This window comes from Lissotriton helveticus, chromosome 10 (genome assembly GCF_964261635.1).
Source record: "Lissotriton helveticus chromosome 10, aLisHel1.1, whole genome shotgun sequence".
Classification (NCBI taxonomy): domain Eukaryota; kingdom Metazoa; phylum Chordata; class Amphibia; order Caudata; family Salamandridae; genus Lissotriton; species Lissotriton helveticus.
The window spans coordinates 887514716-887586804 of record NC_136071.1 but is presented as its reverse complement, the minus strand read 5'-3'; positions in this window follow the sequence as shown (position 1 = coordinate 887586804).

Genomic DNA, 72089 nt, shown 5'->3' with positions numbered 1-72089 from the left:
CTTGGTCATATCACCTAAAAATTACGCTTTTAATTACTTCCGAACATTATTTTCTCTTAAATATATGTTATAATGTTCCAGGCTAATGTACTTTCCCGGAAATTTTACAACTGTCCTGCAAGTAAAATATATTCTTTTTTCGAGAAAAAGAGCGTTTCTTCGTCCCATGACGGAGCCGTTGAGCAAAAGAGGGTCGACCTGCTGTCTTAGTCGCCGATACGCCTGAATATGAGATTCTTATCGATCACTTTATGTTGCAGGAATAGAAAACACAACAGCCCTTGACCATTTATCTTTACTGCGTTCCTTCGTATTATACCTTTTACCCTTCATGTAATTGGTCTGCTTTATTTCACTTGCCTTTTAATGATTCTAAAACAGTGACTATTATTAAAAACTTTACCAATGTATACACTACTACCATGTTTTCTTTTAAAAACCTTTATTGTGAAAATTTCATTATACAAATACGAGCCTATAACCACGTGGGCCTGCCACGGAGCAAACTGTAATCGTATATGATGAATAGACATTTACACTGTAGAGGAACGTAACGGGCGGGCCATTAGGTTGCAAAAACTAAGGTGTCTAACAGTTACGGAATCGGTGGACGTACATTTTATAATTAAAATACGACAGGGCCAGTTACAATAAAATTATCTAGATATACATTTGCGGGCAAGTACCATGGGTGACGTTAATTCGAATTTTCAACAGTACAGTAATCAATAACACATCAGAACTTAATATCAATAGGGATGTCGAAATATTCAATCAATTCTCGTCCCCGCCCGCCATGTGTTTCAAAACTGCATACGTATCTCGTGATTTCAAGGTTCTGCAACCAGTACACAACAAGGAGTTACGAGTCCCATTTATTCCGGCGCCATTTTGGGCGAGGACGGGCAGGTCCAGGATATAGTCAAAATGTCTCTACCAACCATCGACTATGATGATGTTCATATGCTGTATTTATTAGAGTAACACTCATCTGCCCACATGAAATTAATTTACCACAATCTAAACATGTCATTTTAATCTTTCCAAAGTTCTTCTAAATATTTGGGACCGTTTCCCTTGCCTCTGAAGCTCTCAGTGCCACTTCTTTGATGAATGTACTAGCAGGTCAGGGGTTCTCCTCCAAATCTCTCTTTTATGCAGCACTATAATTAATTGGTGCCACCTCTCCATATGACGATGCATGGTATAGTTACCACAACTATATATTTTTTCGGTTCCTCTGGAGAGTTCATTGTGGCAGATGAAGCGTGTAACATACCGGGCATTTACCTTTTTTTGCATGTACAGGAAAGGAAAAAAAAATTGAGCGTTCGAGTTCTTAGGTGTCCCAGGGCCATTTTAGTGGACCAGGCCCAAATCCAAAGAACAGCTATCTCACAGGCTAATGGGGCGACCCACGCCGAGTTTCAGCATTGTAGGATGACCACACAAGTACAGCAACTTGCTAGACATCACCTCGGTGCCATCCGGATCTCGGCGCCCCACTGCAGATGAAGTGCCTCTCAACTATGAAACCACCACGGTGACATCCGGATCTTGGCGCGTTGTGCTGCCTTCGGCCTATTCGCACATCGGTCCGCTACTGACGCCATCTCACAGGCTAATGGGGTGACCCACGCCGAGTTTCAGCATTGTAGGATGACCACACCAACTTGCTAGACATCACCTCGGTGCCATCCGAATCTTGGCATCTCAACGCCTAGTGGTATCTTCCATACAGAAAATATTGTTACGCTGCCTTTGGCCCCATTCGCACATCAGTCCGCAACTTAGACATCACCTCGATGCCATCCGGATCTTGGCATCTCAGCGCCTTGTGGTGTCAGTCAGAAAATATTGTTGCGCTGCCTTTGGCCCCATTCGCACATCAGTCCGCTACTGACACCATCTCACAGGCCAATAGGGCGCCCCACGCCGACTTTTACCATTGTACGATGGCCACACCAGTGGCACAACTTCCTAGACATCACCTCGGTGCCATCCGAATCTTGGCATCTCAACGCCTAGTGGTATCTTCCATACAGAAAATCTTGTTACGCTACCTTTGGCCCCATTCGCACATCGGTCCGCAACTTAGACATCACCTCGGTGCCATCCGGATCTTGGCATCTCAGCGCCTTGTGGTGTATTCTCTTCAGAAAATATTGTTGAGCTGCCTTTGGCCCCATTCGCACATCCGTCCGCAACTTACACATCACCTCGGTGCCATCCGGATCTTGGCATCTCAGCGCCTTGTGGTGTCTTCTACTCCGAAAATATAGTAGAAAATATTGTTGCGCTGCCTTTGGCCCCATTCACACATCAGTCCGCTACTGACACCATCTCACAGGCCAACAGGGCGCCCCACGCCGACTTTTACCATTGTACGATGGCCACACCAGTGCCACAACTTGCTAGACACCACCTCGGTGCCATCCGGATCTTGGCATCTCAGCGCCTTGTGGTGTCTTCAAATCAGAAAATATTGTTGCGCTGCCTTTGGCCCCATTCGCACATCGGTCCGCTACTGACGCCATCTCACAGGCCAACGGGGCGCCCCACGCCGACTTTCAACATTGTAGGATGGCCACAGAAGTGCGACAACTTACTAGACACCACCTCGGTGCCATCCGGATCTTGGCGCGTTGTGCTGCCTTCGACCTATTCGCACATCGGTCCGCTACTGACGCAAACTCACAGGCCAACGGGGCGCCCCACGCCGACTTTCAGCATTGTAGGATGGCCACACCAGTGCGGCAACTTACTAGACACCACCTCGGTGCCATCCGGATCTTGGCGCGTTGTGCTGCCTTCGGCCTATTCGCACATCGGTCCGCTACTGACGCAAACTCACAGGCCAACGGGGCGCCCCACGCCGACTTTCAGCATTGTTGGATGGCCACACCAGTGCGACAACTTACTAGACACCACCTCGGTGCCATCCGGATCTTGGCGCGTTGTGCTGCCTTCGGCCTATTCGCACATCGGTCCGCTACTGACGCAAACTCACAGGCCAACGGGGCGCCCCACGCCGACTTTCAGCATTGTAGGATGGCCACACCAGTGCTGCAACTTGCTGGACACCACCTCGGTGCCATCCAGATCTTGGCGCGTTGTGTTGCCTTCGGCCTATTCGCACATCGGTCCGCTACTGACGCCGCCTCACGTGCCAACGTATTTTCTCCTAATTTTACACCCTATGCCGCATAACAGGTCATGTGACTTGTTTATAAAACTTTTCATTGGTTCATTTTACTTTTGGTTTCCTAATGATGGAAGGCTTGATCATGTGACCTAAAAACAACACTTTTCATAGGATGAAAACTTTTTTTTTTCCCCAAACGATGAAAGCCCCACCTTGTTTCTGGATGTTTCAGACTGAAGCTGGCGTCAGCATGAAAGCACCACCATCTCGTAGCTCAGTCGTGGTCATTCCGCGAGCAATCATGGCAGCCGCTCCCCACCAGAAGCCTGCAGGAGTCGGAGCCCCCAAAACTTTTGATGAATTCTCAAGGCGGAGGGGACGCTTTCGAGAATGAGGTCCAAGACCTAGCAGACAAGCGTCCGATTTCCAAGGTGTCCCAGGGCCATTTCAGTGGACCAGGCCCAAAAAGGAAAGAGCCTGCCGCCATTTTGAGAGTCCTGTGACAGCCGCCTATCGCTGCACCGCAAGAGTGGGCGCAACTCAGCTGAATTGCGGCTTTTGACACAGTGGACCAAAAACGGACGGAATGGCAACTGAAACGGTAAAGGGGCGCCCCACTACAACAGATGACACTCCACCTGGAGAGGCCCGTTCACGCCGCCTCCCCCGGGGCGCTCCACGCCGTTATTCGGAGCAGCATTGTAGGATACCAAAACCAGTGCGGCAACTTACTGGACATCACCTTGGTGCCATCGTTCTGCTGCCTTGGAACTATTCGCGCAACAGTTTGCTACTGATGACCCACCCCCCGCGACGCCCCATGCCGTTATTTGCTGGGTGGCAACTTACTAGACATCACTTTCGTGTCATCTAGATTTCAACGCGTTCTGCTGCCTTGGAACTATTCGCACAACAGTTTGCTACTGATGACCCACCCCCCGCGACGCCCCACGCCGGAAATCTGGACGTTGTGCTGCGTTGGGACTATTCGCACAGCCGACCGCTACTTCGTTGTTTTTCCCTAAAAATGTTTATATGTTATTACTATTTTTGTTTTCTTGTATATATTTATAAATTATTAAAGTTTTATAATCTTACTACTTTGTCGGAGTGCTATATATTTTTAATGTGACACATAATTGTAAAAACTTTGATGTACAAACAGTCATCCCTGGAATCTTCCGCTTCAGGCTCGGTCCCCTCCCCAATCACAATACAGGATGGTTTTCAGATAATAGCAACGCTTCTGCTGTGACGAATCTCATCGAGTGTGGGCCTTGATCTACTATAACTCCTTTGAAGAGGGGTGATTCTTTACAGCTGTGGCCATAAACTACATCTGCAGGGCTAGCTGATACCCTAGGACCAGCCTGGACAATCGGACACAGAGGAAAAGGAGTGTCAGAGGGTGCGGTAGTGAATAGGGCGAAAGGGAGGTGTCGGGCGGGCACAGGGTGTGATTCTCAGGGAACAGCAGCGCAGATGGGGGAGGTTTATTACCCATGCATAAGACAGAGAGCGGGGGTGACCACTGCCTGGGGGAGATGTTTGCGAGGGTGGGGAGCCATGCTAAGGATCGACAGCGTGCACAGAGTGGGTCTGGTCAAGGCATCTAAAATGGCTGCCGTGCACGACAAAAGTGTGGCATTTGAAAAAAGACAAGATGGCGCAGACAATGTTTTTCAACACTTCCTGATTTCCTTCGAATCGAACGTTAACAGACGTTGGGGCATATTACCAAAGTTAAGCGATATTTATCCCTAACGATGCTTAGCAACGATTTTTTTATCGTCAGAAATTATCGCAGATAAACCTTGCTATTATCAAGGTTTATCGGAAATACGATAAAAAACGACCGCAATGCATTAATATCGCTGAAAACTCAGCGATATTCATGCATTACCGAGCTAATGCTCTTAGCCATGTTATCCACCTCCCATTGGATAACATGGCTAAGAACTGCTCAGGGCAGGTGGTAGCTTTTAGAGATATTCGCCCTTATCTCGAATATTTCCAAAAGTTGATAATAGGAGATAGCGATGTTAGCGACTGTTTCCAGTCGCTAACATCTTGGCATGCCCACTTTGCATGTCATTAGTGATAAATATCACTCACATGCAAAGTGGGGCCCAAGATGGTCGCTATCTTCTACTAGCCGTCGCTAACTGGTGTTAGCAACAGCTAGGTAATACACATATAATTTTATCTCCGCGAAGCGGAGCGCTGTTACAGATATATATCTTGTTTCTGAACGTTAATTTCTCAAAATGCACTGAAGCACATATATTGAGACCTAGCAAAGGCACATCGGGCTACCAGTCCCTACAATTTTGCCAAGTTTCGTGCAAATCCATTCAGCTGTTCGATCCTACCGAGAGACAAGATGGCGGCCGCTACGGACTGTTTGGAATGTTTACAGACACCGGAGAGCCAATCAGCTTCGCTTCGCAAAGCTCCGTAACGCGAAAAGTACGCGAAGCGGTGCGCTGTTACAGATATATACCTTTTTTTGAACGTTAATTTCTCAAAATCCACTGGAGCACATATATTGAGATCTAGCAAAGGCACATCGGGCTACCAGTCCCTACAATTTTGCCAAGTTTCGTGCAAATCCATTCAGCTGTTCGATTATTATTATTTTTATTTTTTTTTGCCCCGCGGGGCCCTTTTAAAACCTCCACATCAAACCTAGGGGGTCAGCGAGGATCTACTATGCCCCCTTATAGTTATTTCCCCCTTTGTTTTGACCTCCTCTTGTCTCTCGATCCTACCGAGAGACAAGATGGTGGCCGCTACGGACTGTTTGGAATGTTGACAGACGCCGGAGAACCAATCAGCTTCGCTTCACAAAGCTCCGTTGCGCGAAAAGTCCGCGAACCAGTGCGCTGCCCGGTCCGCTGTTACAGATATATATCTTTTTTTAAACGTTAATTTCTCAAAATCCACTGGAGCACATATATTGAGACCTACAAAAGGCACATCGGGCTACCAGTCCCTACAATTTTGCCAAGTTTCGTGCAAATCCATTCAGCCGTTCGGGCTAAAAGTGAGGCCAACCGCCCTATGGAAAACTCAATGTTAAAAACACGTTTTGGGACCCCCCTTTTTTCTCGGCCCCCACTGGACGAACCCCCCCCAAATTTTCAAGGGCTGCTCAGAAACAAAATGTGCCATTTTCCTGAAAATTTCAGCCAATTCCGTCCACAAACGCCAAAGTTATTAGACATAGAATTTTCAAAAAACCCATAGAGAAAAAATCCTAACTATATATACCTACTGGCGACCGCCAGTAGGTAATATATATATATAGTGATCGACGGACTCCTGGCACCTATACAAGGTTTAAGAGTGCAGCATAGACACTACAAGTCCCACTATGCAGTGGGGTATTGCCGAACCTATCAGCATGCGGCAATAGTGATTTTAAATGCCTGCGCAAGCCACCGGGGTACCGAAGAGATCGGCCTTTGAAAAAGCAATTAGCGAAACGCGTCAGGCCGCTTCACAAGAGCTGCTGGATCCACATGGCATAACTGGTCCTTGAGTGCTTCCCGACACGTTGGGCAACTGGGAGCATTCATTTATTCGCGGCAGCCTGGCCGCGAGGGAAGCACCTCCGCATTAAGGGAAGCGGGCTGCGGAGTCGGGAAGCTGCCCGGTTCACGACAGATGGACTGGTGCCGGTATTAAGATCGTGCAGCCCTTGAGGCCCATTTGGGTATGCATCAGTGATCGACGGACTCCTGGCACCTATACAAGGTTTAAGAGTGCAGCATAGACACTACAAGTCCCACTATGCAGTGGGGTATTGCCGAACCTATCAGCATGCGGCAATAGTGATTTTAAATGCCTGCGCAAGCCACCGGGGTACCGAAGAGATCGGCCTTTGAAAAAGCAATTAGCGAAACGCGTCAGGCCGCTTCACAAGAGCTGCTGGATCCACATGGCATAACTGGTCCTTGAGTGCTTCCCGACACGTTGGGCAACTGGGAGCATTCATATATATATATATATACATATATATATATATACATACATACACATGCCCCGGGGGATGGGGTCCCTGGGGTAAATGTAAATTAATGAAAGTGGATGTTTTTTAATTTTAAAAAAAAGAACATTTGGGTCGCAACCATAGCGCGGCACTCAGTGCGGCCCCCTGGTGTTACCGTGAGGGTGCACGGCTCCCAGTGCGGCCCTCTGGTATGAATGTGAGGGGTGCGCAGCTCCCAGCACAGCCTCCTAGTGTGAACACAAGGGGTGCGCGGTGCTCAGCGCCTCCCCCTAGTGCAAAGGTCTTTAAACTTTAGGATGCCGAGACCCCCATTCAACATTTTCAGGCATAAGGACCCCCTCCTGACAAAAATTTCTAAGCCTGTAGGCAGGGCTACTGGAATTATGAGGCAGATGAGGACCAAATTACACAACAGGCTTGACCAAATTGTGTGGGAAGAAAATGTAAATAATGTTATGTGATCCCGCGTATTTTGGGTTAGCATTGCTACATTATTTTTACACACAGTAACACTGAGAAACGATTTCACCCTATCAGTACCAGATTATAACCAAAATACAGCAATTAACATCAGAAAGATGTCTATTTAACCTTTGTGATGGGCCTTCCACTCCACAGGAATACCTGCTGCCACATTAGAAGCTCACCTGGCCCTGGCCGGGACCAGTAGGGGTCCCTTAAAATACTGGCAGTCTTTTGCAGAGTTAAGCACTTTACCTAGGCCGCTTTCCTCTCACCCCCTCTCCTCTCCTAATCCCAGATCCCTCTCTCAATTTGCAGTCCACTTCTATCATCCCTTTTTACAATGACTGAACTCTCCCCATTCAACCTCTCACTTCACCTTTAACTGCCCTCATCTCTAACAGTCTCTCGCATTTATCGCATGACCTCTCTGGTCCTGTCACCTTCCGTGCCCCTCAGCACTTCTCATTCACCTCAAGTCTCTCCATTCAAATTTTTGTCTATTTGTATCTTACACCTGTTCAGTCCCCCATTCATCCTCCACACCTTTGTTCTTCCATACCTTCTGGAACCAACGTCCCTCTCCCCTGTTACCTCAGCACCAGTGCCTAATTTGAGCAGGTGGTTTCCGGTGCTTGACACTGGCACCTAATTGTGCACACTGGCACTATGAGAGTCTGCCACATGGTGGCTCTGTCTAATCTGTGTAATTTAGAGGTGAGCTGAACAGCTGTTTATTAATTCAATATACATTAAACATGATAAACTCCCGACACCCATACCATTCTTATAGCTTTGGAGGCTTAAAATAGTCTGAATAGTCACACTTGTACAAGTGTTATGGTTCGTGGTTGCATAGGTATGGCCATTTGCCGGGCAAGCAAGGCAATCGGTGGGTGGTTAAAGTTGCAGTGGCCTACTGGTGAGGGCCCTGACACATGTTTTATTACAAATTAATCACTGCTCAGCACCCACCTCTGTACTCCCTCTCTTCCCCTAGCACTGCTGTCCCGCACCTAGTCCTATGATTAGGGTTGCCAGCTCATTATTTTGATGTCCCAGATGGTACAAAAATTAGGAGTCACCTAAAGCTGTATTTTCAGCACTTATCTGTGCATACTTAGAACAGCAAATATAAATAGAAATGCTTTTAATTGTATTCTAGGGCTGCCTCAATGACTGATAATTAAAGGGAACAAAGACAGAAAAGTCACATAACAAATGAATACATATTTTTATATTTATAACTCTATTTAGCGTCAAGAGGACGTCTTTGCAGGTTCTTTAACCCCTTCGGGGCTGATGACGAGCTGGGCGCTCGCACGCTGATGACGAGCCCAGCTCGTCATGAGCCCCACCCTCGGGGGAAGCGCCAGCGCTCTCCCCGAGTCTGCCCGATTTTCTGCTTTTCTGCCGGGATGGCAGGGGAAGACCTTCCCCTGCCTCCCCCCGCCCTCCCTGCCCGCGTCATCAATGACGCTGACATCACTGGGGGTTCCTTTTGTTTACCGACGCGCAGGGAAGCCATTTGCTTCCTGCGCGTCGGATTGGAAAGAGGTTTGTTTTGTGGCAGGGGGGAATTTTCTGAAACGTTCATCGAGGGGAAGGAAAGGCCTTTCCTTTCCCTCGATGTAACTTTTGAGGATTCCTGCTGCACGATCGTGCGATCGTGCAGCTGGAATGCTAGGGATTAACATTTTTTTTTTTTTGCCACTTTCGTTGTTCGGGGAGCCGCTCGCAGTGCTTGCCTTCCCTTGTTAATCCCTCGCTGAGGAACTGTGCTGTTCGTGCAGACGGCGAGGACTGCTCTGTTTCTGGGCACTTGTGTGGACTTTGGAGCCCGTGCGCTCTACTTCTGAGTCTCCGTGGTTGCTGAGGGAGAGAGGTGTTCAGCTGGACCAGCGGGAGCGGGACTGCGAAGCCCAGAGGTGCTGGTGCTTGATCATCGCGCGCACCTGGTGCCTCTTCCCGCCCCCTCCACCCTGAAAGCTTTATTACTACTCGCGGCCCCCGCTTCGCGGGAGCCGCTCGCAGTGCTTGCCTTCCCTTGTTAATCCCTCCCTGAGGAACTGTGCTGTTCGTGCAGACGGCGAGGACTGCTCTGTTTCTGGGCACTTGTGTGGACTTTGGAGCCCGTGCGCTCTACTTCTGAGTCTCCGTGGTTGCTGAGGGAGAGAGGTGTTCAGCTGGACCAGCGGGAGCGGGACTGCGAGGCCCAGAGGTGCTAGCGCTTGATCATCGCGCGCACCTGGTGCCTCTGCCAGCCCCCTCCGCCCTGAAAGCTTTATTACTCCTCGCGGGCGCCGCTCGCAGTGCTTGCCTTCCCTTGTTAATCCCTCGCTGAGGAACTGTGCTGTTCGTGCAGACGGCGAGGACTGCTCTGTTTCTGGGCACTTGTGTGGACTTTGGAGCCCGTGCGCTCTACTTCTGAGTCTCCGTGGTTGCTGAGGGAGAGAGGTGTTCCGCTGGACCAGCGGGAGCGGGTCTGCGAGGCCCAGAGGTGCTAGCGCTTGATCATCGCGCGCACCTGGTGCCTCTTCCCGCCCCCTCCGCCCTGGAAGCTTTATTACTCCTCGCGGACCCCGCTTCGCGGGAGCCGCTCGCAGTGCTTGCCTTCCCTTGTTAATCCCTTGCTGAGGAACTGTGCTGTTCGTGCAGACGGCGAGGACTGCTCTGTTTCTGGGCACTTGTGTGGACTTTGGAGCCCGTGCGCTCTACTTCTGAGTCTCCGTGGTTGCTGAGGGAGAGAGGTGTTCAGCTGGACCAGCGGGAGCGGGACTGCGAGGCCCAGAGGTGCTAGCGCTTGATCATCGCGCGCACCTGGTGCCTCTTCCCGCCCCCTCCGCCCTGAAAGCTTTATTACTCCTCGCGGCCCCCGCTTCGCGGGAGCCGCTCGCAGTGCTTGCCTTCCCTTGTTAATCCCTCGCTGAGGAACTGTGCTGTTCATGCAGACGGCGAGGACTGCTCTGTTTCTGGGCACTTGTGTGGACTTTGGAGCCCGTGCGCTCTACTTCTGAGTCTCCGTGGTTGCTGAGGGAGAGAGGTGTTCAGCTGGACCAGCGGGAGCGGGACTGCGAGGCCCAGAGGTGCTAGCGCTTGATCATCGCGCGCACCTGGTGCCTCTTCCCGCCCCCTCCGCCCTGAAAGCTTTATTACTCCTCGCGGCCCCCGCTTCGCGGGAGCCGCTCGCAGTGCTTGCCTTCCCTTGTTAATCCCTCGCTGAGGAACTGTGCTGTTCGTGCAGACGGCGAGGACTGCTCTGTTTCTGGGCACTTGTGTGGACTTTGGAGCCCGTGCGCTCTACTTCTGAGTCTCCGTGGTTGCTGAGGGAGAGAGGTGTTCAGCTGGACCAGCGGGAGCGGGACTGCGAGGCCCAGAGGTGCTAGCGCTTGATCATCGCGCGCACCTGGTGCCTCTTCCAGCCCCCTCCGCCCTGAAAGCTTTATTACTCCTCGCGGCCCCGCTTCGCGGGAGCCGCTCGCAGTGCTTGCCTTCCCTTGTTAATCCCTCGCTGAGGAACTGTGCTGTTCGTGCAGACGGCGAGGACTGCTCTGTTTCTGGGCACTTGTGTGGACTTTGGAGCCCGTGCGCTCTACTTCTGAGTCTCCGTGGTTGCTGAGGGAGAGAGGTGTTCAGCTGGACCAGCGGGAGCGGGACTGCGAGGCCCAGAGGTGCTAGCGCTTGATCATCGCGCGCACCTGGTGCCTCTTCCCGCCCCCTCCGCCCTGAAAGCTTTATTACTCCTCGCGGCCCCCGCTTCGCGGGAGCCGCTCGCAGTGCTTGCCTTCCCTTGTTAATCCCTCGCTGAGGAACTGTGCTGTTCGTGCAGACGGCGAGGACTGCTCTGTTTCTGGGCACTTGTGTGGACTTTGGAGCCCGTGCGCTCTACTTCTGAGTCTCCGTGGTTGCTGAGGGAGAGAGGTGTTCAGCTGGACCAGCGGGAGCGGGACTGCGAGGCCCAGAGGTGCTAGCGCTTGATCATCGCGCGCACCTGGTGCCTCTTCCCGCCCCCTCCGCCCTGAAAGCTTTATTACTCCTCGCGGCCCCCGCTTCGCGGGAGCCGCTCGCAGTGCTTGCCTTCCCTTGTTAATCCCTCGCTGAGGAACTGTGCTGTTCGTGCAGACGGCGAGGACTGCTCTGTTTCTGGGCACTTGTGTGGACTTTGGAGCCCGTGCGCTCTACTTCTGAGTCTCCGTGGTTGCTGAGGGAGAGAGGTGTTCAGCTGGACCAGCGGGAGCGGGACTGCGAGGCCCAGAGGTGCTAGCGCTTGATCATCGCGCGCACCTGGTGCCTCTTCCCACCCCCTCCTCCTCCTACTTAGTTTCGTCATCTGACGCGAACGCGGGACGCGCGCGGACAGAAGCGCGAACTAAGAGCGGACAAAGAGCGGGCCCTCTATGGCCCTCAGTGGCTGAGGTAGGATGGGCTGGGCCCCGTTATTTTTATTTTACGTTAGTTAATTTAGAGTGCCAACGTGTGAGACTTTAAAGGAGATATCTTTGAACACTGACGAGTAATCATCATTTGTATCTCCATGGATTCGTTATAAGAACCAGTTATTGTAATATATATACCATCTGCATTAGATATTGCTGCCTGGTTACCTCTCCGTTTATAATGACTGCAAAAAAATTACGCTCTGGAAGAGTTTTAGGGGGGAGGTCATGCATAAAAACTAGATCTAACCCCCTCAGGAATAAATATGACAACGGTGTGTTAATGAAAGGACAGATGCAGATATTGAAATTATGGGAAAATCACGTTGATAAATCTTTGGCAATACCGCAAGTTACTGGCTCTGAGATGGTGCCTTTGGTGGGTGCACCGCCTGTTGTGGAAAACGTTCCCATCTCTGAGTCAGCCTCTATAAACCTTTTGTCCCCCCAGTTACAATCTATTGTGGCTAACCTCCCAGTATGCACCTCAGGGGGAGAGCAGCCGGATAATAAGTCAATCGATACAAATGTACCTATATTCATCATTCCTATTGGTGCAGAATGCCCTGACGTGGCTACAAAAGGAGAGTCTTTCTTGTCCAGTATCGACCTTGAATTATGTGGCTGTTATATGGAGGGTGGAAATTTGAATCATTTGAACCCCAGTAAGAAGACAATGGGAGCTACGCCGTCAGGACTATTGTTATACAGTAGTACTCCCTCTATAACATCTAATGACATTCCTTCATTACAGAATGACTCTAGGAGTTCTCTACTTAATCTATCCGGTATCTGCCCCATTGTCGCTTCTGGGTTGTCGAAGGATGATAGACCTATTTCTGAATGTTTGATAGTATTAGAACATTTATTGGCTTCCATATTGTCTTTACTGAGCAAATTTGTTGGGAACTCTGACTGCACCTTGGACTCAGTTACACAGATATTGAAAGTATTACTGGCAAAAAGTACAGAAAATGGTTCTATTCCTGTTCCGGAGATTGTCTTACAGAATAATTTGGATAGCAGTAACTCATCGGAAAAAAATGTTCCTGCAGATATGCCAGTGGTGGTTAACAAACATGAGTCCTCAGGGATGCCTATTCCAACTGTATCAAATTATATGAAGGTATCAGATCCTACCCTACAGGAAGAACGCTTGTGGGATGTGGACCTAAATGCGGGAAATGAGTTATTCCCTATTTTTACCCTTGTAAAAAAGGAGACTGAAGTGAATTCTGATGTAAATGGAAAAGATAATAAAAGTAGAAAAAAGAAAGGGAAAAATAGGAAACCTGTTCATAAGTATAAGAAGAAAAAACAGAGGCAAAATTTTTTTCAAAATCATACAAACAATGAAGACCATGATGTTGCAGACATTGAAGATAAATCTTTATTGGACATTTTTTCTAATAAGGCGGCCAATTGTACTAATGGTTCTGTAGCTAATTGTTCACTCAATATCTGTGCTAATGCTGGGGAAGTCCCTCATCAAGAGGACTATTCAGTATTGCCCAGTGTTCCAACTGAAGAAGTGACAAGAATTATGCCTACTGTATCAGGGGTCCTTAACCCCTCAGCGCCTATCTTTCAATTGCCGGTTGATGTTGTTACAAATCCTCCCTCTTTACAGTTTAAAGTCTCTAATTCTTATGTGGATACCCTGACCTTGGACTTTTTGCCCTTATTTGACTCTGATTTATACCTAAACAGGTCATGGTTGCTTAACTGTTTTAAGGATATTGAAAGTTTAAAACGTATTCAGTCCAATGACATTGACTTGGTTTCTTTAGTAGGGCATGAAAATGGGCTACGCATACGGGCGAAATTCTACTCTAAAATAATAGTTAATCTTGTACTACAACAGGCAGAATCATTCCAATGTAGAGGGATTGATGTGTTACCCTTTTCGCATATGGGAAAGGATATTCTCCCTAGAGAAGGGGCCACAAAGTTGGGTGTTAGGCAGGAGAATATGTCTAAATCCAATAAAGATTTACAAATCAGGGTCTCAAGAGGTAAACGTATGGTCTCCCAGATTTTACCTACTCCCTTGAACATGATTGCTCCTATAATTGAGGATAACCATCGGTGGAACTGGCTTCCAGGAGTTTTGTCTAATAATATTACGGATAATCCAAGACTGTTTCAACATCTTTAGCAGCCAATTAAAAGTTATATCCTGGAATGCTGCAGGGTTGCATAATAGACCGGAGAAACTTGACTTTTTACTTTCTTTAAATGCGGATGTTATATGTATTCAAGAATCCTGGTGTAAAAATGTTTTGTATGGTTGAAAAGATTACTTTGTGCTTGAGGCAGCAGCCACGCCAGCTAAAAAAGGTCACGCAAAGGGGGGAATTGCCTGCCTCTTGTCTAATGCATTGCAATGGCAATTCTCCCATTATGTTGACATAAGTAACCTTTTTCAAGCTATAACTATTAACAATCTATCCAGTGTAGGCAGCCAATATTCTCTAGTAATCATTAATGCATATATTCCGCCTGAAGATGTTTTTAATATCGTATTGAAGCGAATGTTTTCGTATGTTAAACAGTTATTAGAACTTGACCAACCCCCTTATATTCTACTCGTGGGCGATCTGAATAGTAAAGTGTCGAACTCAAGTGTAGATTTGTTTAGAAATAAGTTTAAAGAAGAGGCATTTAATATACCCCAATCTATCTTTCCTATTAAAATAAAAACTTGCAAAAGAGGAAAGATATTGTTACAAGAACTTAGTTATCTAGAGGGGTTAATTGTAAATGGTAGGATGCCATCTGATACCCCTGCTAAATTTACTCACAAATCTCCTAAGGGTGAATCAATCCTTGATTATGTAATTACGGACTATGATTCTTTTTCCCTTATACAGGATATAATGGTCTCTCAAACTCTTATGAGCGATCATAACGTGACCAGTATAACTCTTTCATTACAACCTCAGGTCACGAATTCCTGGTCTTTAAGTACTGGAGGAGTTTCTTTGCTTTGTAAGTCCGGTAGATGTTTTTGGAATCCGACGATTATGAAGGGTTTGCAAACTATTCTTGCTCAAACCTTACTTGAACTAAAAGAATGGCAGGGTATGGAATTTTTTCACTTTGAAAACCTTTTGAAAAAGCTTACGGCGATTGCAAAGAAGCCTAGACATTCTGGGAAAGTGACTTTTGTTCCTAGTTTATTAGTGCCATTAAATAAAGAAATTAATAAATTAGTGAGGCAACAATTTCTTTTTAGATCTACGGAAACTACTAATAGGTTATCCTTGCTAAAGAGAAGGAGGGACCAGAGTGAGAGCAAAATTAAAAAAAGAAAAAGAAGACTCTCTCTGGATTAGCTTAAGGGAGGCCTCCGTTTATGGTAAATCTAGAGAATTCTGGTCCATAATTGGTAAGGGATGTGGTGCAAGAATCTCTCCTACTCCCATTTCTATTCCTGAAGATGCTTGGTGCTTATTTATATTAAATCTGTATGCATCAAATGGCGTAGAAGGTGAGGATAGTGATTCAGTATGGGACTGTAGGTTTGCTATGAACCCTCCTTCTGAGAAATCCATTGCTTCGGCGATTAAGAGTATGCGCTCTTCCGGAGCAATGGGACCAGATGAGTTGCCCATTTCAGTATTGAAGCAGGATGTTTCTACTTGGAGCAGGATTCTTTTCCCTTTGTTTAAAGCATGTTTTTTACTTAGATCAGTTCCTACATCCTGGAAGGGAAGTATATTAATACCCTTATTCAAGAAGGGAGAGCGGAACAAACTCGTGAACTATCGATTGATAGCTCTACTGGATGCTGTCGGAAAAGTTTTTGCTAAATGTCTTTTAACATTAATCTCGGATTGGGTGGACGCAAATAATATTTTACCTTTGGAACAGACTGGGTTCCGCAAAAATCATGGCACACTTGATAACTTGACTGCTCTCCAAGTGATTACGGACAAATATGTACGAGTCCGGGGAGGTGGAGTATACGCGGCATTCATAGATTTCTCCACAGCGTTTGACAAGGTGGATCGTCCAACGTTGTGGAGAAAACTTGCTGAAATGGGTATGCCGCCCCTTCTACTGGAACTTGTAAGATCTCTTCACTCGAATACCTGGTGTAAGGTGTTGCAAGGTGGAGAAAGGGGCCTATCTCAGAGCATCCCATCCTTAAATGGGTTAAAACAGGGGTGCTTATTGGCCCCCATGTTGTTCTCTCTATATACTGCGGACCTACCTGTTTTTATTGCTGCAGGTGTTGGTTTAGCTCCGGTAGTTGGAGGTTCATCCATCTCTGCTTTAATGTATGCGGATGATATCCTTATTTTAGACTTAACTCCTAAGGGCTTGTCTAATCGCCTGCAAGCTTTACATTTATTTGCAGAAGCACATTTTATGAAGATTAATATTTCTAAAAGCAAAATCATGTGCATTACTGGAAGAAAAAAATGTAGATCTGTAAACTTCGGATGGGCTATAGGAGGCCAGAGATTAGAGGTAGTTAAGACTTACACCTTTTTAGGTAAAATAATCTCGGCAAACCTAAGCGAAAAACCTCATATTGATCATATTTCGCGTAAGGCATTGGCTCATGGTATGGGGTTATGTTCGCCGTACTCGGCGACAGGGAAAAGACACTTTGCCCGATTTTTGGAAGTGTACAGAGCAAAAATCCCCGCAACTCTGCTTTATGGAATAGAATTGGTGGAGTTAAGACATTGGGGTTTTTTGCAGTTAATGGAGGGAAAGGTTCTAAGAAGAATTTCCTCCTTTAATACAGCTTGTTCAGTGTCCGCATGCAGGCTGGAATTTGGCCTGCGGAGTTGCTGGGTACAGGGGTTGACTGCCCTGGTAAGATGGGTGGCATGTTTGGCCAGAGGTGAAGTGGGTTCCTTACGGGCATATATTAAAAAGGAACTGCTGGGTAATCTAAATGAGTTCTCACTATTAGTAAAGAATTTTAGAAAAGCTGTAACTTTGTTAGAGTTGGATGAAAACACTTTGTTCCTACTCTCTCCCTCTCAACTAAAGTCCCAGCTGAAACATGCATCTTGGGAACTCTGCTTTAAATTGGATATGATTGCTTTACATAAAAAGAAGGGTGGTGATCTACTTTCAAGCTCGTATTCAGTAAAGCAGGCCCAGCAGTATATCTCATGGAATATTCCTCATCGAGTGCGAAGGCTATGGTACCTCTTACGACACGATCTGCTTCCTTTAAATTCTCTTTTAGCAAAGTGGTATGGAACATCTCCCATATGTAATTTTTGTAATAAGGCAGTGCAAGACCGAAATCATGTTCTGTTTACTTGTCCTGCATTACGTCCATTTCGTTCTAAATGGTTGAGACCTATTTGTCTTCAGTTGGGAATCTTAAATGTAAATTCTTTTCTTTATGCCCTTTATTGTCCACCCAATGAAATGTTTTGCTTCAAAAATGTTAATTTTTTTAAGAGTTTTTTACACATTTATTAATGAATCTTGTAGATGCTAGTTGTGGATTCTCCGGTCGGTGTCCATGTTGTGATTCTTCAATTGGTTCTTTTTCTGTTCATTATTGTAAAATTTTATTGTATATTTTATTGTATTGTTTTGTGATTGATATATGTGGCCCTCTTTTGAGAGCCGAAAACATAATATTAAACTTTGAACTTTGTTCGGGGAGCGGCCCCTTGGGGAAGGGTCGCTCCCCTTTTTGGGGGATCATTATTTGGATGTCTTTGTGTGCCTCCTATGTTGAGGAATGGTCGTTTTTTCAAAATGAAATGCTTATGGGGGACATTTTGAAAATAGTGTTATTGTGCTAATATTTATCAAGGATGCAAGTGCCTCTGTCCTTCATTTCTATTACTTTGTGTTTATCTGAAGTGGCTAAAAACACACCTGTCCTGCCTAGGCAAAGCTCACTATTGTTTTTGGGCTGATTTTTTTATTTTTTTTATTTGTGCTGCAATTCAAACACATGCTTTGTCTCCAGTGACCATGTGTGTGTTACTATGCCATCGCAGCGATGTGCGAAGGGGTCCCTTGAGTGAGCTGTCCATCATAGTGGGAAGCTCACAAATGTTTTTGGGCTGATAATTGTTTTCCTGAATTTGTGCTGCAACTCGAGCGCCATCTTTGTCTCCAGTGACCATGTGTGCGTTTCTATGCAATCGCACAGATGTGCGCAGGGGTCCCTTGTGTGAGCTGTCCATCATAGTGGAAAGGCCACAAATGTTTTTGGGCTGATGAATGTTTTCCTGAATTTGTGCTGCAACTCGATCACCTGCTTTGTCTCTAGTGACCTTTGTGTGTGTTATTATGCCATTGCACCGATGTGCGCAGGGGTCCCTTGAGTGAGCTGTCCATCATAGTGGGAAGCTCACAAATGTTTTTGGGCTGATGATTGTTTTCCTGAATTTGTGCTGCAACTCGAGCGCCATCTTTGTCTCCAGTGTCCATGTGTGCGTTACTATGCAATTGCACAGATGTGCGCAGGGGTCCCTTGTGTGAGCTGTCCATCATAGTGGGAAGGTCACAAATGTTTTTGGGCTGATGAATGTTTTCCTGAATTTGTGCTGCAACTCGAGCGCTTGCTTTGTCTCCAGTGACCGTGTGTGTTACTATGCCATCGCACCGATGTGTGCACAGGTCCCTTGAGTGAGCTGTCCATCATAGTGGGTAAATTTAGGAAAGATGGTGCACTCTGCTAGTTGGTGGGCGTTGCCAAACGGGGATCTTCTGTGTGAGTTCACATGCCTCTTATGTGTATAAATGGTCAGAGACTGATGAGAGCAGCAGATGGGGAGAAAGAAGCTCCTGGTCATAGGAATTGTTTTTGGATTGCGCTTGTGAAAATCAAGGATGCAAGTTCCTCTGTCCAGCATCACAGTTAACCACAGTAATTCTGTTGTCCCCCTCCCCACCAGAATCCCTGATGACGTCAACGCGCACAGCACGCGCCAACATCTTCAGGGATTCCCAGGCGGTCGGGAAGCCATTTGCTTCCTGCGCCTGGAGGTGTTAGGTTGGTTTTGAGATATTTGGGGGGGTTTAGGGCTGCAAAGAGGCATCAGGGGAGAGGTAAGTGAATTTCCTCTCTTCTGATGTCTCTTTGCAGGGCATTTCTGCCTCACTGTCGCGCACAGCATTGCGATTGTGCGGTGGAAATGCCCCCACTAGCACCAGGGATCTTATTTTAGATTGTAGGAAGTGACCCATTGGGCAAGGGTCGCTTCCAGGTGGGTCTGATTTTAAATTTAGATTTTCTGGCCCCCCCCCCCGGTGGGCAAATCAACCCGTACTTTTGTCCGTTTTGCCCTTTTTGATGGCCCATCTGTGTGGATGTGATTTTGGGGGTAAATTTGTGTGTTGTTTATTCATTTGTTATGTTGTTTGTGAAATGTAGTATTAATTTATTTTTTTTCTTCTTTGTTTTTGATCCAGGCTTTTGCTGTTTGTATTGGTGTAGGTTGTGGTACAGTTAATGCTGGTGTTGCAGCTTGTGTAGTTGCATGTGCTTGGTAAGTAAATGTTTTTTGTACTACTTTTCCTAGATGAATGTGTTTTTATGAAAAGTGAAGTTATTGCTGTTTGTGTGGCTTTGTGTTTCTTGATTGTTAACTTTTTTTTGTATTGCTGCTTGATGTGTTCTTTGTCTAATCTATACTTTTTTTTTCTTTCCAGTGGGATTTCCTTTCTTTTTGCTGTGTTTCAGCAGAGTAGGTGCTGGTGAGTGTTCTTATATGTGGTTAGATTTGAATTGTTTTTGAGTGTATTGATTTTTGTGTGAAAACTTTACCTTGTTTACTTCTTACTTTGCACAGTGTAGGTTGTTGTTCACTTGTGTGTGTAGTCTTCTTGCTTTGTAAGGATAATGGCTGCTCGCAGGATGACTGCTAGGCAGGTTGTTAGTTTGCTTTTTGAGTCTTCCTCTGACCATGGTCCAGACACTGACTCCGATTCGGAGCATGAGGTAGGTGCAGAAGATTCAGGCAGTGAGTTTTCTCTTCGCATGGTATCATCGGATGATGATTCTTCTTCTAGTGCTGATGAAGTGCCTGTGGTAGAGAGGACATTGATGTGCCGGTAGAGAGGCAAGAGCCATGTGAGCGGCAGCCTAGGTCCTCAAGGTTTCCCTTTTTTTCTCGTCGGGAAGAGGCAAGTGTGGTAAAGGCTGCGCCCAAAAGGTTTCACATTGCTGTGGTGCGCCAAAGGTTATCTGGTGCTGCTAGTCTTCCTGTTGTAGAGCAGCATGAGGCATCTGGTGCTGCTAGTCTTTCTGTTGTTGTTGAGCAGCAAGTGGCATCTGGGGATGCGAGTTCTTCTGTTGATGTTGAGATGCAAGAGGCAGCTGGGGATGTGAGTTCTCCTGTTGGTGTAGAGATGCAAAATGTATCTGGGGATGCTAGTATTCCTGTTGGTGTAGTGATGCAAGAGGCATCTGGGGATGCTAGTGTTCCCGTTGATGTAGTGCAGCAAGAGGCATCTGGCCTGCAGGCTAGGGTGGCTTCTTCTTCTGATGTTACTGATGACGTCTGGGTTGCCCCTGGCATGGTGCAGCCGGAATTGCCAGACTTCACTGGTGTTCCAGGGTGTAGAGTGAATACTGACAATTGCTTGCCAATTCAATTTTTTCAGTTGTTTTTTGACGATGAGTTTTTGCAGGAGATTGTGGAGCAAACTAATTTGTATGCAGAGCAGTATTTGAGGGACCACAGTGCCAGCCTTAAGCCCCATTCTAGAGCTACCCATTGGTCTCCCACATACGTTGAAGAGATGAAGAAGTTTTTGGGATTAACTTTTTTGATGGGCTTGCTAAGGAAGCCATCAATGTCTTCTTATTGGTCCACTAGTCCCTTGATGGCAACATCTATATTTCCAGCAGTTATGACTCGTGATCGATATATGCTTCTTCTTCGCATGATGCATTTTGTTGATAATGATTTAGCGTTGCCACGCGATCACCCTGATTGTGACCGTCTTTTTAAGATTCGGCCTGTCCTTGATCACTTTGTTGATCGTTTTCCTGAGATCTTTGCACCTAGAAGAGAAATAGCTGTGGACGAGTCTTTGGTATTGTTCAAGGGCCGCTTGGTTTTTAGGCAATACATTCCTAGTAAGAGGGCACGCTATGGCATCAAACTGTATATGCTGTGTGACAGTGATACTGGATATGTTTATAATTTCAGGGTGTACACCGGTAAGGATTCCAGCATTAACACTTCTGCTTGTCCGTCCACTTTTGGAGTGACTGAGAAAATTGTGTGGGAACTAGGTAGACGATTATTTGACAAAGGCCACCATTTATATGTAGATAACTTCTACACTAGTGTGCGTTTGTTCAAGGAGTTGGCCAAAGTGGGCACTGTTGCATGTGGCACGATGCGCAGTAACCGGAAAGGTTTCCCAATAGAACTTGTTTGCAAAAGGCTTGTGCGGGGACAGTCTACTGCATTGCGATGTGGGAAGCTTCTAGCTGTGAAGTTTTCAGACAGGAGAGATGTTTACATGCTGACTACTATCCATGACGAAAGCACTGAAGCTCTGCCAGTTCGGGGTGAGACTGCTGAAGTGCGTAAACCTGTGTGCATTTTAGACTATAATAGGCACATGGGTGGTGTTGACAGAGTAGATCAGAGGTTGGAACCTTATGCTGCTCTTCGAAAGGCTTACGTTTGGTACAAGAAGTTGGCTATCCATCTTTTCCACTTGGCATCCTTTAATGCTTTTGTTGTTTTTCAGAAATCTTGTCCTGAGTCAAAGATGCCTTTTGTTAAGTTTCAGGAGACTATAATAGGCAGCCTTGTACTAGTGGAACAGGCAACTGTGCCAAGATTTGGAGTGGTGGAGGAAGTGGCTAGACTGAAAGATCGCCACTTTCCAGAATACATTCCTCCCACAACTGCAAAAGACAATCCCACTAAAAGATGTAGAGTCTGTTGGCGAAGAGAAGTGCGGAGGGAGTCTCGTATGCACTGTCCTGACTGTCCTTCAAATCCTGGATTGTGTGTGCCCGCTTGTTTTAAATCGTACCACACACAAAAGAAGTTTTGGGAGTTTCATTGAGCTTGTAAGTGTACTGTCTGGTCTGTTTTCTGTAATATTTTTTAGTTTGCTTTTAGGTTTGCATTAGTGCAAAGCATTTAGTTTTTGAATTTGTGTTAGCAGATTTGTAGGTTTCTACATTTGAGTTGTGGTATTTCTTTAAAAAATTCTAATTTCGATGGTGGTGTGTGCAGGATTGTGCTTGGATTGTTGGTGTGCGTGGACTGGCGCTTGGCTGGTGGTGTGCGTGGTCTGGTGCTTGGCTGGCATAGTGCATGGATTGGAGTTGTGCTGGGGGGTGAGTGGATTTTTGCTTGGCTGGCGGAGTGCATGGTTAGGTGCTTGGCTGGTGGTGTGAGTGGATGGCGCTTGGCTGGTGGTGTGCGTGGTCTGGTGCTTGGCTGGCATAGTGCATGGATTGGAGTTGTGCTGGGGGGTGCGTGGATTTTTGTAATCACCTACTGAGGTCTTTTTAGAAATACCAGATATTCAGGGCGCAACACTTGTGAACCGCCAAGTAATGACAGGCACTTGTAAGACAGGGTGTGGGCAATAGGGCGAGTGGTAATACCTCCCAACCACTCCGGATGACCAGAAACTGGTCAGCAATGCATATTAGAAACAATGCCCCTGCACTCACACACAACGATATGGCAACAAATTCAGTGTATGATTGTAACATAAGAAAATGACATATAGTGCATCAATCTAAACAGTTCGTGCAGATGCGTGATTCTATCACAGTTCGTCTCTTGTGACGGGTAAGTCAGTCAAAAGTCTGTAATGGGGGTGTCCATTTTCTGTTTAATGTTCCAATTCAACAAAAGCCAACACGTGTTTCATCGCACGGAACAAATGCGAATCTTCAGGGCTATATAAAAGATACAAAGTCTGTTGGAACTTCACATGTTTCGATTATACTTTTCATAAAAAAAGGGTCTGGGTGACTTTCAGTGTCACCCTAGTTGGCAAAGGCATGCGCAGAAAGTGCTAGTGTGACTTTTTGTATATGTGGAAAATAAAAGGAGAAGGGAGAACATAGCTAAGGTGACATTGGTGACAATGTGCTGGTGCTGTGTCTAGTGGCACAAAGTTGTACAAGTTGTAAAGGACAAAGTGACTGATGTGACTAATAGTGCGTTACTTCGCATACATCCTGGCCGGTTGTGCAATTGAAGTGATGAGACAGGGTGATGTGTGGTATAGAGAGAACGGGGTCCCCAGATTACTGCTCGGTGACATGGTTGAACTTTGTTTAAAGTTGCTCACAACATGACAATGTTAAAAAATCTTGGCGGACTATTGCTTAGTGCGCGTGGGTAATGGTATCCAAGATCGTTTGTCTATTCTAGTGCGCAGTTGGGATAGTTTTAATTCCAAGCGGGTGAACTACCGTTCTGGAAAGCCCGACATACCTGGAGAGAGGCTTTGTAGGTCGGTGATGTCGGTAAGAAGTGGACACAAAAAGACGAGCACGAAGGGACCGGTCAGGGTTAGATCTGTGTTGATCATCAGTATATGGAAGTGAAATAATGGGGAGACAGAAAAAATGGAAGAGAAACGGAGGAAACAATGTCAGAGGTAAAAAATCTGTTAAACGCTTGTCTGTGTTGTAAGACAAGGAAAAAGAAAAAAAAAGGGAAAAGAAACTATTTAGAAAAAAACGGGGGGGGGATATCGTTATTAATGCTGGGCTTCTGATGGAGACTATGGAAACAGGTGGGTGGAGTCCATAGACCTGAAAATAAGCTGGGAAAGAAAAGCGAGGCTATGGCAGTTATGCCAACCTTCAATCCAGTCTGCTCGGAACTGACATTATATCAACAAAAGTTATTACTCGTAGGATTAGCATAACGGGAGCCAAAAGTGAGTGCAGGCTAGTCCTATCGTGATCAGGCGTTAAAAAGACATGCTGGACATTTACATGGTACGAAATATAATGATATATTGTAACCAACGGAACTCACCCGGCCAAGCAACTAAATAAATCAAAAACGGCTGCACACTATGGGAGGTGACTATCGTAGGTGGCGGCAAGACAACTCATATGCCGTTTAAAAGGACTGCAAAAAAGGACTGCAAGCTTCGATGTGTGGATAAACACATCTGAAAAGAGAACAAAAATCGCACCTTATTACTCTGATTACGATACCGAACATTTCCACTACTCACAGGTAAGGCGAGCCGCATGGTATTGACGGAAATCCTACCTTAGTTTGATTCAAGTGAGGTGGAAACCGGGAGGAGCGAGGTTGGTGTGGTTACAAGGCGGGTGCGCACTTAAACCACAAAGTGCCTAGTCCTTGGGAGAAAGTAAGATTGGAAAGGCGGGTGAGATACTCTCCATGAGGTAACGGGACCGCAGCTCATGGATATACACTCGTTGGTTGTACAAACACTATACCGGTTAATGGTCTAGCAGCGCTTACCTGACGGACGTGTGTCTCCCTCTGCGGGTTTCCCGGCGCCGTGTTTCGTTAACGGACACGTGACCGGAAGTGGGGCTCCTTTAAATAGTGCTGATGTGTCGGTGAAATGCACCGACTAGAACGTAGCCATGGTAAACCACTGTCAGTGTGCATGGCCATAATAAGAAGAGTTACTATCACGCGTTACATGGTAGAATGCAACATACGAGTATGGCTGGATTAACAATTTTTTATTGTTACAATAACTCACCCGCGCCCACGTATTTAGCGCGGTGATTAGAGGTTGAAAAACATTTTATTTATAATGACGACAAAAACTCGGCTATAATTTTTCTTTTTATGCAGTTAAGGCATGTGCAGTGTTACATCTTGATTTAAGGCACCGAATACCTCCCCTAGGGGAGGTAAGTCTGTATAAATCCTATGGGGCCCAGAAATGGACCTCATTCACATCAACCTTGTGATGAGATATTCTCACTATTCTGCAGAACACCCAGCAAGGTGACTACATGCAACAACAACGCGTGGGTGTGTCCACACGCCGGCATGAATTAGATATAAATGCCAGTATTATTCTAGCGTCCCAGTGACGAGATGTGGGTAAGATAATTGGCATATTCTTCCTCGGGTAGGGGTCAAGCCCTATCTCCCGATAGTTTGTGATTGGTGAACCACTCCATCTCGCAGAGGATCAGGAATTGGTTCGGACTGCGTCTAAGTGGTCGATGAAGCAACAGGGTGCTTCTGTGTATGGCTCAATACATATCCTGGTTATGAACGCAAAATGAGAACAACAACAGAAACAACAACAACATATCATAAAAACACAGTGGGAAATATCATTGAATATGCTAATTCCAGTTCCTTGAAGTGTAGAGAGGAAATACAGCGGCATGGATACTGTTGATGACCTATAGTTTGTACTTAATCTCCCAGGAAAAATTGTAATTCAGGGTCATAGTTTAAACCGCATTCTATGCTCCGAAGACGCATAATCCAGGTTGCTTCCTTGCGTCTTAGGAGTAGTTCACGATTGCCACCTCTCACATGAATGGGTACGGTTTCAATTCCATAGAAAGAAACCTGAAAATCGTCTATGTTGGGTTGACACTTTGCTATATGGAGGGCCACAGGGTATTTCGGATCATGTTTTAAGATTGCCCTCATATGCTCCGAGATTCTTTCTTTCAGCGCTCGTATTGTGCTCCCCACATATTTCTTCCCACAATGGCACTCAATAATGTAGATTACATATTTGGTGGTGCAATTAATATTGGTTCTGATCTCATATGATTCACCTGAAGGGCCCGTGTAGTGTTTGGTCTTGTGTTTAGCCCATTTGCACATTGGGCATAAACCACACTTGAAAAAACCATTCCCTCGTTGGGTGAGCCATGTAGGATGTCTATCAGCTTGTGGTACAGTGGGGCTCAATCTATTCTTCAGTGTCCTCCCTTTACGGAATGTGATTTGAGGTGTTGCCGGGATTACTTCTTTTAATGTAGAATCCTCTTTTAACAACTTCCAGTGTTTAGTTAGGCTAGTTCTGATTGAATTGTGTAGATCATTATATTCGGTAATCATTCTTACTGTGTTCTCTTTTTTCTGTGGGTCTTTAGGTTTCAATGTCTCCTCTCTTTTTGTTTTGTTCAATTTAGATCTTGCTTTTGACAGAATTTCTTTTGGGTAACCTCGTTTGGTGAATCTTTGATTCATATCTGTGATTGTTTTATCCAGTTCCTCCTCTTCGCTACAGTTCCGTCTGGCACGCAGAAACTCGCCAAAGGGTATGGACCTGATTTGGTGTGAAGGATGAAAGCTGTCTGCTCTTAGAATTGCATTGCAGGATGTGGGTTTCCTGTATAGTTTACTCTGGAGGGTGTTATTCATTATATAAAATTCTAAGTCTAGAAATTCAATGCGTGAACTGCTACGTTTCATAGTGAAACTGATTTCCCAAAGATTATTGTTCAAAAAATCAAAAAAGCTTTGTAGCATAGCATCCGATCCGGTCCATAGTAAGATACAATCGTCTATGTAGCGACCCCAGAACAGAATGGAATCTGTAAATTGACTACTGGATGTGCCCCAGAGATGGTCTGCTTCAAATGCTCCCATGAAGAGATTGGCGAAAGAGGGCGAGAATTTCGAGCCCATGGCTACTCCACGTTTTTGTTGGTACCATTTCTTCTGGAACATAAAGAAATTATTCTCCAAGATCAAACTCATCATAGAGATGAGCATTTGAGTGTGCGACCAGAGAGAAGCGGGCCGTTTGGACAACACTTTAGTGATTGCTTCTATACCCAGTTGTGGATTGATGCTGGTGTAGAGAGAAACCACATCCAGGGTGACTAGTGTGGTGCCTGGTTGCCATTCTAAGTCCCCTAAAAGGCTGAGAATATGTTTAGAGTCTTGAATATATGAAGGGAGATTTCTTACAAGTGGGCCCAGAAAAATGTCTACATATTCAGCTAATCTCTCTGTTGGACCTCCATTACCTGATACTATTGGTCTCCCAGGGGGAAATGGGAGATCCTTGTGAATCTTTGGTAGTGTGTAGAGCCATGGAAACGTTGGCTTGAGTACTTTCAGGTACATGTATTCTTCGTCATTGAGGAGCCCTTCCTCTTTCCATTTAAGTAGATGGTCGTTAATCTTCTTTGTGAGCACACCCATGGGGTTCGAAGCAATAGATTCATAGCAGGAGAGGTCTGCTAGTTGGGTCAATATTTCGTTGTTATAATCTTCTGCGTTCATTACTACTATGTTTCCTCCTTTATCTGCCTCACGAATAATGATGGAGGGATTCCGCGTCAGTACAGATAAAGCATTGCGTTCACCTTTAGTTAGGTTGTCTTTGAACTTGAATTTATCTTGCATTTTTGCGATGTTGATCTTATTTAAGTCTTCTAAAACATTCTTATGAAAATTATCAATGCTGTTTCCGCCTGGAAGGGTAGGAGTCCATGTGGACTTAGATTTGAGACCACTAGCTACCCCCAAGTCCATTTCAATGTTTAGTTCTTCTAAGAGTTGCCCCATTTCCATAGGGCTGTCCTCTCGTTCGGTAATAGACAAAAGTACATGGACTGCTTGTATGTCTTTTATTGTACATGCATCATTATCACTCAATACATCAGGAATGTTTTTAATATTCTTATTCGTGGCACCTTTTCCTGCAAAATATTTTTTGATTTTAAGGTTCCGGACAAATTTAAAAAGATCTATTTTCGTTAGACAGATATCACCCGTTGAGTAAGGGTTAAAGCTAAGACCTTTCGAAAGTAAATTAGTCATGTCAGAGGTGAGGGGGAAGGAGGATAGGTTGATCACCTGTACTTCAGTGTTCCTATTCTCTAGTTCTGTGCTCTCCCTGACCTGAGTTTTTTGCGATATTCGTCGTTTACCGCCCCTGGACCCCCTGTGGGTTTTGGAGGTGCGGGACCTCTTCTGGATGGAGCCCTGTTCCCTTTGCGTATACGTTCCATTTCCACTAAAAAAGGATTGCTGCTAGCGTCTAGATTGTCTTCACTTTCTGTTTCTGGTTCACTTATACCAGCAGTATTTAGGGATGTGGTACTAGATGAAATCGAGCCTGGGGCAGATGTAATACCCTCTGTTTTCTTGGATTTGTTGGAGGGAATCAGAGCGTCATATTTTCGGTCGAAGGTGAACACTCTACCGTTGCGGTAGTCACCATCATCTCTTTTAATCTGTCTGGCCTTTCTGTTCTTAATCTCTTCCTGATGTTTAAGCAAAACCTCATCCAAAATGGTGTAATTCTTTACAGTAGGTTCTGGCAGGTTGAGGTCTTTGATCTCTTGTTCTAGAAGAGTAATTTCTCCCTGAAGTTTCAGAGTTTTGCGGTCAGCACTTTCTATAAGGATGTCCATGAGGACAAAGGAATTATTATTCACAGAATCTTCCCATTTTTTCATGAGATCTACATCCAGATTATCATAGGTCGGAAAGATCTGAGAACGTAAACCTCTAGGAATTTGTTTGAGGTGCATATATTGTTTCAAGGTAGTGGCATCCCACCATCGTGAGTTCTCCTGCATTTTTAATTTCTCAAGTCTTTTAAATTTTAGTTTGAGGCCCTCCGCCCGGGGGGGACCAGAGATAGCTGCTGCTGTGTGTGTCGGCATGCCTTTAGCTAAATTTTCAAACAGGTCTGCGGCTACTTTATCTCGATCCATGGTGTAGGGAAATAAGTTTAGATTGAAAAGGAGTAGGAGAATGAAAGTTTAGGAGTTTAGAAGTACTTGCGGGGGGCAGCCCAATCTGGTGAACTGATACAACTGTAATCACCTACTGAGGTCTTTTTAGAAATACCAGATATTCAGGGCGCAACACTTGTGAACCGCCAAGTAATGACAGGCACTTGTAAGACAGGGTGTGGGCAATAGGGCGAGTGGTAATACCTCCCAACCACTCCGGATGACCAGAAACTGGTCAGCAATGCATATTAGAAACAATGCCCCTGCACTCACACACAACGATATGGCAACAAATTCAGTGTATGATTGTAACATAAGAAAATGACATATAGTGCATCAATCTAAACAGTTCGTGCAGATGCGTGATTCTATCACAGTTCGTCTCTTGTGACGGGTAAGTCAGTCAAAAGTCTGTAATGGGGGTGTCCATTTTCTGTTTAATGTTCCAATTCAACAAAAGCCAACACGTGTTTCATCGCACGGAACAAATGCGAATCTTCAGGGCTATATAAAAGATACAAAGTCTGTTGGAACTTCACATGTTTCGATTATACTTTTCATAAAAAAAGGGTCTGGGTGACTTTCAGTGTCACCCTAGTTGGCAAAGGCATGCGCAGAAAGTGCTAGTGTGACTTTTTGTATATGTGGAAAATAAAAGGAGAAGGGAGAACATAGCTAAGGTGACATTGGTGACAATGTGCTGGTGCTGTGTCTAGTGGCACAAAGTTGTACAAGTTGTAAAGGACAAAGTGACTGATGTGACTAATAGTGCGTTACTTCGCATACATCCTGGCCGGTTGTGCAATTGAAGTGATGAGACAGGGTGATGTGTGGTATAGAGAGAACGGGGTCCCCAGATTACTGCTCGGTGACATGGTTGAACTTTGTTTAAAGTTGCTCACAACATGACAATGTTAAAAAATCTTGGCGGACTATTGCTTAGTGCGCGTGGGTAATGGTATCCAAGATCGTTTGTCTATTCTAGTGCGCAGTTGGGATAGTTTTAATTCCAAGCGGGTGAACTACCGTTCTGGAAAGCCCGACATACCTGGAGAGAGGCTTTGTAGGTCGGTGATGTCGGTAAGAAGTGGACACAAAAAGACGAGCACGAAGGGACCGGTCAGGGTTAGATCTGTGTTGATCATCAGTATATGGAAGTGAAATAATGGGGAGACAGAAAAAATGGAAGAGAAACGGAGGAAACAATGTCAGAGGTAAAAAATCTGTTAAACGCTTGTCTGTGTTGTAAGACAAGGAAAAAGAAAAAAAAGGGAAAAGAAACTATTTAGAAAAAAACGGGGGGGGGATATCGTTATTAATGCTGGGCTTCTGATGGAGACTATGGAAACAGGTGGGTGGAGTCCATAGACCTGAAAATAAGCTGGGAAAGAAAAGCGAGGCTATGGCAGTTATGCCAACCTTCAATCCAGTCTGCTCGGAACTGACATTATATCAACAAAAGTTATTACTCGTAGGATTAGCATAACGGGAGCCAAAAGTGAGTGCAGGCTAGTCCTATCGTGATCAGGCGTTAAAAAGACATGCTGGACATTTACATGGTACGAAATATAATGATATATTGTAACCAACGGAACTCACCCGGCCAAGCAACTAAATAAATCAAAAACGGCTGCACACTATGGGAGGTGACTATCGTAGGTGGCGGCAAGACAACTCATATGCCGTTTAAAAGGACTGCAAAAAAGGACTGCAAGCTTCGATGTGTGGATAAACACATCTGAAAAGAGAACAAAAATCGCACCTTATTACTCTGATTACGATACCGAACATTTCCACTACTCACAGGTAAGGCGAGCCGCATGGTATTGACGGAAATCCTACCTTAGTTTGATTCAAGTGAGGTGGAAACCGGGAGGAGCGAGGTTGGTGTGGTTACAAGGCGGGTGCGCACTTAAACCACAAAGTGCCTAGTCCTTGGGAGAAAGTAAGATTGTTCTCTTTTCAGATGTGTTTATCCACACATCGAAGCTTGCAGTCCTTTTTTGCAGTCCTTTTAAACGGCATATGAGTTGTCTTGCCGCCACCTACGATAGTCACCTCCCATAGTGTGCAGCCGTTTTTGATTTATTTAGTTGCTTGGCCGGGTGAGTTCCGTTGGTTACAATATATCATTATATTTCGTACCATGTAAATGTCCAGCATGTCTTTTTAACGCCTGATCACGATAGGACTAGCCTGCACTCACTTTTGGCTCCCGTTATGCTAATCCTACGAGTAATAACTTTTGTTGATATAATGTCAGTTCCGAGCAGACTGGATTGAAGGTTGGCATAACTGCCATAGCCTCGCTTTTCTTTCCCAGCTTATTTTCAGGTCTATGGACTCCACCCACCTGTTTCCATAGTCTCCATCAGAAGCCCAGCATTAATAACGATATCCCCCCCCCGTTTTTTTCTAAATAGTTTCTTTTCCCTTTTTTTTCTTTTTCCTTGTCTTACAACACAGACAAGCGTTTAACAGATTTTTTACCTCTGACATTGTTTCCTCCGTTTCTCTTCCATTTTTTCTGTCTCCCCATTATTTCACTTCCATATACTGATGATCAACACAGATCTAACCCTGACCGGTCCCTTCGTGCTCGTCTTTTTGTGTCCACTTCTTACCGACATCACCGACCTACAAAGCCTCTCTCCAGGTATGTCGGGCTTTCCAGAACGGTAGTTCACCCGCTTGGAATTAAAACTATCCCAACTGCGCACTAGAATAGACAAACGATCTTGGATACCATTACCCACGCGCACTAAGCAATAGTCCGCCAAGATTTTTTAACATTGTCATGTTGTGAGCAACTTTAAACAAAGTTCAACCATGTCACCGAGCAGTAATCTGGGGACCCCGTTCTCTCTATACCACACATCACCCTGTCTCATCACTTCAATTGCACAACCGGCCAGGATGTATGCGAAGTAACGCACTATTAGTCACATCAGTCACTTTGTCCTTTACAACTTGTACAACTTTGTGCCACTAGACACAGCACCAGCACATTGTCACCAATGTCACCTTAGCTATGTTCTCCCTTCTCCTTTTATTTTCCACATATACAAAAAGTCACACTAGCACTTTCTGCGCATGCCTTTGCCAACTAGGGTGACACTGAAAGTCACCCAGACCCTTTTTTTATGAAAAGTATAATCGAAACATGTGAAGTTCCAACAGACTTTGTATCTTTTATATAGCCCTGAAGATTCGCATTTGTTCCGTGCGATGAAACACGTGTTGGCTTTTGTTGAATTGGAACATTAAACAGAAAATGGACACCCCCATTACAGACTTTTGACTGACTTACCCGTCACAAGAGACGAACTGTGATCGAATCACGCATCTGCACGAACTGTTTAGATTGATGCACTATATGTCATTTTCTTATGTTACAATCATACACTGAATTTGTTGCCATATCGTTGTGTGTGAGTGCAGGGGCATTGTTTCTAAGGTGCGTGGATTTTTGCTTGGCTGGCGGAGTGCATGGTTAGGTGCTTGGCTGGCGGTGTGAGTGGAGTGGTGCTTGGCTGGTGGTGTGTGTGGAGTGGTGCTTGGCTGGCGGCGTGTGCGGCATGCCATACCTCCCTGGACTCCCCCGGGTGTCTAGTTTTCAGAACTGTTTGGGTTTGCTACTTTCCAAAGAATACCACCGAGCCCCGGGCCACAAACTCAGATGCCCCCCCCCCAAAATCAAGGTAGTTTTGCAATAAGGTAATGTAAATTCACCACCGTACGATTTGAACCGTTTCCTGTTGCAGCCACTATGTCTATCCACGCAAGTGAGGTACCATTTTTTTCAGGGGATCTGGGGGCACGCTGGGTGGGTGGAATTTTGTAGATCCACACAGATTCCAGAACTTTCCACCACAGAAATGTGAGGGAAATGTGTATTTTTTGTCAAATTTTTAGGTTTGCAAGGGATTCTGGGTAACAAAACCTGGGGGTAGGGAGACGGGTCACCCCATCCTGAATTGCCCTGGGTGTCTAGTTTTCAAAAATGTATAGTTTTGCTAGGTTTCCCTAGGTGCTGGCAGAGCTACGGTGCAAAATCAAAAGGTAGTCTTTTTGTCCGAAAAGTGCTAAATTTCACTGGGAAATTGAGGTGCGACCATGCTGGGTTTTGCGCTGTTTCATGTCGCAGCCACTATGCCTACCCACGCAAGTGAGGTACCATTTATTTCAGGAGACCTGGGGGCACGCTGGGTGGGTGGAAATTTGTTGATCCGCGCAGATTCCAGAACTTTCCACCACAGAAATGTGATGAAAATGTGTTTTTTTTAATCAAATTTTTATGTTTGCAAGGGATTCTGGGTAACAAAACCTGGGGGTAGGCAGACGAGTCACCCCATCCTGAATTGCCCTGGGTGTCTAGTTTTCAAAAATGTATAGGTTGGCTAGGTTTCCCTAGGTGCTGGCAGAGCTACGGCGCAAAAACAAAAGGTAGTCTGTTTGTCCAAAACGTGCTAAATTTCACTGGGAATTTGAGGTGCGACCAAGCTGCGTTTTGCGCTGTTTCATGTCGCAGCCACTATGCCTACCCACGCAAGTGAGGTACCATTTTTTTTGGGAGACCTGGGGGCACGCTGGGTGGGTGGAAATTTGTTGATCCACGCAGATTCCAGAACTTTCCACCACAGAACTGTGAGGAAAATGTGTTTTTTTTGTCAAATGTTTAGGTTTGCAAGGGATTCTGGGTAACAAAACCTGGGGGTAGGCAGACGAGTCACCCCATCCTGAATTTCCCTGGGTGTCTAGTTTTCAAAAATGTATAGGTTTGCTAGGTTTCCCTAGGTGCTGGCAGAGCTACGGCTCAAAAACAAAAGGTAGTCTCTTTGTCCAAAGAGCTTAAGATTTCACTGGGAAATTGAGGTGCGACCACGTGGCATTTTGTGCCGTTTCCTGTCGTAGGCACAAGGCCGACCCACACAAGTGAGGTACCATTTTTTTTGGGAGACCTGGGGGCACGCTGGGTGGGTGGAAATTTGTTGATCCACGCAGATTCCAGAACTTTCCACCACAGAAATGTGAGGAAAATGTGGTTTTTTTGTCAAAATCTTAGCTTTGCAAGGGATTCTGGGTAACAAAACCTGGTGGTAGGCAGTCGAGTCATCCCATCCTGAATTCCCCTGGGTGTCTACTTTTCAAAAATGTATAGGTTTGCTAGGTTTCCCTAGGTGCCGGCAGAGCTAGGGTGCAAAAACTACAGGTAGGCACTTTGCCAAAAAAGGGTCAATTTGTAACTGCAAAATTTAGGTGTGACCACGTTGCATTTTGCGCCGTTTCCTGTCGCAGGCACAAGGCCGACCCACACAAGTGAGGTACCGTTTTTATCGGGACACTTGGGGTAATTCAGATTTGTAAATCAACTGTTATTACCAATTGAGCTTTCATGCATTTCTCCCTTTGAATGAAAGACATTGTGTAAAAAAAAAATCTTTATGAAAAATGACCAATAATTCTCATGCTAGTATGAGTATTCCCAAGTTTGAAAATGTGCAATTACATACTGTTTCTGAACTCTATCATTTGTACCCAATTCATAAATACATAGGTGTCTTTCATACAGATTATTCCATGTATACATTTTCCAAGACAAAGTACACTATACCCAGTAAATGAAAAAATACCATTGCAAGTTGCTGCTCAGTTTTTGAATCTGGGTTCGTCGGGTTCTTGGTGAAACTACAAGTCCTATATATCCCCACAACCAGGAAGGTCTAACGGATGTAACGGTATATTGCTTTCCAAGAGCTGTCAAAATTAGAAAAAGTTCTAGGTGAAAACGTTGAGACAAAAGGCTGTTTTTTTCAACAAATTTTCAATTATTCCAATATCTAACTGTTAGTTTCTATAACGAAACCTTCATGGATTTAGACAAATGACCCCTTTCTGAATTCAGAATTTTGTCTCCTTTTCGAAAATGTAAAGCTTTCCAGGATCCATTATTGCTTTCAAACTCATTTCTACCATTAACTGGACGGAGGTGGAAAGCTCTAAAAATAGCAAAAATAGACTATGATCCAGAAACATGCCAAAACTGAGTGAAAAATTTCGGTTCTCTGACAAAAGACTGTCATTCCCTGAAAGCTGAGAAAATGGAGATTTCAGCCCCACAAACCCTTTTGTGATACCATGTTCAGGGAAAAACCCAGAGGCTTTCATTTGCAGCCCGTTTTTCCCATTTTTCTGAAAAAAACAAAGAAATCACTATATTTTGGTTAATTTCGGGGACCCCTCCAAGGGAATCCACAAACCCTGGGCGCCTTTAGAATCCACATGATGTTGGAAGAAAAGGACGCAAATGTGGCGTGGATACCTTATGTGGTCAAAAATGTACAAGGGCCTAAGCGCGCACTACTCCAAAACGCCAAAAAAAGCCTCAGCACAGGAGGGGAAAAGGCCTAGCAGTGAAGGGGTTAAACAGCACAGGGCTGGCATTTTCTTTTGGCAACCCTACTTTATATTCATTTCCATGAAATGCATTCTCACACTACCCCAGTAAATGTAAAATGCAAATGTATGGAATAGGCAGAGAGGAGGGCACAGGGGGTACTGGAACTAGAAAAAACCCCGAAGCCTCTGTAAACAGTTTACAAAAGGTATGTAAAATATACTAATGATCTTTAATGACCTGTGAAAAACTTGGGCTGTGCCGGAGATAAGACTCCAGACACTGCCCAGCCGAGCTTCCAGCAGCTCCAGCTGCACTGCAGCAGCCAGGGCTGAGACACACGATGGGGGAGGAGGGGGGCTGAAGCTATGGGCCTTGGCAGAAGTGTGAAGGGAATGCGCGACCCCCTTTCTATCACCCCACGGCCCCCCTGGGGGATGCGCCCCACAGTTTGAATACCCCTGCCCTAGTGTGAATGCGATGGGTGCGCGGCTCTAAGTCACGCTGGGTGTGCGGCTCCTTGCAAAAATAATTACGATATATAAATCTAGGTTATATGTTGGGTTATTGGGTGGCTCTGAAAGGTGCCCTTGTGTTTATTATGAGTTTCTTGCAGCTACATTAAAGTGAGGATGCAGAACTTTAGGTTGTTGAGAAACACTCTGTTCCCTTCATCAGTGAAGTGTATTCCGTTACTCCTGTAGATGCCCTCCATATGGAAACGTAGATTTTTGTTATATATGGAGTCCATTCTATGGTCTCTGAGGTACGCAGAAACAGCTTTATTGACATTTTTTCTAGCTTTCTCAATCTGTGGGCAAAATTGAATGGACCACTTCCATTTCTGTCTTTGGCATATGTTACAGTAAACAAAGGCAGTTTGGGGGAAAAGCAACATAAATTCTGCAAAGGTGTCCTTCATTAGCATTTCCAGACCTACCCCAGTCAATGTGCCTAGGTCAATGCCACCACAGTGCACAATCATGAGGTCAGGGGGTTGAAGATGCAAAAAGGTTTTAACAAAAGGCATCAATTGGTGCCACTTAAATCCTCTCTGTCCAATCCATTTAATGTCTAAATTTTGCAAAGCTAGGTCTTTGTCAATACCTTTGCTTTCAGCATACCCTTTGCACCAGAATACATAGCTGTGCCCAACAATCCACACTGAAAGCATCTTGAAGGGATCTCTGAGGGTAATCAAAAGATGTCTATAGCTGAGGTAGTCAGTTGGTAGAATGAGAGATATCTAAAATGGTGGAGAAGATGCTGTTTTTAAGAAAGTAGAGATTTGATTGGCTGTTTATGAAGATTATACATTCAAAAATAGGGTGCATTTTACTGGTTAGAAATAAACCTTTAAAAGGTACAGCAGAAAGGATAAGGGCATGTTTTGCAAAAGCAACCACACTTGCTGTTCGTATGTGCAACATTCTGTGGTGAACTTGTGACCTGACAGTTAAGTTGAATGTTGCATGAGCTGTTGCTTTGGAAATTGCCGTTAAACAGAAGGGGTGAAGAAGTCAGTTGAATAGTGTTATTATCTATGACCAATGGAAATGTGTTTTTCAATTTGAAAATCTCTGGGAAGCAATGTGATTTGTTGCTTATGTGTATTTCTATGGCAAAATAGAGGGAAATCTCGCCATTACTAGTTTTACCTTGCAGAGTCTGGTGATCTATATCGACTGTGTGTAGAATAAACTCCTGTCTGAGTGTGTGAGATTTTTCATTCAACAGATTTATTTGAAAGGTGAGTTATATATTTTTGAGGTTTATTTAAAATAGATTTGAAATTATTGCAAAACTGTGTTGTTTGAAATATATTATTAAAATGTAGAGATGTATATTGGGATTATTTTTATTGTACTAATAATAATGTATATAATTTTAAGTCTGTTCAAAGGTATACCTGAATGATGCCTCTTATTCTTAGATAGTTGGTTGAACATGCACTACAAATGTGTATTTTCAAAGATGTCGTTTATTAGGCATCATTAGGCATCATTTTTTCTTCTTTCAACAAAGGTATAGTTTAATGATACTGCATAATTATAGATAGTTTGGTAAAATATAGCACAACTGTGCTGTTTTAAAGATGATCATATATGGTGTTAATAATTAAGTTTCTGTTATTACTTTGTACCGAAGGTAAAGTTAAATGATGCCATATGTTTTAAGATAGAATTGTGAAATAAGGTGTTGTTAATTATGCTTCTTTTTGTAGTTTGAGCTAAGATATAGTTGAATAATGCCACATAATTTTAGATATAATGCTAAAGATGTATAATAAAAGTGTGGTTTTAGAAATGCTCATAAAGGGTGTTGTTTATTAGTCTTCTTCCTTAAGTCTGTTGGGAGGTATAGTTTGATGATGTCGCATATTTCTAGATGTAATGGTCAAGATGTAGCTCAAAAGTAAACCACCACATTTTACTCTTTCTGATATGTTGTAGTTATCTACTTAACTAGATAGTATGTAAGGACTCATGTATGTGTTCAGATGGTACTTATATAGTTGTATGTATTTTTACTGAACTATTGAGAGGTGCTTTACTGGTGCAAGGTGGTGAATATGTGATTTTATAAGCACATGAGAAATGATTTACTGATTCTATATTGTGCAATCACCCAGTTAGTATCCAAACACTACTCATGCATTCATACAATGACTCGTGCACTAACTTGTGCATTGGTAAACTCTCCAAAGCATTACACATGCAGTCCAGCAATCCCCCTGTCACTCCCTGTGAACTCTTTTAATCACTCTGCCATGTCCTTATGCAATCACTGCGCCAAAACCCAAGCACTTATAAATTCACCATGCTGTCAACTTCCAGCACTCTAAGTATCCAGTCACTATCCATGTACTTGTACAATGACTCCGGCATTAACACTACAATCAAATGTGCACTATCCATGCAGTTCTCTAAACACCTCCACACGACTGATTCACTCCTCCAATTACCTAGGTAGTACCCCTGCAGTCCAGCAATCACACTGTCACTCTCCGTCCACTCCTCCAATTATCCAGCCAGTAACATGGCCTTACATAATCACTGCGCCAAAACCCAAGCACTTATAAATTCACCATGCTGTCAACTTGCAGCACACTAAGTATGCAGTCACTATCCATGTACTTGTACAATGACTCAGGCATTAACACGTGCAGTGCCTCGATCAAATGTGCACTATCCATGCAGTCCCCTAACCACTACCACTCTTTTGATTCTCTTCTCAAATTACCCAGGTAGTAGCCATGCAGTCCAGCAATCACACTGTCACTCTCAGTGCACTCCTGCAATCAACCCGCCAGTACCATGTCCTTATCTAATTACTGCGCCAAAACCCAAGCACTTATAAATTCACCTTGCTGTGAACTTGCAGCTCTCTAAGTATCCAGTCACTATCCATGTACTTGTACAATGGCTCAGGCATTAACACATGTAGTGCTACAATCAAATGTGCACCATCAATGCAGTCCCCTAACCACCTCTACACTACTGATTCACTCTTCCAATTACCCAGGTAGTACCCATGCAGTCCAGGAATCACACTGTCACTATTCGTGCACTCCTCCACTGTGCCAAAACTGAAGCACTTATAAATTCACCATCCTCTTTCCTTACAGTAGTCTAATCATCCAGTAACTACCCATGTACTCATGCAATGACCCAGTTACTAATATATGCACTATTGCAATCCTCTCTCCACTACTGAAGCAGTCCACTAAACACGTAAACACTACTCATAGAGCCATTCAGCGCATTCAGCGCATTCAGCGCAGGTGACTCGACCTGACCTGGTCAGAGCCGGTCGCTCCACCCGCCTCGTGCCTGACCCCCGATTGCTGCCGCCACCGCTGCCCGCTGTGCCTCTGGTGTGCCCCATAGCTGCTGTGCCCCTGAGCTCGCCAAGGATCTAGTCTTGTGCAGTATTTTGTTTTCATTTTTGCCCTGTATTTAAATTGTTGTGCCTGTTTCGTTTTTGCTCTGCATTCAAATTGTTGTGCCTCCTGATTGTTGCCGCCACCGCTGGCCGCTGTGCCGCTGTGCCGCTGTGCCTCTCTGGTTTCGGTTTTGTTTCTGGATTCCATTTGTTGTGCCCTGTGCCCCTCCACCCCGCTCCCTGCCGCTGCTCATCCCAACCCCCGTTCCCTCCTGCATCACCGCTCCTCCCCTCTCCACTCGCCACCCTGCTCCCGCCTCCCAGCTTCGCCTCCCAGCTGCTCCTCCCTCCCACTAGTAGCCTAGGTCTGCATCCGCGAGACGGGGAGCTGTGACTCGACCTGACCTGGTCAGAGCCGGTCGCTCCACCCGCCTCGTGCCTGACCCCCGATTGCTGCCGCCACCGCTGCCCGCTGTGCCTCTGGTGTGCCCCTGAGCTGCTGTGCCCCTGAGCTCGCCAAGGATCTGGTCTTGAGCAGTATTTTGTTTTCATTTTTGCCCTGTATTTAAATTGTTGTGCCTGTTTCGTTTTTGCTCTGCATTCAAATTGTTGTGGCCCCTGATTGTTGCCGCCACCGCTGGCCGCTGTGCCTCTCTGGTTTCGGTTTTGTTTCTGGATTCCATTTGTTGTGCCCTGTGCCCCTCCACCCCGCTCCCTGCCGCTGCTCAGCCCAACCCCCGTTCCCTCCTGCATCACCGCTCCTCCCCTCCCCACTCGCCACCCCGCTCCCGCCCCCAGCTGCTCCTCCCTCGCTCTGCCCCCCTCCACTCTCCACTTATGGCAGAGCGGCAAATGCGCAGCAGGCGCGCCAAAGGTAAGCCCGTCAATGCCCGTCAGCGCCAGAACCCCTAGATCCCGCAAAGGCCATCCCTCCCGCCAAACTTACGACGCCGCAACCCTCACTGCACTCAACACGACCGCCTCCACGACTGCCACCAAGCCACCCCAGGACGTACCCATGAACCCTTCACCTGCCAATCCTGCAAGTTCTGCTGCATCAGGACCCATACTACAACCACAAACGCCAAACAGAGCTCCAATAACAACTACCTGAAGTGCATCCTGCTCAACACCCGCTCGGTCCACAGACACGCCATTGAACTATGGAACCTACTCGACACCACTTCGCCGGACGTCGCCTTTCTCACGGAAACCTGGATGAACGCCTCATCAGCACCCGACATCGCCATAGCCATCCCGGACGGATACAAGATCATCCGAAGAGACCGCATCAACCAAACAGGAGGAGGCATCACCATCGTCCACAAGAACACCATCCGCCTCTCAACCAACTCCGACGACACCCTCTTAGCCACCGAACACCTCCACTTCCAGATACACACCGACCCCAAGACCACACTCAGAGGCACCCTCATTTACAGACCCCCAGGACCCCGCACACAATTCAGCGAAGACATTGCTGACTTTGTCAGCCCACACACCCTCCCCTCCGATGACTACATCCTCCTAGGGGACCTCAACTTCCACCTGGAGAATAACAACGACAACAACACCACCACCCGGCTGGATAACCTTGCCAATCTCGGACTCAAACAACTGGTGAACACCCCCACCCACTACGCCGGACACACGCTCGACCCAATCTTCTCATCCAGCAAGCACATCTCCTTCAATCACGTCACGGAACTGCACTGGACAGACCACAGCTGCGTCCACTTCAGCTTCAGAAAGACCACGACCCACCTCCACCCGCAACAAGTTCCCCGCAGAAGCTGGAACAAAATTACCACCGACCAGCTCACCACATCTCTGAACCAAAACCCTCCCGCCATAGCAACGGACCCAAATCAAGCAGCCATCAATCTCGCACAGTGTATCACCCACTGCGCTAACGAACTAGCACCCTTGAAAAACCATCCCATCAAGCCAGGAAGCAAAAAAGCCTCCTGGTTCAACGATGACCTCAAGAACTCCAAAAAGAACTGCCGCACCCTCGAGAAAGCCTGGCGAAGAAACCCAACCACAGACAACATGACCGCCCTCAAGAACGCCACCCGCAAACACCACCAGCTGATCGGCACCACCAAGAAATCAGCATTCAAGGATAGACTGGACGGCAACGCCCACAACAGCAAGGAACTCTTCAGCATTGTCAAGGAGCTCACCAATCCCAGCACCGGCAACAACGGCATCACTCCCTCTCAAGACCTCTGCGACTATCTAGCCTCGTTCTTCCACAGCAAGATCGCAGACATACATAACAGCTTTGGCGACCAGCCCTCTCCCCTCACCACTGAACCGAAGCCCCCCACCACCACCCTTTGCGCCTAGACCCCAATCAACACCAATGACACCATTCGCTTGATGAACTCCATCCACTCCGGATCGCCAACCGACCCATGCCCCCATCACATCTTCAACAAGGCCGACTCCGTCATCGCACCCCAACTCCGGGACATCATCAACTGCTCCTTCAACACTGCTATCTTCCCAGAAAGCTGGAAACATGCCGAGCTCAGCGCCCTCCTGAAGAAACCTACAGCAGACCCCACTGAACTTAAGAACTACCGCCCCATCTTGCTCCTTCCGTTCCCCGTCAAAGTCATAGAGAAGACCGTCAACAGTCAGCTCGCCGCCTTCCTTGAGTCTAACAGTTCCCTCGACCCCTCACAGTCCGGCATCCGAGCCAACCACAGCACTGAGACCGCCCTCATCGCAGCCACAGACGACATCCGGAAACTGCTCGACAACGGGGAAACTGCGGCCCTCATCCTCCTGGACCTCTCCGCAGCGTTCGACATGGTTTGCCACCGCACACTTGTACAACGCCTCAGGAACGTCGGGATACAAGATAAGGCATTGGATTGGATCATCTCGCTCCTAACCGGAAGAACCCAGAGAGTGCGCCTCCCCCCTTTCAAATCAGAGGCCACCGAAGTCATATGCGGCGTTCCACAAGGATCATCGCTCAGCCCCACCCTCTTCAACGTCTACATGAGTCCCCTCGCATCCATCGCACGCCAACACAACCTCAACATCATCTCCAACGCAGACGGCACCCAGCTGATCCTCTCTCTCACCAAAGACCCAACCACCGACAAAACCAACCTACACGAAGGGATGAAAGACGTAGCCGAATGGATGAAGAACAGCCGCCTAAAACTGAACTCCGACAAGACGGAAGTTCTCATCCTAGGATCATCCCCCTCTGCCTGAGATGACTCATGGTGGCCCCCGGCCCTAGGCAGCGCACCCAAACCAAGGGACCATGCTCGCAACCTGGGATTCATCCTAGACTCCTCCCTCTCGATGACCAGACAAGTCAACGCCGTCTCATCATCATGTTTTAACATCCCACGCATGCTCCGAAAGATCTTCCGATGGATCCCCACCGAAACAAGGAAGAGGGTCACCCAAGCACTTGTAACCAGCCGACTAGACTACGGAAACACCCTCTACGCCGGAACCACAGCCAAATTGCAGAAAAGACTTCAACGCATTCAAAACTCCTCCGCCCGACTCATCCTTGACTTAACTCGCCACAACCACATATCCGGTCACCTGAGAGACCTGCACTGGCTCCCCGTCAACAAGAGAATCACGTTGCGTCTCCTCACCCACGCACACAAGGCCCTCCACGACCTAGGACCCAGATACCTCAACACTCGCCTGACCTTTTACACCCCCACCCGCCAACTACGATCGTCCAACCAAGCCCTCGCCGCGATTCCACGCATCCGAAGAGTCACCATGGGAGGAAGATCCTTCTCCTACTTGATGGCCAAGACATGGAACTCACTCCCCACCCACCTCCGTCTCACACAGAACCACCTCTCCTTCCGAAAGCAACTTAAAACCTGGCTGTTCGATCAGTAGCGTACCCCTCTCCCTTAAGCGCCTTGAGACCCTCTGGGTGAGTAGCGCGCTATACAAATTCCTGACTTGACTTGACTTGACTCCTACAATTATCCAGTTAGTACCTGTGTACTGCAGTAAATGGATTATGATTTCAAAACAAAGTGTTTAAATGGTTTTTATGTAGAACGTGTTTATTTAGTAATAGAATAGTATATTTTCTAATTTTATTTTAATAATATTATATATATTTTATAATTTACAGATATTCTTCCTCATCATTAAAAGAAACTTACCATGACTAAAAAAACAGAAAAGAGGAAACAACAAACCACTGAATAGGAGCTCCTTCACCGAGCTCCTGGGTCGGGGAATATTTAATCGGTATTTATTCCCCTAATACCCTGCCATCCGACCGTCCCAACCATAGCACTGCAACCAGTACCCAATCTCGCATATACATTTAAGGAATCCTGAAGAATTCATGCTTTGAACGACTTACCCCTGGAATCGGCGAGGACTAGTTGCAGCTGATCATCCACGCGCCCCGGCCTCATCAAAGCCACGCACGAAAGATCCCTGCAGCTCCCAGATCATACCTGACCACTCCCCAGTCGTGAAGATTGCCCCAGTGAATTTATGGAGCCGACGCCTGGGACAGAGGCCGCTGTGGCCTTTCGCCTAGAACCGGAGGCCTCCAATTCGCTCCTGGTCCGCCCGGAGCGCCCCATAAGGTGAACCCGTGTTTGGCGCCAAAGCTCGCAGCCGGCTGAGGCCCGCTTGACTGGGGCCGGTCAAGACCCCGCATTGAAGCTGGAGCCCCGAGAGTCATTTCGTCAAATGCCTGAGCCCCCCACGACAGGCGCCCGCTGAAGGTCCCGGCAGCTGCCAACCGCTCCCCGGTCGAGAGGACTACCCCGGGGAGACTCAGGACCAACACCGGGGGCTGAGTCCATTTGTGGCCCTTTTTTGGGGATGGCGCTCAAGGTGAGTCTGTTGGTCTGTGCCGCTGAGGCTGGAGTAGGCGTCACCTGTGGCTGACTGGGGCCTGCAGATTCCGATAATTCCCCCGGTCCTCGTTTTCATCTGGGGCAGACGGGCATTATCGGACCGGGGCCTGCCGCCTGAGGCCTGTAGTGGCTCCACGCCTCGTCCGATATTTATTTAATTCAGGTCCGGCTAAGACTCATCTGACGGCGAGGCCGCTGGAGTCTTGCCCATCTTGGATTTTGGCCATCTTGAATTTGATTTGATTCGCCGTGCACTGGCCCCTGCCAAGCTGCTCCACAGCCTCCGCCCGCACACCTGCTTGTGACCGAGGAAGGGCCGCCGTTGTTCATGAGGAGCGATCCCTCGGCCCAAAACCATTCTCCCTCTGACTACATGCGGGCCAAGATCTGCTGTCTGGGGCCTGTCGAGCACTCCCCTGCCTGCGCCAGGCCGGGGGCTTGTCGAGCAAGACCCGCTGAGCCGGGGGGGGGGGGCCCGCTGAGAGAAGTGCTTTTTCCCCTCCTGGTTAGTCTCTGTGCAGGTCTCTCCTCCTAGAGCTGGGCCCGACGTGGCCTTGCTTTTGCAGCTCTGATTTCCGAATCTGCCTTGCTGTCCGAGCCCCCCAGTGAACTACGCCTGGGGTGAGCCTGATGGGATCTTTTTCGTTGCCTGCAGCCGAGCGAGATCTGTTTAAGGCGAGTCGTGACTCCTCAGCTCTGCGCCTCGCCTGATGTCCGTCGATCTGCGCCTCGCCTGATGTCTGTTGATTGGGACCCGTGACCCTTGATGAGCCTGCCTGATTTACCCTTGGCTCCCTGAGGCCGATGCACCTAAGGTGAGCTCACAGCCCTTGTCCCTAGATAAACACATAGAGAATTACGCCTTGACTGCCCTGTCCCTTTGAGACAGGCGCCTTGAACCCCCCGTAATCCCCGACTCTTTGCCAGCTGACCCCATACCATTTTTCTTGGAGGCAGGTTGAGTCCCCATGACTGCAGCATAACGATACTCCTCAGTCCCTCAATTAAAATTCCCCAGTCCTTGAAATTAAACTCCCCAGCCCTGCCCAGTTTAGGTGCCAATGATCAGGGCCTAATTGAGCCTGCTGGAAACTGACCAGAACTGTCCAGAAGTCAGGACCCAGGCCTGCAAACCGATAAGTAGGTCCGAGCAGGGGCTCCACGCACCTTGCTGAGACCTCTTGAGCCCAGCACCTCATTGAAGCACACTGAGAACCCTTTGATGATCAATCTACCTCGCAATAGCGTGAGACTCTCACTTCATATTGTGTGATTAATTTAATGTAATGACCCACTAGCCTCGCTTTCCTCAAACTGTTTATAATGTTGTGAATTCAATGTCAATCTATTTATAATGTGTGATATATTGCTATCCTACTACCCCGGTTACCTACCTCTACCTCTCTCCGCTCACTGCTCTCACCTTGTTCAACCAGTGTATAATGTGTGATTCAGTGTCAGTCAGTATATAATGTGTGATCTATTGTTAGCCTACTAGCCTGGTCACCTACCTCTACCTTTTCTCCGCTCTATATTGGCAACCCTTCAAATCTTATTATTCCCCCGTCCTACCTCACCACTGCCCCCAAATTTCCCTTTCCCCTCCCGAACCCCACAATCCTCTACTCTCCTACCCCTGCCCCCAGATTTGATGCCATAACTCCCAAAAAAGCTCAACGTCTCCCTACTTCCCACTCCGTCTCCCTCCGCTCTCTTACCCTTAGCCCCCTTCTTCTTATAATTTCCCCTTCTCCCGCGGCGCTCTCACCCTTAGCCCCCTTCTTCTTTAATCTCTCCCCACCCCATCGCTCGCTCCCCTTCTCTCTACTAACCATACCTCACCACCATGTCCCACCTCAGTACCACTCACACACCACCACTCCTCAGAACCCAACCGACAAACAGTCCACCCTTACCAAACACGGACCCAACTCCTGGACCATTCCATATCCTCCCAAACTTTCAAAAAATGCCAACTTTCTGTCCCTGCCATCGGCACAGACTTTTAAATTGCAACAAATTCTTTTTCACATTTTTTTTACTTCAAAGTTTTTTTCAACGCATTTTGCATTTGATTAATAATCCACATTTTTGTTTGAAATGATTCCGATCTACATGCAAAGAACCGCCATTTCCCAGGTTTCTAATGCTCCTGCTGGGCCATCCAGGCCTGTCTTCAAGAACACGAGTAGAGCCAGATTCATCATTAGCAGTTTATTAACATCCAGTGCATTTAAGGCCTCTGGGGCCCTTCGTCAGGTAGAACTGAAAATAACAATTGAACATGCTTTAATATTCCATCAGCCAATGGATACAAGCACATCTAATGTTTAAAAATTGCATCACTGTTCCTGGTTTTGACAACTCAAAAATAATTCATCCATTCTTTTCTCACTGAACAGAACCTCCTCCTAGTGTCTCAGCCGAACTCGGGCTCTTTACTTAAACAATAACAAATATAACTTCCTGACACTCGGTAACTAATAGCCATACTTTAACCCCCACTGCTTGAAACTTTCATCTCATCCTCACTTCTTTCCCCGTCTTTTAAACAAAGCAATCTCATCATTACTTTTCCACATCAGTCTTGCCAGCCCTTCTTGCCAACCCAGAGCCTGCTACCTTCCACCCCCACCTTCCACTGCAGACTTCCTATTCCTTTACAAAAGAATCATAAACATAAATTCTTCAAACGACACCCCGAAACCCTTATCAAAGACAACTATCACAGCCCCACGTCCCCCATTAAAACTAACTCTATCTTCTACACCAAACGCCCCTCCAAATGGAAGAGCACCTTTTTACACCACCTCCCAGTATCGAGCGCAATCAGAATCCCTCACGGTTTCAAATTTGCCACTTTTCCTTCCTCATCCTTCCCTGGTGAGATAACCAACTCCATCTATAAAACTGGAAATAACTTGATCCAAGCCTCTGAACAACACCTCACAATTTTTTTAATCCTCTTCAGCACTCTTTCTAACCAGCTGACTCTACCCTCTCCCCCTCAACACCCTCTCAGTCCCTCAATCCCTCAGTAATCCCCTCAACCGCCACAACTCCTAACCCTCTCCCTAACGACAATCACCCCGCTTGAACCCTCCCCTACCGTAATTCTATCCCCTTCCAGCCCTATCCACGCGCAAAACCCCTCCACCTCTCAGAGAATCCCCCTACTACCTCATGACACCACTTCCCGCCTTGACTCACCCTTCCCATTAACTCCCTCCTCACCCTCCACTCTGACATCATCCCCCTTCACACCTTCAAGACCCTCCTCCATATTCCCATATCCCCCATTGACTGTCCACCTCTAACAACGAACCACCTACCCAATACTCCACCTCCCCTACTAAACCGTCCCATAACGACTAAAACCCCCCACGTACTTGCCCTGGCCCTTCGTCTACAAATGGCATCTCTATGTCACCCTCACCCAAACCCTCCACTGCCGAAATCCTGTCCCCTCTCCCCACTATAGCCCCTTCACATGTACTCCCAACTCTCCGCCACCTCCCAAAGACTAACGCCACACCCTCACAACACCCCCCCCCCGTAATGACACTGCCCCTTCCTCAGCGCCGGTGATACCCACCTCCCTGGAAATATCCTCCCCCTTCTCCGCGAACCCACTCCCTCAATATCCCATATCCCCAAATGACCATCCACTTCCAACACCCTATCACCTCCTTAACACTCCCCTCATCTTTTAAACCATCCCCTTATGACCGTTTCCCCCCCGGGTCCTGACCCTGCCCTCCTCTAACCTCTCCCCCACCCTCTATGCCAAAATCACATCCCCCTTCACACCTCACATGCTCCCCTCGGCTCTCCCCTTCCCCAACACCCCCTCCAAGCCATCGCACGTCATTCCCATCCCTCCCTCCCAACACCGGGCCATACTACCCTCCCCTCCCCTGGCCTCCCACACTCCTCACTTAAACACCGACCTACCCACACTACTCGCCCCGGAGGAACCGCTCAAACCAAGATGTCAACCTCATCTCTCTTGTCACTCTGCCCCAAACACCTTCTAAACTCCTACCACACCCACCTCCCTCCTTAACCTCAGCCAGACACTTTGTGACTTGGGAGGATAATCTTGTTACCCTAGCTACCGAACTTACCCTACTCAGAAAAGATTTCAATCGATTCAAATCCTACATTCCCATTGCCCGGCCCTCCTGGCCCCCGTTATGCTAACCCCCGCAAACACTTAGATCCCAAACATGGGTTAACAACGCCACTCCTCTCCCGCAGACTCCTTCGAACCTCTAACACCTACTCTGCCCCTGACCTCTCTGCCCTCTGCCTCACCTACTTTAACGACCCCCCACCTAAAGAATCTCTCACTCCAAAATCCCTGCTATTTTGGGTACCAGCAGAATCCCTGAGCCTCCAAGCTCCCGAGACCCCAACTCACTAGTATTCATTTACTCGCCCTATCGCTAAAACCCAAACCCCTTACCTGCATGCTCATGAACTGCCGTTCAGCTGTCCGACCTGCGACAGAAATCTCTGAAACCATTCTTATTCGCCTTCCTCACTGAAACCTGGCTCAAAGACCAATCGACACCCTTCATCGACCTTCTGACCCCGCCTGGCTACCCTATCCTCAGAAGAGATAGACCTGAAAAAATAGGGGTTGGCCTAGCAATCATTTTTAAAGAAGAACTTCAACTCTCCCCTATTAATAACATTGACTACACAACCTTCGAATACTTAGGCGCCAAACTCAAAATGAAATGCTCCTCCCAATACAAATGCATAACATCTATCATCCCCCTGCTGAACCCCTTCCCTTTGCAGAAGAATTCTCCGACCTCCTAACTAAATTCTTACTCTCCAGCTCCAAAAACCTTTTCCTTGGGATTCTTAACCTCCAATGGAATGAACCCATTGACCCGACAATCAACCAGATCAACAATCTCCTTGAGATTAGCCACCTCAAGCAACTTTGCCTCTACCCTACCCACGCCACAGGAGCTATCCTTGACGCAGTCATCTCCAACCCAGATCTTACATCCCTATCCAACATCATCCCCATCGACTGGTCTGACCACCATCTCATTTTGTTCACAATATCCCCTCCTGCCCCTGTAAAAATTAATAAAGCTACAATTGTTACTAGAAATTTTAAACAAACCCCTCCTGGCGCACTGGAACATAAACTCCATTCCCAACTCAGTCTCACCCCCCCTCTTCAAATGCTAATGATCTCACAGAGCATTTCAACAAAACTGTTACGAAGGTGTTAGACCAACTTGCCCCTCTGAAAAATAAAACATAAACAAATACGCCCTCTAAATCATGGTTCACCCTAGACCTTAATATAGAGAGACGCTCGCTGAGACTGGCGGAAAGAACATGGAGACAACACCCCTCCCCATCCCATCTTGCCCTCCTTAGAACTGCGAGATCCTCTTACAAAAAACACTTTTTTCAGAGAAAGCGTCATACTTTCGTCTTCAACTCTCTCGCACCAAAAATAGACCCAGAGAACTGTTCAACATTATTAGAAACCAAACCAACCCTACACCCCTTAACCCGGTGGCCTCTATTAAAAAATACGAAGAAATTGCCAACTTTTTCTGTAAAATAAATCGCAAAAATAGACCGCGCTTTCCTTGACACTCCACTCTCGCTCACCCCTCGCTCACCCCTGATTACCGCACATCTCCCACTCTCCCCTTGAACACTTCCCCGACCCCCTCGTACCCCCTACCTCCTCTTATCCCTCCGGAACCCATTTCCCTTCCACTTAAAAGTAATGCCTCATGGCTTAATTTCCACCCTGTATCTGAACAGGAGGTCTTCAACATTTTAGCCAAAATCAAACCTTCCTCCCTCACCAAAGACCTCCCTTCCAAACTCATCCAAGATCTCAAGCATGTCCTCGTCCCTTACTGGACCAACATCATCAACGCCTCCCTCTCTACAGGGAGTGTGCCCATCTCCGATTCAACTCGGGCAAATCACTCCCATCCCCAAAAATCCCAAAGCTGACCCCAACGACCCGAATAACCTTAGGCCCATCTCCAACCTCCCCATCCTCTCAAAAGCCCTGGAAAATGTGCCCTTCTCCAACTGGACAAACACATTGACACTTTCAACCTGCTTAATCCCTTCCAATCTGGCTTCCGCAAAGGGTGCAGAACCGAAACAGCGCTTCTCAAAATAGTCGAGGACATTCACCTAGCCCTGGACAAGGGCGAGACCTACTTACTCATCCTTCTTGACCTCTCCGCGGCATTGGATACAGTTTACCACCCAACCCTACTCAACACACTCAAAAATCGATTCAGCCTCAGTGGCACTGTCCTTAATTGGTTCACTTCCTACTTTCAACACAGAACAACATCAACAATAAACTCACACTAAATTCCCATGTCAAGAACTCAGCAAAAAGTGCACTCTTCACTCTCCAGCATCTCAAAAAAAATCAAACATTTTATCCCAGCTGAAGACTTTAAATTAATTATCCAGTCTCTTGTTCTGTCCAAAATAGACTATGGTAATGCCCTTCTGTCTGGCACCCCCAAAATCCACCTCAAATCCTCGCCGCCAGGCTAACAACTAACTGTAGTCGCTTTGACCACATCTCCCCTGGTCTCAAGTCCCTCAAGTGGCTCCCCATTGAAGGCAGATCCTACTTTAAAATTACCTGCATTACTCACAAAGTCCTTTACCAGAAGACCCCATCCTACCTCTCAACTAAACTTAAAAATGCTGGCTGTGCCCAAACACTGAGAAGCACCAACACTCTTCTTCTCAAACCCCCCTACTCAAGAAAGCTGCTTCAAAATCCCGCTCCTTCTCTGGTAAGGCCCCAACCATTTGGAATGCCCTACCCAAAGACCTTCATTGCAACCCCTCCTACCCCAGCTTCAAAAAAGACCTCAAAATTAATTTCCTCACTAAATTTTGGGAAACTAAATCCCGGATATCCTTTCTGACTACCTCCCCTTCTCCCTCCTCAGACTTCTCCCCCTCCCCACACTCACCCCCTTTCTTTTTTCTCTTGTCACCTCAGTCACCCCCTCCCCCTCTCTTTACCACCCACCACCTACTATGTCCTTTGAATATTCCTTGACACTCTGTTAAATTTACTATTTACAATAACATTCTGGTTCCGGCAACTTGCTTCTCTATCTCTATCTATATGTACCTTTAAGTCACTATGTTCCCTAAACTACTCCCTGTATTTTTTATTCGTTTGATCACCTGCATAACCCGTTTGGTTCAACTGCCATGATTGTTTTTATTGTGTACTCCCATTCCTTATGTAAAGCGCTCTGATACCCTCAGGTGGAGCTAGCGCATTATAAAACTTTGCACAAAAAAAGGACTATTATTTGAAGAAAAAACAACAGCGAGAATTAGATGAACTACAACGTGTGGGCAAAAGGAAAAAGTCTTGTGGTAAGAGAACAAAAGAATTTATTAAAAAACTAGAAAGAATTTTTCACAATGTAGAAAGTAAAAAGAATATCTCAACAACAAAGAAGAATGAGAAGAAAAAAGGAGAAATTAATGGGAAATCAAGTTTTCAAAAAACTATGTATGGTAAAATGAGAGAATCAATATGATGAAATAAGGAAAAGAATGTTTTACAATAGAGTTGTCTTTAATTTGTTAAAAGATGTGAAGAAATATAAAAAAATCAGCATTTTATAAAAAGAAGAAACAGATTGAAACTATTGTTGAGAAGGCTTTTGAATTTAAAAGGAAATTATTCGTTTTAGTTTTAAACAGAATTCGATCATTAGATAAGCCAATACATTTTATGTAGGACATAAGTAAAAAGAGAGACTAATTAACAGAACTACATTTTGTGATATTTTTATGGGTGATTGGAAGCACAGTTTAAGTTCAGAGCCTTTTTTTAATGAAGCGAGTTATTTTCAAACCAATACATTATTGCATGCAGCTGATACCAGTGGTCGTGCTTATGAAGTAAAAAACGGTTGTACAAGTGAAAAAGAAAAGATGGTTCCTAGAAATGTAGAAGAAGTGATAGCTGATGAAGTTCTCGGGAGACGTACTAAAGCCCTGGTGTATACTTGGGATTGTAGTAGTATTTGCAGTATACAACAGGAGTCTATTGATATTTTATGGAATTTCTTACGAGCGTATAGTAAAAAAAGTTTAAACAAAAGATTAAGATGCTGCAAGGACTAGATCCTTGCAAAGAGAGAGAAAAAATAATAGTTTGCAAGGTCATTCTTTGGCTTGTCTTTCTAGAAAAGTGTGTCAACGTGTTTTTCATCATTTCAGAATGTTAGCAGTACATCATTCTCAAATGCGGAAGTTACTCAGAAGATTGTGACTTAAACAGTGCTCTTTTGCATGGGTCAGTATTTGATGTAAAAAAGTGTGTAACGAAATAGAGTTTTGTTACTTTGATCCTGAACAAGGGTATAGTCAAAGTGAGACATTGACAGAAGTAGGTGTTGAAGAAGACGTGGAACTTAGAAGTACTGAGAAGTTTGAAGAAGAAATTACGAATTTTAAGGTAATTTGTTGTGAAAGACCAAATTATGTTTGTATTTGTTGTCGATGAACTCACTATACAAATCAGACTAGGAATGTGTATTTAAAAATTGAAAAAGAAAACAATGATGAGTGGAAGGAATTTGCAACGTATTTATTGGTAGAAGATTGCTTTGATTTGAGTAGTGATTGACGTATTTGTAAATATTGTTATAACAAATTAGAGGACAACAAAATGCCAGCTAGAGCTGCACATAATAACCTAGAGTTGGTAGCTATTTCTCCAGAACTGGTAGATTTAAACACCTATGAGTCTATTCTGATTCAATCTGTGCACCCGTTTCAGGCTATTGTTCGTATGGAGCCTAGAACAGGTAAGTTGCCTCCCACAGATTTACAGAGAGGATTAAAAGGAAGAGTTGTATATTTACCTTTAGATTTAAAGAAAAAAATTGAAACTATTGGTGTAAAGAAACTGAACCGGTAGCTATTCTAGTTAATGGTGTTGCTACGAAGAGTCGGAAAATATGGAAAGAATTAGTAATGTCAGAAAAAAGTGAAAAAGGCAACATTATATCTCATCAAAAACAATGATTACTACAAAAATGTGTATGTGGAAGAAGAAGAAATAGTTTTAGGAGATGATAGCGAAATGTCGAGTGGCCAAATTGAAAAAGTAGACATGTCCAAAAGTGAAGAAATGTATTAACAATATAGTGTACATCCTCTACATTCCAAAGAAGTGATAGGAAATACTACTGAATTATTCCAAATGAAGAAAGCAAAGGGGAATCCCATGAGTGTTTGGGAAAAAAGTTTGGAAGCTCGTTGTTTTCCACAGCACTTTACCACTGGAAAAGGTGGATGATAAATTGTACGACCAGTACAGATTCCTGCATTAGAATATCGGACAAGCAGATTTTACTCAGAAGATCCAAGATTTTAACACTGCATCCCATATATATTTTATCTTTTGTTTGAAAGTGACTTGAAAGTGACTTGTCTAAATTTTCATATGCAGTCAACCACATATTAAAAACAGGCGTTCATCTTCAAAATGTTTCTGCAAAGGAACTCATGGATAAAGTACATGAGAGATAATCATTTAGAATCTCAATTGATTCATTTGATGGAGTGTCAGCGTGGTACTAATAAGTATTGGTATCGTCGTCATGGAGAACTTAAATGCATGTTAAGGAACTTAGGAACTCCTACATGGTTTGGTACACTAAGCTGTGCTGAATACGCATGGGACGATTTACTTGAACTTCTTTGAGGAGCAAATGCAAATATTAAAAACATTGAATTCAAGACACCTGGAGAACTGTGTTCCTTGGATCCTGTAAATGTATGCAGATATTTTAATCATAGGTTTCAAGCTATGATGTCTTTTAACTGAAGTAAAAACCATCCTGCCGTTGGGGAAGTTATTGATTTCTTTTGGAGAAAGGAGTATCAAGCTAGAGGTGCTCCTCATATACATATGCTTTTATGGATCAAGGATGCACCCAAATTTGGAACTGATTCGGATGAGACTGTTTTATCTTTTATTGAAGACTAAGTTACATGTGCTGTACCAAAAACAAGAAGAAATCACCTTAAGGCAACAAGTGTTACGGTTTCAAACTCATCGATGTGGCAAATACTGTTGACGCAAATACAAGTCGAAGGAAAAGTTTTATACCAAATGTCGTTTTGGTTTTCCAAGTCCAGTAATATCCAAAGGAAGAGTAAACAGTTCCATGTCAGCAGTGAGACATACCATCACTAGAAAATCTCCCTAAAATGCTTACAGTTAAAAAAGAGGTGAACATTCAAAGTATATTAATGATTATAATCCAGTTATTTTGTCAATGTGGAATGCTAATATGGATATCCAGTATGTTGCGGATAATTCCATTGCTGTTGCTCGGTATGTAACGTCATACATAACAAAATCAGAAAAGACAGAGTTGAAAGAAATGTGGGAAGAAATTCCCCACGAGAAGAGTCTTAGTAAGAAATTGTACAGCTTCAGTTTGAAGATGCTTTCCCATCGAGAGATTGGATCCTACGAATGCTCGGATCGGTTGTCCTCTGCCCGTTTATATTGAAAGTCAAGAGGAATAATTTGGGTTAGTCTAGGTATTGCTGCACCACGGAATCGAGTACTTAAATCTATACATGAAATGGAATTTTTAGCATTAAATGAACTGGAAAGCACAGATATTGTTAAAACAAATATGTTGGATACGTACTATCCAAATAGAAGTCCTCATCTTGAAAACATATGTCTGTATGAAGCGCTGTGATATTACAGTTTTAAGAGAAATATTACAGAGAACATAAATGAAGAACAATATGTAGTGATTGGTTCAGAAGGAGATTTGGTGAAACATAGTAAAGGAAATCCGATTAATCATAGGAAACTGAGTTGTGATACTCCTGATAAAAGATAATTTTACTTTTTAGCACTTCTGCAACTCTTCAAGCCTTGGCGTATGGAACTGGAATTACTTGGAGATTCTCAGTGCTATGAAGATTCTTCTAATGCATGTAAAGATAGCATTGGATGCACAGTTTTTGCAAATTATCTCAAAATGTTGAATGAAGAAATTGATCAAGGAGCTACTATTGCAGCTGAGATAGCTAGAGACAGTTCTTAAGACAGTCAAAGTTCTGCTCCACTGAGTCAAGATCCACTAGGAAAACCAATTCTTGAAAATGAAGCAGCAATCGCCATGAGTGAAGTGGAAACAGCAATTCATCAAGTTCAATAGGATATTATGGACCTGGGAAACTTGGAAGAACAACTAAATATTGAACAGTAAGAAATATATCAGCATGTGCGAGACAGATCGACCATGATTTCTTCATGAAGAGAAAGAATGCACATGCACATCATTTAAACTTATCCGAATGTATGTCAGTGGTCAAGCTGGTACAGGAAAAAGTTTTTCTAATTTAAGTTTTGACCAGTTATCTACAGAAAGGCGCTGAATCACATGTATCTTGGGTTGTAACTGCTCCAACTGGGTTGGCAGCACACAACATTAAAGGAATTACATTACATGGCTTATTAATGCTACCTGTAGAGCATGAAAACAAATTGGAATATCACAAGCTATCTGGAGAAGCTTGTTATGAAGTTTCAAGAGTGCTAAGGAAAATAAACTTTCTGATTATTGATGAGGTGTGCATGGTCTCAAACTTAATGCTTGCCTTTGTGCATTTAGGAATGCAGCAAATTTTAAAAACAGAATACGATGTCTCATTTGGAGGAAAACATGTGATTGTTTTTAGCGATCTACTGCAACTTAGTCCTGTAAAAGGGCAACCAATATTTAAAACACTTGTGCATGAAGACACCAGAAAGTCTTTCAGAAGTATTGGAAATGTCAACATTTGGTCATGTTTTGAATACAAAGAACTTATTAAAAATATGCGACAAGCAAGTGATGAAGACTATGGACGTATTCTTCAAGATATAAGAATTGGTGTATTGACAGAGCATGGTAAAGAAGCTTTGCAAAGTCGTCTACTTACAAACTTGTTTCCAAATGCAGATGTTGCTCCGGAAGTAACATACAAAAAAATAAGAGAAAACAAATCTATAATCTGTCTAATGCCAACACTGCGAGAGTGTTCAACATTCAATAAAGAACTTTTGAAGCTGGAAAAACAACACATAATAAAAATGGAAGCCATTGATAAAATAGAGCACAAAGGTATTACTATTATTTTGACAGAACATTTAAAAACAAAATTGGATTCATTGGAAAAATCTATATCTAAAACTGCTGGTTTAGAAAAGAATTTATATGTATGTGAAAACTGTTGGGTAATTTTACGGCATAATTTGGATGTAGAAACAGGTTTAGTAAATGGAGCAATGGGAAAAGTTGTTGATTTTGTTAATTGTCAAAATAGAGATGGATTTGAATTTTTAAAGATTACATTTGATCAGATTGAAGAAGTAACACAGATTGGACGTTGTTCTGTTTGTTTTTTGCTTGTTAAATGTTTGTATCCTTGTAGAAAACAGTTTCCTCTTTCTTTAGCATATGCGGTGACTTTTTATAAATCTCAAGGTTTAAGTGTAGAGAGCGCTTTGGTAAACAATGGAAATACCGTCTTTAAAGAGGGAATGGCGTATGTTGCATTTTCCCGAGTCAGAACTTTATTTGGATTGTATTTGATTGATTTTGATGAGAGAAAGATTAGTGCAGATGCAAATTGTGTATGAGGGTATAATCAGTTAAGAAGACTGTATGCTCCCAATTAAGGTGAATATCCTATATATGAAAAGCATGTAGTAGGTCAAAAATGAAGATATGAGAATCGCTATAGTGAAGTTTGGAAGAAGAAAAAAAATTAAGACAATGTTGAGATTCCAAACAAAAAGAAAAGGAACAGTGTTGAAGAGATTGTTGGATATCAGTTAGAAAATAGTTAAGGTATCAACTGCTATGCTAATGTAGTGATGAACATCGTATTTTTTCTAGAAAATCTCCAACAGCAAATTATGGAGAATCGAGAAAAAGGGTTTTGTTCCTTGTTGCATTCTATTTTTGAAAAATTGAGAACTGATAAAACTAAAATCAAAACTGCTTCTGGTATTTGGAATCTTCTGGATATATGCTCTGGTTTTTCACAATTTACACAGAAAGTGCAACAAGATGCTCAAGAATTTCTCATGTATATGCTTGCAGTATTGGAAGGTGAAGGAATACAGATTGAAAATCTGTTTGGACTTTGTTATACATGGAAACAGGAATCTGAAAATAGTACATTTACTTCTACCACTAAGATAGACACTGAAAGATTCATATATTTGACAATGCCAGATTGTAAAATAGCGTCTTTTAACAAATTAGTTAAATCAGCTAAACAAAATAGGGAGTGTAGCCACTGCAAATCAGAAATGTTATCAACATTATTTATACAAAGATTTGGACAATATATAATTTTAATGATACAACGTTGGAGAGCAGATGGAAGGAAATTGGAAATTGTAATTAAAAATTGTGTAGCAAGTCAACTACCAATATCAGGAAAAACTTTCTTGGCAGTAACAATTATTTTCCACGATGGACCTTCTACGACATCTGGACACTACACTGTCTATTTAAAGTGCAATTACAGATTAACATATTGTAATGATGCCCATTTGGTTTTCAAATATTGTTTGCCTAACAAATTACCAAATTCATACCATATATTCTTAATGCCAAAGTTCTGAGAACATAATTCGGCCTATTGGGAATATGTCAATATGAATTAATGAGACTATTTTGGATAATTTCAATATAAAGGATTTCAGGAATATCATTCAGGCTAGTGGGAAGATAGCAATACGAATTAAGAAGTTTATTTTGGATATTCTCACTGCAAATGTTTTAAAGATCATCATTTAGACTATAGGGAAGTTATGAAGAATTGCTGATTCAATTATTGTTTCTGTTCTGTGATATAGTATTTAGCAAATTGTCTTAGAAAGAAGCATTTTATATATTTGATATCTGTATTATATGCAATGTTATTGAGGATGTTTATTTTAGGAAATGTGAAGTGATAGTAAGTAAGTAAAATTTTATTCGATCAATTGTATGACAATAACAAGGTAAAAAACAACATCACAGTTCATAGTTAAGATCAATTACATCATAAAAAGAATTAAAAGGGGAAATAGCAGCTTATACATTTAAAACCTGTTAAAACACAGTCCCTATAATGTATTCACAAGCAAAAGTGCATTAATTACTATAGTAATGATCAGAATTAATTTGCCTTTTTGCAAATGCCTTGGTTGTCACAGTTCATTATCACAATTTACCAACTGGACAGTTTTTCATAGTCTTCGCTCTCCTCCACCACGCACATAACAAGAATCTCGAAAGTGCAAAAACCAGCCATCTGGTCGACTCTGATTTAAAAATTCTCATTGCATCTGCCAGGCTTCGACATGATAGCAGGCGACAAATTGGTGCGATCCAGTTCCTACGAAAATCTGCATAGGCTGTGCAATAAAGAATAAGGTGACTACTAGTCTCTATAGCAGTGACACATGGGACATGTCGAGAGGAGTGAGTCATGACCCCATTTACTCTTTACTGAATTTAGAGGCAGAGTGCCGTATCTGAATTGTAAAAACAACATTCTTGCCTGAGGTGGTTCAACCTCGTCAAGAAACAATTCAAAACTATGGCTAGGTTTTATTTCGAGGAAGGCAGAGGTCAGTGTACCATGGGCATTCAAATTTAAAGTACACTGGTCTTGATAGTCCCAGAACCTCTTTATTAATGTGGAGACCATCTCTTTCTTAATGCCTTCTGGGGAATCCCAGATAAAACCCAAATTTAGAGGTCGATTAGGATGGCGGACGGAAACGGGTCCGACCGCCATGGTCGCGGCAAATATACTCCCGACCGCACCGCGGATAAACCACCGGTGCGATTGGGATTTTTCCGCCATCACACACCGACCGCGGCGGACGGATCACACCAAAGACCGCCGCATGTGGACGGTACCACAGAAAAATTGTCCGCCGCGGACGCAACGCCCGCGGAAACAGGCCCAACCTCCGCCAGACCTGCGGGGGGACCGCCCGCACGATTGGGATAACCCCGCCATCCCAACGAAACTCACCACCGTCCACGACCGCCGCGGAAAAAAAGCATTGACAAACGGAGCTTGGCTGCGGAAGGACCAAACGAACATCACCCCTGCCGTCGAACCGAAACAAAAATGGCGGACGGAAGTAAATAGTAAACCAAAAAAACAGGACACACACCTACCTGGAACACCCACCCCCAACAATTACACGCCCCAATGCCACACCCCCAGCAAACAAGAGCATCCAAGTCTCCACACCCACAGAACACCTGACTGCAAAAACCCATTGGGACACAACCACCACACAGAGTATAAAAGGAATCCCTCCCATTACCACAATCCTTTGCACCACAGCACAGCTGCAAGAAAGAGGCACACATCACATACAACAGACACACACAAACACGCATACAACCTGCACACCAACACAACCACCACACCAACCCCCACAACACCATCCCTACATACCACACACCTGCACACCCAACACCCCCAACACCTTGCACATCACACACCATGGCCCCCAAGAAAAACCCCAAGTTCACAGAGAGTGAATTGAAGGTCATGGTGGATGAAATCATCCGTGTAGAACCATATCTGTTTGGTACCCTAGTGCAGCAGACCTCCTTGGCAAATAAAACCACAATGTAGGACAGGATAGTGACCAGAGTGAATGCTTCAGGGAACGTGCCACGCACCAAACACGATATCCAGAGGCGGTGGCACGACCTCAAGGCAAGGGTGAAAGGCATCAGGGCCAAGAACCACCTGCGGGCACACAACACTGCCGGTGGCGCTCCCATGGGTCCAATACCATACACCGAATGGGAGGAGAAGGTGCTAGGCACACTGCACCCTGAAAACCTGGAAGGAATACATGAGGGAGTGGAGGCTGGTAAGTACAAACCAATGAGCACCATCACACTGTTATGTCCTGCCTTGCACAACTGCTAAGATACATCTCCCAGGCTCCAATCCATGCATGTGGACCACACAGTCACCTAAATGTGAAGCCCAGGGCTCAAATGCACCCACCATGAACAACCACAAATGTAGCCTCCTACGTTCCCAGGCTTGCATGTGGTCAAGCAGCTAACACCACAACTCCCAACAGGCCCCCATGTCTACAGGGAGGGTGGGGTGAGTGAGAGGCCAGCACTACAACTCCCAACATGCCCCCATGTCTACAGGGAGGGTGGGGTGGGAGGCCAGCACTACAACTCCCAACAGGCCCCCATGTCTACAGGGAGGGTGGGGGTGGGTGAGAGGCCAGCACTACAACTCCCAACAGGCCCCCATGTCTACAGGGAGGGTGGGGGTGGGTGAGAGGCCAGCACTACAACTCCCAACAGGCCCTCATGTCTACAGGGAGGGTGGGGTGGGTGAGAGGCCAGCACTACAACTCCCAACAGGCCTCCATGTCTACAGGGAGGGTGGGGGTGATTGAGAGGCCAGCACTACAACTCCCAACAGGCCCCCATGTCTACAGGGAGGGTGGGGGTGGGTGAGCGGCCAGCACTACAACTCCCAACAGGCCCCCGTGTCTACAGGGAGGGTGGGGGTGGTTGAGGGGCCAGCACTACAACTCCCAACAGGCCCCCATGTCTACAGGGAGGGTGGGGGTGGGTGAGAGGCCAGCACTACAACTCCCAACAGGTCCCCATGTCTACAGGGAGGGTGGGGGTGGGTGAGAGGCCAGCACTACAACTCCCAACAGGCCCCCATGTCTACAGGGAGGGTGGGGGTGAGTGAGAGGCCAGCACTACAACCCCCAAAAGGTCCCCATGTCTACAGGGAGGGTGGGGTTGGGTGAGAGAGAGGCCAGCACTACAACTCTCAACAGGCCCCCATGTCTACAGGGAGGGGGGGCTGAGAGTCCAGCACTACAACCCCCAAAAGGCCCCCATGTCTACAGGGAGGGTGGGGGTGGGTGAGAGGCCAGCACTACAACTCCCAACAGGTCCCCATGTCTACAGGGAGGGTGGGGGTGGGTGAGAGGCCAGCACTACAACTCCCAACAGGCCCCCATGTCTACAGGGAGGGTGGGGGTGAGTGAGAGGCCAGCACTACAACCCCCAAAAGGCCCCCATGTCTACAGGGAGGGTGGGGGTGGGTGAGAGGCCAGCACTACAACTCCCAACAGGCCCTCATGTCTACAGGGAGGGTGGGGGTGGGTGAGAGGCCAGCACTACAACTCCCAACAGGCCCCCATGTCTACAGGGAGGGTGGGGGTGATTGAGAGGCCAGCACTACAACTCCCAACAGGCCCCATGTCTACAGGGAGGGTGGGGGGGTGAGCGGCCAGCACTACAACTCCCAACGGGCCCCCGTGTCTTCAAGGGGGGTGGGGTGGTTGAGGGGCCAGCACTACAACTCTCAACAGGCCCCCATGTCTACAGGGAGGGTGGGGGTGGGTGAGAGGCCAGCACTATAACTCCCAACAGGTCCCCATGTCTACAGGGAGGGTGGGGGTGGGTGAGAGGCCAGCACTACAACTCCCAACAGGCCCCCATGTCTACAGGGAGGGTGGGGGTGAGTGAGAGGCCAGCACTTCAACCCCCAAAAGGCCCCCATGTCTACAGGGAGGGTGGGGTGGGTGAGAGGCCAGCACTACAACTCTCAACAGGCCCCCATGTCTACAGGGAGGGTGGGGGTGGGTGAGAGGCCAGCACTACAACTCCCAATAGGTGTGAGGGGGAAGTCTGTATTCCAAATTACAATGTGCACCCTACACCGTCATGATTGCAGCGAGGAGCAACACAACACATGGCTTCGTAGTAACTCCATGGTTAAAATGTGAAATTAAACATGGGACAGGTGAGTACGCAGTGCCTGCATACTGCATTCGCCGAACAACAAACAAGTACCATATGTCCACAGAAGGACCCACAAATAACAGACCCTTGGACACATGTTAGAGAAGCGCCACATCTGCACACATCAAATAACCAGCAAGGGGAAACTTGGACATGGTGGCAGCAGTGGCGGTGCATCCATTGGGGGCGCTGGGGCGTTGCCCACTAATGCCACATGCCCCATTCACGCGGCTACAGGCCAATTCCTAAATGTAAAGGTTCATCAGCTCACGGCACTAAATTGCACCGGGACACGCCCGAGGCAATCGGAGCTGAAGGGGGTGGGGCCGCGCCAGCAGAGGGTTTGAGTGACAGCGGCACTAAGAGCAGGCAGCTGGCAGCAGCAGTAGTGCGCATGCTTGAGTTAGGGCTAATCCTTTTTATTCCTAGCTCAAACATGCGCACAGTCAGCCACTACTACTCCCCTTAGGAGAGCCACAGAGCCAGAGACTCAACCAGCAGCACCGGGGGTGGGGCAGAGAGCACACCTGCTCCAGCCAATCCTGGCACTGCTAATGCATTGCCTGGATTGGCTGAAACACCGCGCAGCCTTGAGCCTGAGGGCAGGCATAAAAAGTATTGGGTGTCGGGTCCGCGCGTGGGTTTTGTCACTGCTACACAGTTGGTTAAAACTGTTATGGCCAATCACTGTGGCTTATGTGAATGCAAGCAGACAGTGATTGGCCATTTTGTTCGTGACATGCCCACTGCCTCGCTCGTGTGACGCAGAAGACATCACTGCGCCAGTGAGACCTGTGTGGAACGGTGCTGGTGGTGACATTCATCATGGCACTTAGAAGTTCGGATCATCATCAGATCATTAAATTGAAGAGATCATCGTTCGACGAGAGAGAGAGTTAAAGTAAGAACTGAGAAGTAGATTAAGTCAGTCACAGAATGGGAGTCCGCCGCTCGGCTGAGTGGGGTCGGCGTGGGCCTTTAATTGAGTTTATAAATTATTTTCCTGGTAGCCTAGGGTAGGGCCTAGGTCGATTTATTGCGGTGAATAATCCGAGTGCGCACTGCGCAGCGCACCTATACCGATCAGGCGCCGCCAGAACGGACCTCGACACCTCCTGCTGCTGGCTGCCAGTGCCAGGCCTGATTGTAACTTACCTACACAGGCCTCAGCCTGGCAGCAGAGCGCTCGTTGAACCCAATCATTGCTGTGGGAAAAATGATAAAAAATACGGGCCTTAATTGTAAGCACTGCCGACTGCATTAGAACCAGGCGCGCAACACCCATTGGGCTCGCCGGGCTTCAGCCCCCCCCGTCGCCTCCTCTGCCCGGGCTAAGATGAGATGCACTGAAATGATTCACGAACACATCCGATCCGAGAATGTGATTTTTTTTATCCTTTCTGAGAGGCCCGGCAGCCCGAGCCAGACAGCCAGCCTCTGAACAGTGTCAGTGAGTGAACCCCCTGCCCCCACCTCTTGTTTTCCTTTAGAGTGGCACTGAGGTGACATCCTTGCCTGAAGGCAGGGATTTCACCTAAGCACTTGAGCATGGGGTGTGAAGTGCACAGCAGGGGGAAATGGCTGGCCAGTGCAGGCGACGCTTTTCCTTTGTAAAGGAATTTCTGCTGGCATCATAGCCCAGGGTGTGCTGTCTGTGCACTTGTATAGATGTGTATTCCATACAAGTGCACAGACAGCAAACCCTGGGCTATGACGCCAGCAGAAATTAATTTACAATGGAAAAGCGTCACCTGCACTGCCATCCCTTCGCCCCTGCTGTCTGTGCACTTTGATGGAATTCACATCCACTGCACTGCTCACTAGATGAATGGTGAACAGGGCCATGGATCTTTCTATTTTTGCATCCAAGAGCACCCACACATGGAAACGTCAGAGGACAGTCCCCTCCGAATATGCAAAGGTAGTGTTCATTTTTTGGGGTGCTAGTGGGTAACTTTAGGGTTCAGGGTGGGTGTGGGTTTTAGTGTGCCAGGGAGACATTTTAGGGTTCAGGGTGGGTTACGAATTGGGGTGCCAGGGGGTAGTTTTAGGGTTCTGAGTGGGTATGGGTTTTGGGGTACCAGGGGGGTAATTTTAGGTATCATGGCCGGTATGGGTTTTTGGGTAATAGGGATCATTTTAGGGTTCAGAGTGGGTGTGGGTTTTAGGGTGTCAGGGGGGCAATTTGAGGGTTCAGGGTGGGTATGGGTTTTGGGGTGCCAGGGGGTAATTTTAGGGTTCAGCGTGGGTATGCGTTTTGGTGTACCAGGGGTAATTTTAGGGTTCAGGGCAGATGTGGGTTTTGGGGTGTTAGGGGGCAATTTTAGGGTTCAGGGTGGGTATGGGTTATGGGGTGCCAGGGGGAAATTATGGTTCGGTATGGGTTTTGGGGTGCCAGGGGTAATTTTAAGGTTCAGCGTGGGTATGGGTTTTGGGGTGCCACAGGGTTAATTTTAGTGTTCAGCGTGGGTATGTGTTTGGTGTGCCAGGGGTAATTTTAGGGTTCAGGGCAGGTGTGGGGTTTGGGGTGTCAGGGGGCTATTTTAGGGTTCAGGGTGGGTATGGGTTATTGGGTGCCAGGGGGGAATTTATGGTTCAGGGTGGGTATGGGTTATAGGGTGCCAGAGGGGAAATTATGGTTCAGCATGGGTATGGGTTTTGGGGTGCCAGGGGTCATTTTAAGGTTCAGGGTGGGTATGGGTTTTGGGGTGAAAGGGGGCTATTTTAGGGTTCAGGGTGGGTATGGGTTATTGGGTGCCAGGGGGGAAATTTATGGTTCAGGGTGGGTATGGGTTATGTGGTGCCAGAGGGGAAATTATTTAGCATGGGTATGGGTTTTGGGGTGCCAGGGGTAATTTTAAGGTTCAGGGTGGGTATGGGTTTTGGGGTGCCACAGGGTTAATTTTAGTGTTCAGCGTGGGTATGTGTTTGGTGTGCCAGGGGTAATTTTAGAGTTCAGGGCAGGTGTGGGTTTTGGGGTGTCAGGGGGCTATTTTAGGGATCAGGGTGGGTATGGGTTATGGGGTGCCTGGGGTAATTTTAAGGTTCAGGGTGGGTACGGGTTTTGGGGGGCAAGGGTGTAATTTTAGGGATCAGCTCGGGTATGGGTTTTGGGGCTCCAGGGGGGTAATTTTAGGGTTTGGGGTGGGTATGGGTTTTGGGGTGCCAGGGACCTACACATATTGCCTACACATATTGCCAAGTGCACAATGCTATGCGTACATGAAATGCAAAGTTTCCGAATGCCCCCCGACGTTTCAGGTATTAGAAATGTTTTTCAAGACTCCCTCGCCGCACCGATTTACCACGAGCCAGTACGCATACCTAACAGTAAAGCAGTCACGTCTGTTAACAGATGATTAATGGTAGTACTGCTACACACAGTCATGGGCACAATCCCCAAACTACCGACTTAGACTCTTACATGTAAACTTTTTACATCACATGTACTGCACCCCGGTTGGGTTGGACAAAATGGGTCTGGGAGACGACTCTAGATATGGCAGGTGCTCTGCTCTAGTCGCAGATTTTCTGCACCTCGTCTGGACATTCCCGGGCTTTGCCTCATATTGGGAGGAGATTTTTGTTTGACTGTGTGACATATTGGGACTTCCGCTTGAGTGTTCACCCCTGGTGGCACTGCTGGCCTTTGTGAAGGGGATACCCCTGGACATGCGCAAACTGGCTGCGCTCGTGTTGTTGCTAGCTATAAGGGTGGCCATGAAGTGGGGGCTGAGCACCCTGCCCCGGGCGACAGACGGCTTAAGTATGCTGCTATTGCCAGGAGCAGCTTACGAGCTAATGGGAACTTGTGCCAGTGCAGTCGTGACCCTGTGATATTTGGGACCCGCTAGAAGAATATTTGTGTAGCCACACACCAGCATAGACCGTAGACTGTGGATCTGTGTAATTCACTTATACTGAACCATAGAGTGTAGGTATGGCACCACTGCTGGAATGGTTTCCCCCTCACAGAGGCAAGAGGTGCGTGTTAGATTGCTCTTGTCAGATGCGATGTGCACGCACGCTTATACTGATTCAAATGCCAATGCTGATTGTTTGCTATGTATCATATTGTGTTGTTGTTAAACTTCTATACTTAAGGCGTTCCTCCTACCAATGGCATGGAATGACGCAATGGATTTGTAAGCGATGTCCATAGTATGTGATACTGTATGAGCATAGGAGGTAAAGTGTATACCACATAGAAATATCGGCAGCTTGGCCTCAGTATTGTAAGCAGTTGTTCCTGCATACTAAGGGTATGGCCCCAGAGCCCAAGATGGCAGCTGTGAGGCTTTCAAAATGCTGGATACAAATGTATGAATACACATGTGTATCAGTTGAGTAGTGTGTAAAGCATGTAAACGGTTACTGTCTGCCTATGCTAATATAAGTCTGTATGAAGTTAATAAATTAAACGCATTGCTGGTATTTTAATTACTCGCTTGGGACTGACCTGCTTCTTCACCCACCTCTCGCGGAACCCGCTCCGCGGGTCCCGCAGCGTTTGGAGTTGTTGTTTTTTTGCCTGCTGAAGGGATATACGAGGGAAGTGTTCCACGGGGCTGCGAGCGAGTGCGAGCGCTCACCAGGGACTGCATATCCCAGGAGCGCCCGCCAGCCCTGAGCAGTAACACCTGGGCTGCTCTCCCCGACCCCTCCTACCCTTCCATCGAGCCTTCATATTCTGCATCCTTTGAGGCAGCGAGTGGGACGCATTGCTGGTATTTTAATTAATCGCTTGGGACTGACCTGCTTCTTCACCCACCTCTCGCGGAACCCGCTCCGCGGGTCCCGCAGCGTTTGGAGTTGTTGTTTTTTTGCCTGCTGAAGGGATATACGAGGGAAGTGTTCCACGGGGCTGCGAGCGAGTGCGAGCGCTCACCAGGGACTGCATATCCCAGGAGCGCCCGCCAGCCCTGAGCAGTAACACCTGGGCCGCTCTCCCCGACCCCTCCTACCCTTCCATCGAGCCTTCATATTCTGCATCCTTTGAGGCAGCGAGTGGGACGCATTGCTGGTATTTTAATTACTCGCTTGGGACTGACCTGCTTCTTCACCCACCTCTCGCGGAACCCGCTCCGCGGGTCCCGCAGCGTTTGGAGTTGTTGTTTTTTTGCCTGCTGAAGGGATATACGAGGGAAGTGTTCCACGGGGCTGCGAGCGAGTGCGAGCGCTCACCAGGGACTGCATATCCCAGGAGCGCCCGCCAGCCCTGAGCAGTAACACCTGGGCCGCTCTCCCCGACCCCTCCTACCCTTCCATCGAGCCTTCATATTCTGCATCCTTTGAGGCAGCGAGTGGGACGCATTGCTGGTATTTTAATTACTCGCTTGGGACTGACCTGCTTCTTCACCCACCTCTCGCGGAACCCGCTCCGCGGGTCCCGCAGCGTTTGGAGTTGTTGTTTTTTTGCCTGCTGAAGGGATATACGAGGGAAGTGTTCCACGGGGCTGCGAGCGAGTGCGAGCGCTCACCAGGGACTGCATATCCCAGGAGCGCCCGCCAGCCCTGAGCAGTAACACCTGGGCCGCTCTCCCCGACCCCTCCTACCCTTCCATCGAGCCTTCATATTCTGCATCCTTTGAGGCAGCGAGTGGGACGCATTGCTGGTATTTTAATTACTCGCTTGGGACTGACCTGCTTCTTCACCCACCTCTCGCGGAACCCGCTCCGCGGGTCCCGCAGCGTTTGGAGTTGTTGTTTTTTTGCCTGCTGAAGGGATATACGAGGGAAGTGTTCCACGGGGCTGCGAGCGAGTGCGAGCGCTCACCAGGGACTGCATATCCCAGGAGCGCCCGCCAGCCCTGAGCAGTAACACCTGGGCCGCTCTCCCCGACCCCTCCTACCCTTCCATCGAGCCTTCATATTCTGCATCCTTTGAGGCAGCGAGTGGGACGCATTGCTGGTATTTTAATTACTCGCTTGGGACTGACCTGCTTCTTCACCCACCTCTCGCAGAACCCGCTCCGCGGGTCCCGCAGCGTTTGGAGTTGTTGTTTTTTTGCCTGCTGAAGGGATATACGAGGGAAGTGTTCCACGGGGCTGCGAGCGAGTGCGAGCGCTCACCAGGGACTGCATATCCCAGGAGCGCCCGCCAGCCCTGAGCAGTAACACCTGGGCCGCTCTCCCCGACCCCTCCTACCCTTCCATCGAGCCTTCATATTCTGCATCCTTTGAGGCAGCGAGTGGGACGCATTGCTGGTATTTTAATTACTCGCTTGGGACTGACCTGCTTCTTCACCCACCTCTCGCAGAACCCGCTCCGCGGGTCCTGCAGCGTTTGGAGTTGTTGTTTTTTTGCCTGCTGAAGGGATATACGAGGGAAGTGTTCCACGGGGCTGCGAGCGAGTGCGAGCGCTCAACAGGGACTGCATATCCCAGGAGCGCCCGCCAGCCCTGAGCAGTAACACCTGGGCCGCTCTCCCCGACCCCTCCTACCCTTCCATCGAGCCTTCATATTCTGCATCCTTTGAGGCAGCGAGTGGGACGCATTGCTGGTATTTTAATTACTCGCTTGGGACTGACCTGCTTCTTCACCCACCTCTCGCGGAACCCGCTCCGCGGGTCCCGCAGCGTTTGGAGTTGTTGTTTTTTTGCCTGCTGAAGGGATATACGAGGGAAGTGTTCCACGGGGCTGCGAGCGAGTGCGAGCGCTCACCAGGGACTGCATATCCCAGGAGCGCCCGCCAGCCCTGAGCAGTAACACCTGGGCCGCTCTCCCCGACCCCTCCTACCCTTCCATCGAGCCTTCATATTCTGCATCCTTTGAGGCAGCGAGTGGGACGCATTGCTGGTATTTTAATTACTCGCTTGGGACTGACCTGCTTCTTCACCCACCTCTCGCAGAACCCGCTCCGCGGGTCCCGCAGCGTTTGGAGTTGTTGTTTTTTTGCCTGCTGAAGGGATATACGAGGGAAGTGTTCCACGGGGCTGCGAGCGAGTGCGAGCGCTCACCAGGGACTGCATATCCCAGGAGCGCCCGCCAGCCCTGAGCAGTAACACCTGGGCCGCTCTCCCCGACCCCTCCTACCCTTCCATCGAGCCTTCATATTCTGCATCCTTTGAGGCAGCGAGTGGGACGCATTGCTGGTATTTTAATTACTCGCTTGGGACTGACCTGCTTCTTCACCCACCTCTCGCAGAACCCGCTCCGCGGGTCCTGCAGCGTTTGGAGTTGTTGTTTTTTTGCCTGCTGAAGGGATATACGAGGGAAGTGTTCCACGGGGCTGCGAGCGAGTGCGAGCGCTCAACAGGGACTGCATATCCCAGGAGCGCCCGCCAGCCCTGAGCAGTAACACCTGGGCCGCTCTCCCCGACCCCTCCTACCCTTCCATCGAGCCTTCATATTCTGCATCCTTTGAGGCAGCGAGTGGGACGCATTGCTGGTATTTTAATTACTCGCTTGGGACTGACCTGCTTCTTCACCCACCTCTCGCGGAACCCGCTCCGCGGGTCCCGCAGCGTTTGGAGTTGTTGTTTTTTTGCCTGCTGAAGGGATATACGAGGGAAGTGTTCCACGGGGCTGCGAGCGAGTGCGAGCGCTCACCAGGGACTGCATATCCCAGGAGCGCCCGCCAGCCCTGAGCAGTAACACCTGGGCCGCTCTCCCCGACCCCTCCTACCCTTCCATCGAGCCTTCATATTCTGCATCCTTTGAGGCAGCGAGTGGGACGCATTGCTGGTATTTTAATTACTCGCTTGGGACTGACCTGCTTCTTCACCCACCTCTCGCGGAACCCGCTCCGCGGGTCCCGCAGCGTTTGGAGTTGTTGTTTTTTTTTTTTTTTTTTTTTTTTTTTTTGTCCTCATTTGCCCCTCCTCACCCTTTTCTCTTACGATGGCACCCTAGGGTGGTTTCATCTCATATAATAGGAAATTTTAACTCTCTTGGGAGGGAGTACACTCCCTAAAAAACTGACCTACGAGAGAGCGTATTTCCACCAAGATTTGGAGAGACTTAATCATAGGACTTTCTTCCACCTTTGCTTTCACCAACATTCCCATAACCTTCACCCGTAACAATTTAGAAAAGGAGTCCAGAATCTATATCTCTTCTTGTACTGACTGACCATATCCAGTTTTGCTACAGCCCTCATGGCTCGTATCCAAGACAGATCTGACGGAGAATCAGCAGAGACCCAAAGCTTGCAGATTTCCCTCCGGGCCAACAATATAGCATAGAACACCAATTTTACTTTATCATCAATGCTCTTACCTTGTAGATCTGCTCTTCCTGTGATAACAAGTTCAGGGCTTACCTCAATATGTTGGGCCAGTACAGTTGACAAGCATCTACTTACATCATCCCAAAAAACTTTTATCGCTGGGCAAGTAATGAACATGTGCATATCATCCTCGTTTGTTGTTTTTTTGCCTGCTGAAGGGATATACGAGGGAAGTGTTCCACGGGGCTGCGAGCGAGTGCGAGCGCTCACCAGGGACTGCATATCCCAGGAGCGCCCGCCAGCCCTGAGCAGTAACACCTGGGCCGCTCTCCCCGACCCCTCCTACCCCTTCCACCTATTGTGTGCACACTCCATATTAGCCTTCAGCACTCCCGCAGCGCGGGAGAGCGCGCGGGAGAAGCCCGGGACAAGGGCGGGACCGTCTGTGGCCGTCCGGGGCCGTAGGAGGCCGGGCTGGGCCAGGTCATTTTCATTTTTATTCTATTATAGGTCTGGGGTATTGTGTTGTGATCACTCTAACGTTTATTTATTGTTTCGGGGTTGTAATATCTAACCACTTAGAACTGTCATGAGTCACTCTGCCCCTCCCGGTGTAGGACCATCTGTTCTCGGTCCGTTGGATAAATTTTTTTTAAAAACTACAAAGGATTTAGACAGGGATCTCCTCTTAGCAGAGCGAAGAGCAGAACGTCGTCGCTCAGTTGAGCAGTTAAAGAAAATTTCATTGCATTCACAAGCAGTCTTAAACTCTACTCATGATATGGTCGCCCAAGGGCTGAGCTCAACTGAAGATGATATCTCCGACTTTAATCAATCCCCAAATATATTTAGATTTCCAAGTATTTCCCCGCTATGTGCTGATGTTAACAGCGGAGATCACCTAGGTTGTCCGCCAGTGGATCACTCGAGCCTTTTGGTATCGAATCTTCCATCTATCAATATTATTGATTTGGACCCATGTCCCACCTTGCCCAATCTCCCTCCGGGGGGTATAGACCCAGGTGAGTCTATATCTACAACGAGTAAATGTAATGGCAGACATAAGTCTGATGAGGCCAAAAGGATTGTGCACTCCCCACCAAGGAAAAGAAGGAGGAAGGGTGGGGTCAAAAGGAAAGGACACAATGGCCAGTTACCTACACCAGCCCCGCCAAAGTCTAACATCGAGCTGGGGCCCCCACCTACTGTAGTGTCAGAGGCTTCAGACACACAGGTGATGGAAACCCTGGAGTCACCTAGTGAAGAGGCCCATAAGGTGTCCTACGCTAACATAGAGAAGCTTATTAAATCCTATATGCTTCCAGTGTTGGAACGTGTTAGGACATTGGGAGATAAATTGGACCGTCTGTTGGCAAACATTGACCCCATTCACGCATCTAGCGGGGATATGGCCAATGGTCCACCCCAGGGTAGTGGCACCATAACTACTTCTTCCAGTATACCCACCAAAAGTGCTGTTAACAATGCTATTGTTATTACTAACAAAGCACCAGTCTTAGCAGCCAAAGCCCGTGCAGTAGCAAAAAATGCCAAAGAAACTCCCAGGGTGGTAGTAAATAAACCTCCAGGGAAGGGTGTTGTGTCACAGACAAGGAATGGGATGGGTAAAACAGCTAATCCCTCTGGCTTAACTAACAGACCCCTTCCCCACAAGATAAATGTAGATCTGCCACCGGATTCCTCTAACTATGTTATTGTTATGACGGGTGTGCCACCGGTTGTGGAAGGGGATAGGGAAAATAACGAAAGTTTAAAAAACAAAGTCATTTTTTGGCTGAAAACAAATAGGCCCCTTCCCTCACATCTTAATGGGGACATTGTTACAGTCAGAAGATGTAGGTGGGTGGGGGTTCGCCCTAAGGATATAGAGGGGGATATAGTCATTATCAACTTTAGGGACCATAAGGTTGTATCCCATCTGTCTGACTGGTATGTAGGAAGTAACGAGGGAGGGATTTCTACGAGGAACCTTACATACTTCTATCCCGAAACCCTGATTAATCCAACAGACCAACTCCCTATAAATAACCCTAATAACACCAAAAGCCTCCTTAAATGGACCAATTTTTCTAACAACTATCATGGATTCCAATTCAACCCCGAGG